This window comes from Pinus tabuliformis, chromosome J (assembly GCF_031772625.1).
Source record: "Pinus tabuliformis cultivar Carrire ecotype Pingquan chromosome J, CPIR1, whole genome shotgun sequence".
NCBI lineage: Eukaryota > Viridiplantae > Streptophyta > Pinopsida > Pinales > Pinaceae > Pinus > Pinus tabuliformis.
The window spans coordinates 1,330,366,383-1,330,438,471 of record NC_142295.1 but is presented as its reverse complement, the minus strand read 5'-3'; the positions used below and the strand labels follow the sequence as shown (position 1 = coordinate 1,330,438,471).

Sequence of the window (72,089 nt, the reverse complement as noted above, 5' to 3'; positions counted from 1 at the left end):
TCTCAATGGCAGAAATAGATCCATGTAGATATTGGATACAAGCATTATCCATGTAATAACTGAAACACATAAAATATGCAATTGCAGCACCAAGAAAAACGTAAACCATCCATCCATGCAGATACTCAATCTAAGCATTTTCCATGTAATGACTGAATGCTTCTCGAGATGTCCATGTAAGACCTATTATTATCTAACTGAATAGAAAACATATCCATGCAAATACTGCATGTAGATTCTCAAAAATAATTGCATTCCAACAAATGTTTCTCTGGATGTCAATGTAGCCCCTACCATTATTTAACTGCATTAAAAAAACAAGTAATAACTACAGCTCAACTGAATAAACTACTCATCTACCAAAATTCTCATGCCAAAATAATAAGAGGCACTACTGCTCAGAGCTTACAAATGCAAGTAATTAATGGGGAGATCCTTGCAGCTACTTCGCGGGTGACTTAGCTGATCCATTCGGAATTATTTCAACATGGTCGGCAATGGGATTGAGCTCATCCCAAGCTTCAATCCAAGTGACCATGGCATCTGCCAGCTTCTGGAATATGGATCTATTACTCCAAGTTTCTCCCTTACCTACTTTGACAGCTCAATGTAGCATTGTTGGAAAGAGGTACATTCCTCTGGAAGTGTGGCAGATTGGAAAAATGGAATAGTGTCCTCTTGCCAGAATATTCCCTTGTATTCTTTCTTCAAATTAACAAAAGGGTTACTGGCCTTGCTGTTCCAAATGTATGGCAGCCCTGTCTTCACACCCAATCCCAAGTGGTCGCAGATGACCTTGACACACCATCCTGCCCACATATCGTCATAGGGACCAATAGGCTAGCCATCACCCATCAAGCCAAAATACATGGCAGGGCCAATCAAGTCCCGATTGAAGGCCAAATTCATGCCACACATGGGGAAAAGCGTACCCTTTGGAATTGTCAAAACTGCATCAAAATATCTGGTGTTGCGTTCAGAAGGTTTGACAAGCTGTGTGGGGGCATCGTAATCAGGGATATTCATCTAGAGGCCATGAGAAACTGCAGTGGGTGTTCCATGGCGAAGGCTGAAGGGGTACCCATGTACAAAATCTGCACCCTGTCTGTATGGATCATACAATGTATTGAAAAAGAATGGAGTTGAAGGGGAAAGAAAATTCATAATGTGCTGCTGGAGAGCATTGATGTCATTGCCGGAGGGATCCTTGGCAACGGAGCAGTCATCGTCAATAGTAAAGATGTATTTCTTCATAGAGACCATGTAGCCGAAGCAACGACAGGCACTATCCTTGAAAGAGATGCAAGAGGCCTTGGGGCCGAGGATCCTCTCGATATCATTTCTGTTGTACAGTTTTTAATTGAAACCCTTAGGCACACTGATGGTCTTCGACAGATTGCCATCCTGCACAATGATGAGGTGATAGGGCTCAAAGAATGGCCTCCAAATCTCCAAGAAATCCAAATTCCAGATCGTGGGTATCACTATGTCCAGCTCCTCCTTCAGGATTGGGGTCGCAACACTCGAAGTCGAAACTGCCATTGTTACTGGATCAACTGACCTACGTGCCAAGAAACAAGAAATGAAAGAAAATGAAATACACACAACCCAATCTTCCACAACCATAAAGGACTTTTCCTCTCAATCTTGATTTGGTTTCTCTACCTAAGTGTATATATAGGTGTGGAAGAGCAGTCCCCAGCAAGGGATTCAAGAGATTTGTTATTCATGGATTCATGCTCTTGCCGAGACTCCGGAAGCCTGGGATAAATCACAATTAAAGTCTTCGGTTTTGATGGTAATTTTGCTTTTATAAAACTTGCTTTTAAAGTAAATTGTCCCGAATCTAGATCATCAATTTTATAAAAACTATAAAAGCAAAATATATTAAACGTAAAATAATCTAATTACCATATATTAAACACAAATCATCAAAATCTAATTACCCATGCTAACAGAACTCATTAAACATAAAATACTCTAATGACCCCATATTAAATGCAACCTACCAAACATAGAATGATCTAATTACACCCATGTCAAACACTTCTCAACTCATCAAACACAAAATGATATAATTACCACCGCATCAAACGCCTCTGCAAAAGGGCTCCACATAGTTGGTACTCCTCCTGGTTGGATTTTGCCAGCTCGGGCTCCACGTAGTTGGCACTCCTTGTTGTTGGATTTTTCCAGCTGGCTTCTTTAAAGGGAAGGTTTCCATAACCCACATTTCCTCCAACGGGTGCAAACATGCCATATCATGTGCGCATTAAGTCAATGGGGTCAATGGGTGTGAACGTGTCATATTTAAGGTTGATAATATTTCACAATTATTTATGTAATTTTTTTTTATTTTATATATAAGTACGTTAAGTTTAAGTTTAGGTATGGAAAAAGGTTTATTTATTAGTGGAGTGTTATGACTAGAATTGCTAATCTATTAATGGGATTTTATGAATAAAAATTAGATGGAAAAACGCTCTACCTACTGGTGGGATGCTATCACTATGTTTGCTAAACCATTAGTGGGATGCTATGAATAGGAATTAGATGGAAGAACGATCTACCTAACCATTAGTGGGATGCTATCACTATGATTGCTATTAGTGGGATACGTGGAATGTTATCACTATGATTGGTATCATCAGGTTTGTCGGATGCTATCATCCCTTGGCGTAGTTTAATTCCCCTAAAAGTGTTTCCCACCCTACCTTTCTCCATGAGGTTTGACCCTGACACTTGGTTGAGATGAAACCCCACTCAAACCAATTGCGCTACATTTTATAGGTCTTCCAGTTGAATTGTTACTTCCATATAATTTGATATTGCAAAACCTTCTTTATGTAGGTATAGTGGTAATATGGTTTTTTTTATTAAGGCTAACCATATGGAATTTGAACTGGCCACCTATAGCAAGGAGCGCCTTAATAGTACACTCATTCACCATCAATCCAATGCCCTATGGGCTAATAGTAATCAAGGTTGAACAAGCATTCAAATCAAAATATATTTTAATGGTAGATTACTCATAGCCAAAAGTTGCTTTAAGAGTAAGTCTAATTTAAAAATTTGTGTTTGATAAGTAAGTATTCATCTTTTCTATTTCTTTTCTAAGGGTTTTAATTTATTTTTAAAGGAACACCTAACATCTAATGAGTAATAGTAACTATTGTAACAAAGTTGGTCCAATGCAAGAGTAAGAACCTTATTGACTTCTTTAAAGTTGGTAAGGATTTGTGAGATTCTTTGCGAAAGTGAATCGGTAAATCATTGGAGTAATTTGAGTAAGGCCCAATATCAAATTTAGCAGTTGCCACTATAACACCAAGAGTATATCCAACAACCCGTAAGCCATATATCTAAGGAATTTATGACTTAGAAATATTTGAGACTCCACGAGGGAAGGAGAGTCCACTCCTTAAGCCTTATCACAATAGGTCAAAGATGTCCTCTTGCGAGATTTGAAACTTGGTGGAGGTGATAGCATCCCATTGTGCTTCTAGATTTTAACATACAAACTAAACATTGTTGAGGTAGATATCAATTTGGATCACTATACAAATGAGACAAGGTAATAATTTTGATAGCATGAGAACATATAACTATGTTGGGAAACTAAGTTAACGTTTGTTGAATTAAAGATTAATGCTCTTATGTTTGTCGATATGAGGGGATTTTAGATTTACAACTATTTTGGGAAGTCAAATCCAATATTTAAAGGCATTTGAAGCCTAATAGATGCTACTCATAGGAAAATTTTCGTTTTATTATATTTATCGAAGTATGTAATTGTAGAATAAATTTAGAGTGGTGGTGCTGTATGAATGAATCAGGTTGAGAATGGCGGCCATTACTTCATATGATTAAAACTTGGTTTTATTCCATATCTCTAATTCCTCTAAGCTTTAAAAGTAGGATACATTTGCAATATGTATGATACTTTTGGAAAGATCTTCTAGGGCTCTTTATCCTATCAAGAATAATTAACGCATATACGGATGCAATTTTATTTTCCTAATAAAATTACAAGATTTTCTTTCCTTGAAAAAAAAAATAAAAAAGGGTGACATTTGCAATGGTTGTTGGTGTGTCGGAAACTCTCATTTTGTAGGCCATTGTCTCCCTACTTAAAGTGGTATCACAGAAAACACAATTTTTCTTGTTGAAAACAAATTCAATGAGAATTCCAACAAAAAGTGAAGGCACTAGGGATAAGTGTTCCCTATCATGTAGATAGTGTTGTGAGAGCATTGTGAACTATTGAAGAGACATCTATCAAAGATATGAATAAGCACATTCGATAAAAGTGTCCCGCTGCTATGGAATGCAAATGCACTTGTTTAATTCAGCTTAAGTGCCTATGTTATGGAAACACGTTGTAACTTATACATCACAAAGATGAACCACATAGTGATAAACACTTTCAATAAAATCTAAGATGAATGCCTCTACTACAATGACAAAAAAATAGAAACTAAACTAGAGAAATTCAAAATATCACCTCTTAAATAATTGCATCTAAATTGGAACATTTTTTTTCCATTGAGGTATCCTTGGATTAGTGAAACGACACGTCTAGATTTGAGAAATCTAATATAAACATTGATCTACAACAAAAAATGATGTCTAGCCATATGATGTCTAGTATCAATGAAACAATTAAACAACCATTCATGTTGAGTACAAATGAATATTACAACATTAGAAAAGGAAATTACAAAGAATAACAATCAATAATAAAGAATTAATGATTAAAAAGAAAAACAATCCAAACATTTCATTTCACTTGTCCCTTACACCTAAAGAAATTTACCAAGGCTCATTTTATTTTTACAATAAGAAACTCCATAATTAACCTCTTAAAAGAAAGGAAACGTAGTCACACTTACTAGAAAATCCACATATAACCAAAATGACATCACAATGCATTCAACTTTACACTTACGCGTCACAACAATGAATATGCTTCCACTAAATTTGAGTATACTAGATCTCTTAAAAAATGAAAACGAACCACTTAATATAGTACTTATTGATGAATCATCATTGATAAGGTTTTAAATATTATATAACATGGACAAAAGGCTTAGATAAATTCTACACGCTTCAACAACACCTTTCAAAAATGTCAAAATCATATTTTGTGGTGGCTCTATCAAGCATAACCTATCTATGATTCTTGGATTTTGAAAAGCCATGTTTGTCCTATGAAATGATGTCCTATAGCTTTTGGAGAGATATCATAAAATGTTTCAAGCTCAAACAAGTCATGAGGTAAGAGAACAAAATCTTCATATCTAATTTTAATAGAATTAGGACATGTTCTCAAACACGAGATGATGTTAACTATATTCAAAGGATATTATCTCGAAACATTTGGTGAACAATTTGTTTACCCATCTATGTGGGTTCAAGTCTACGGAAGCATGTTATATCCAGACCATTAGTGATGTTTATGAAATAGTCTCGTTTGGTATAACACTAGCAACCATATTTTCAAAGATACCGAGTCTCCAGGAATTCTCATTAATGTTAAAAAAACATGATGTTAACTATTTTAATAAACACTACTACGAATGTTCAACAAATGATCCAATTTGTAGTTTTCTCATAGGAACAAACATCTTGAAGAATATAAAGATAAAATGTTGGAACTCGTCCAATCATAAGCATATACATTAAAATCATATGATAACAAAACATATTCCATGTAAAAAAATGCCTTTGAAAACAAGAAAGTGCATGTCTTCTACAATTGTCTTGAAATGATATATGTTTGTTGAGTTAATTGCAAGTAGCGATGTTATAATTATGGCTTAGTGAACGATGCAAAAGATATAATTTTTTCCATTATATAGAGCATTGATTTCATATTGTCTAATTGAATCCATAAACATAATAGTTGTCTTAGTTAAAAAACATGTAATGCAAATTTGTTCATGTCTGGCATGCCCCATCATTGGAATCTTATCATAAGAGTCTACAGACAAACAAAATAAAGAAATGAAATATCTTTTGTTCGAGAACAGTTCCTTGTCTAGTTGATGTGTGGTCAAACAATACATAAATCATGAGGAAGAATGATGGATGGCTTGGTATTTGAACCCACTAGAGTTAAACAATGCAGACATGTGCACACAACAACCATTGTATCCATAAGCAAAATACAAAGAGAAACTTGAAGAAAGTTGGTGTTGAAAATTAACAGCTTTAAAAATAAACATATTACCAACTTGAATACGACATGTAATCAATATCAAAATAGTATTTTCGCTAATATGCCTATTGAACGCAAAAATCTTGCACATGGACATTGAAGCTACTATTAAAGAGTATGGGCTCATGGACACTGGTGTATTGTGCTTCAAGAAACATTAACAAACTTAATTGCAACGAAGAGTATTTTTTGAAAATAACTATTGTTATTAGTCAAAATTTTTCTTTCATGGATTTGCCAAGAAAATAAATTGATAGGTAACATCAATTATCTATTGGATGATGTTTTTCATCTCAATAATGGTATTGAAAAAAATGTCAGGGTAATGAAAGAACTAAGGAAAGAAATTCAATGCAACACCAAACTCTCCAATCCATGATATCTTAGTTTTCGATAATAGCATAATGCAGTGTGTGAATTATACACTTTAATACCGATAACAACCTACACTCTTAGAGGTACCATGGTGCAACCTAATTTTGTGGATTTTGTGTACATGCGTGACCTAAGGATAACCTGTTTACTATTAGTTTCCATAGGATCAGATGTGTTCTCACCAAAAAATTTGGTGGAGAGGTTAGAATACACGAGATCTCCAAAACTAAGAAATTGTTTCTGGGATTTCCACTTCAATATGGCTTAATTAGATTATTAAACAATTTTTAAAAATTTCGTAAGTCTAAACTTAGGGAATATGGTTAATTAATCAGAATTAATTAAGTCGAGGTGTGAATCATCTATAAGTTCACATGGATAGATCTAGAAATGATCTAAGCCATCAATTAATATTTAATCTTGGTCATTCGTGTCCCAACATGAATACATAAGAAGGGATCTATGTGGTGATGGAGAGGGCATGAGAGTCACTTGGAGAATTTAATTTTCTAGAGTAGCAGCAGTTAGTTGCTGGAGAGTTCGAGCTTCAATGAGGCAACGAAGGTAGCGAAGGGCAGGGACAGTGATCTGGAGGACCTTTTCTAGATCTTAAAAGGTAGCGGCAAGAGGCCGAGTTATTCCCAGTGAGACAATGCAGAGGAATGCATAGTTTCTTCAGAGGAGAGGAGTGTCGGATAAATGATTTACTTAATAGAGATAGGCATCACCAATTCCTCAGAGGTGGTTTAGATGTTAGACGTCATAGGGTTTGTGCAGAGCAGCGTAGAGGCTAATGCACAAGGTCTAAGAGGACATGTTTATGAAGAGAAGTTGTGTCGGGATTACTTGTGGAGGAAGGATAATTCCCTCACATAATTTTTCCATATTTTTTTGTTTTTTGGATTACAACTTGAGCTTCCACAGTTTTTGCTCAAAATTTCACTACTGCGTTGATTTTCCCAAGTTGGGTTTTTCCGGGGACATTTGTCCAAAAAATAACGGTGTCCTTTTTATTGTGTGTATGTGCTAGTATTTTCTCAGTTTCCAACGCTATTATTTCCGCAATTTTATTTGTGAAGGTTGTAGTGTGATTTATTCAGTTTTTATTGTAGTAAATATATTTTTAAATTAATTAACAATTAGAAGAATAATTTCGAGTTGCTGCAATAGGATTTCAGTTTCAAAATTTTCACATGGTATCATGTTAGGTCCCTATAATACTAGTGATTCCCCCATTACTATTGTCATTGTAGCCCTTATTGTTATTGTTGTGCCCCTATTGTCCCCATATTGTTATTATTGTGCCCCACAGAAGCCCACTATTTCTATTGTTGTGCCCTTATATTATTATTGTTATGTCGGCTTTGATTATATTGTGACCCATTAGACCCCTATATGTAGAAAGGAGGTTTTTTAATTTGTATCTTGGAAGAATTATTCATTTTGTGTAATGTAAATGAGGTTTCCTCCCTCGAAGAGGCTGATTTTGAAGTCATTGATCAATCTTTTCTTCTATTTTGTGAGCTCGTTACATATTTGGTATCAGAGCTTTGGATTCTAGGGTTTCGCTGCTCCAAACAGGTCATCGTCACATTTTCGCTATAACTTTTTTTCTACGACGTTTCAGAAGCTGCAATTAAAACCCATTTGACCCTAAATCTCTATGAACCTCAGATACAAATTTCAAATCTTTTCTCGCTATATTTCCACAGAGAGGATCCAAGGAAGTTAGGGTTTTCACAGGCTCCCGAATTATATCTCAAACATGTTACGTGGGGAAAATCGTCATAACTTTGTCTCTGAGCATCTGATTGAAATTTCGTAAGCAAAAAAACACAAGACAAAAACAATTGAATAAAAGCGGAATAACTCACCTTAACTAAGCTTAATTGCAATCAAATTTTGTTAAGGTTGAGTTTTTACATTGTCGAAATCATGCTCAAAACTTTGTTAATGGTTTTATCTAGTGTTATGTCTTCAACTATGATGCAGGAAAGAAGAACTGTAAGGGCGCTTTATCTGAATGATCGATTGATGAATTTTTTGTTGAGGATTGTTTTGTATGAATCATCAAGCATTCACAAATAATATTTCTTTATCTTTATGAAATGTTATCATTCAAACATAAATTGAGGAAATTGTTTTTTTTACAAATCGGATTTATTATCACAATTGGGAAATTGGACTAACCATTTGAAACGAAGACACATCATGAAACTGTTAATTATGCAAATTTTTCGTATGTAGCTAGAGAATTTGATCACTTCTGTTTGAACACACTTACGTTTTCTTTCCATATTAGTGCCATGTTTGTTTTTAGGTTCTATGACAATCGAAGAATTGAAGGAGGCCAATTTGTGCACGATTGGTTTTCTAAGACAGTTTTCAAGAAACATGAACCAATTGAATCCATTTCTATCATCCTTAAATTCTATCATTTTTCCTCTCCAAACTCACAAGCTATTCAAGCACTTTCACTAAGCATCGTCATCGCCATTTTCCTTGTAAGTGTTGCATGTTTTCCACATACATTTTCCATAATTTCCATTCATTAACCCATTAATAGAGACATTCAACTCGCTTACATGCTGATTATTCCTGTTGCTTTCTGTTCACTTGTTTACCCTCTTGTCATTTTCCTTTTCGTTAAATAAATCTTGCTTGACGCAATTTTTCATCTACAGACCTTCCAAAATCATCATTTCATACTCATGTTAGATTATGGGGGATTCATAATGCCTCCCTTCTAACAAGGCTTGGCCTATTGACATCAACACATTATCTAGCTTCAGGGCTAGAGTCCTTATTAATACCTTGACGCTTGTATGAATCAATGACAAGTTCCCTCGCCAACAATCATGGGAATACATCAATGTCACTTGATCGGTGGATCTTGGAAGTGGCTCGACATCAGCTCATCTATTCGCACTTTGCAAGATTTACTTAGGTACCTTGGCACTCGTTGACATTAATGACGCGTTTTCCTCGCATTGGTTAACGAAATTCATTAATGGCAGATAATCCAATGACTTCTCTTCATGCTCGACAACAACACATTTATTTGCATGACTAGAATTGTACCGTCGGGTTTTGTAGCAGGTGAAGACTATATCATTTCAGCGTTTCGCAGTAGATACAACAAATTTAGCAGCAGAAATAAAGACTCCACTTTCACCACCTCATCCATCATTTATGCAACTAAGAAGCAGATGAAATTCTACATTCTATTCCATGATCCAGCAAAAGCTATAGCTTCTCTACATATGCACAATTTTTCCACTTGCTAGGTAAGTAAAGGTATGTTATTTTCTAGCTTTTAATCATAGAATTCCTTGAATACCAAAATTATAATTTTTGGAAAATAATTCACCATATTTTCTTTCTCATTTGAATAAAAAAACTGTAAATACCTTTGGTTGGGGGGGAGGGGAGGAGAAGGGACATCCATTTATTATCACATCCATATCACTTCGTTCCATTTCACTTCATTTCATCCTAACATACTTGTCCTAATCAATTATGATTGCATTATGGTTCAAAGTTTATGTGATTTGCAAATAAATGCCTAAATGATGAGCATATTGTATGGTTGATTTAAAGATGTATTTTTAAATATGTTCAGTGAATCTTGCTGTGCCAAAAGGAAACAAGGCATTGGTACACAAGAGCCAATACCAATTAAGATTTGGTTGTCACACAAGGACCAACCAAACATGTTGCAATTCAATGTATGATAAGGAATACTTTGCAAAAAGAAATGAAATTGTCAAATGCAAAGTTTAAGGACAATTGATAGAAGCCAAACTCATTCAAAAGTAAATCATGATTAAGAAATGCAGTAGATTGAATGAGGACATGCAATAACATCAGTTGGGGGTATGTAGAGTCTCCAAAATGACCTCAAAATATCATCCACTTTCACCTTTATTGCCACCATTTAACTCACATGTTGCAACTCCATAGCATATAACATTTCATTAGCCTCCATTTTCATGATTACATGGGGTTACCTTTGTGTTTTCCAAAAGCTAATGATTTCTAGTATTTTAAGTGAATTTATTGTTGAAACTTAGAAAAATGACATATACCTTCTAATAATTAAAAGTGGCTTGAGTTTCATGAGATGTGTAGGTCATTTGGAAGCTTCCAAGGTACCCTTATGTGGCCTCCAATGCTCAAATTCGAATTCCCTTCAAGATATGGAAGAAGATTTGCATAAAGGTCAAAGAGGCTATGTGTATCATCATTACCTATTTGAGTTGTAACTCTATATGGGCCTCATAATTACCTATTTGAGTTGTAACTCTATGAGATTTTATAGGGATCTGGGGAGAGAATAATGGACCTCCATTAATGAGGTAGCTTCTTATGTTTTTGTATAAAGTAGAGCCTCCTCCTTTCAGAGGCATGTGTAAAGTTGGAGATACTCGGGTGTTCAAGTTAATATTACTCATGTTTGAATGGAATTTAGATTTAGCACCATGAGCACGAGATATGTTCACCTCTTTCTGGTAATGCTTGCATTGGGAGCCTCTCAAATCGCCATCTCTCATGCTTTTGGATTGGCCACCTATAATGTGTGAGAATTATTGTTTTTCATAGATTAGGATTTATACTTTCATAGATTAAGATTTATTTCCTTCATATCTTTTCCTATGTGAGAGGTTAAGAGTGATTGTTTTTTATTTTCTTTCATATCTTTTCCTGTGTGAGAGGTTAAGAATGACTGTTTTTGCTTTCATTTCATCTCATGTGCTTTTGATTATTTATTTCATAGGACCCTGATATGATAATGCACACATGATCCCTTAGAGTAGATTTCATTTCATGTAATTTCAATTCCGGCAAGTGTGGTATATTAATATTTCCTTCCTGCAAGTGTGGTAGATTAAGATTTCAATTCCTATAAGTGTGATGGATTAAGATTTCAATTCCATGCGCTGTACTATAATTTCTTTTGAATTGATTTTTGAATTTGAATAGGTGAATTTGGTTTGTCTTTATTTGGTTTCGCAGTTATATTGATCTAAATTGAAAGTTAATTTCTAGCATATATAGTGCATGCACGCTTCAAAAGTTTTACGAAATTCCCGGGTTGACAATTAAATGATATGTAATTAATTTGCGTCAACACAACTACAAAGCTCTCCATGTTACAGGTGGTGGAGATAGGAATTATGAAGCTGAAAACATGAAAGACAAAGGACTTGGTTGAACTCCAAGCAGAGTATCTAAAATGGGGAATGAACATTCTTGCACCACACATCATGGAAATATTCAATAACATCATTCAACAAGGTCTCCCAAGGGACTGGACAACTAGACTAGAAATACCCCTTTTTAAAAGTGGAGGCATTAATAATCCTTCCAATTACAGAACCATTATGATCAATCCTTTGTTTGCAAATATTTTCGGTAACATGGTAGAAAATAGAATCCGTAACTGGGCAGAAGTAAAAGAAAAGAGGGCAAAAGAACAAGCAGGTTTTAGGCCGAAGCATTCTACAGTGTATCATGGTATCACATTGGGACACATTATTGAAAAGGTTTAGGGGGACAAAGAAGAAGTATTCTACTGCTTTGTGGACTTCAAAAAGGCAGTTGACACAGTCCCTAGAGATAAGTTGTGGTGTAGAATGGAAGAGCTTGAATTTCATTCGCATTATAGATATGTTGTCCATAGACTTTATGAAGAGGTGAAAGTCAAAATTAGAACCTCAATGGGTATTTCAGAAAGCTTTAGAAGTGACATTGGAGTCAAGCAAGGTAGCACTCTATCTCCTGCTCTTTTTGGTTTATATATTGATAAACTTGAAGAGTGGCTAAATCTGCAAGGTGGAGATGGTGTTCGGTTGGGGGTGTTTGTGATAAAACTTCTTTATATGCTGAAGATCTTGTTTTGATATCTAAATTGGGCCATGGATTGCAGATGCACTTATATGCTCTTGAGCATTTTTATAGAGGAGTGGGGATGTAAGTCAATATTAGCAAGACCAAAATAATGATTTTCTCTAACAAAAGGAAGCAAAGCCAGTGTACGTTCTTCTTTCAAGGCAAAATTCTCGAAGAAGAAAATGAGTACAAGTACCTCGGGATTGATTTCAAAAATAAAAAAATAATTGGGAGGACCGCAGGAAGAAGAGAATTTCAAGAGGGTGGAAAGCATTATATTCTCTTCAAAACAGTTAAAGTTATTTTTTGACTCCTAGTTTGTCCAGTGATGCTATATGGACGTGAATTTTAGGTTGGCAACACTCCCGTCTTAAAATGGAAATAAATTGAGAAAATCCAAAAACGCTCGATCATGAGCAAGTTAAAAATAAAAAGTTTGGTACCTTATGAGATAATGTTGACTGAAACAGGAGTAACTCCCATTGAAGCAATTGCTATGGTGCAACTCAAAATATATCTTAAAAGAATTGAGCAAATGGGAGTAGGTAGATGGCTTAATGTTATTTTCAATGAAGGCATGAGTGAAAGAAAGAAAACATGGATGAGACAAAACCACACATGGATGCAAAAATTGAATATCTACCTCAATGCATGTCACACAAATAGAAAGGAGCTAAATGATTTCGTTATAGACAAGTTTCGTAAACGGGTATGGGGAAAAGAGTTGGGTAGAAAGAAGAAGTACTACATTAAGGAATTCAACCCTATGTGTAATCTCCAACAAAAGGAGTACATTAGAGATAGCATTCCGTGGAGGGAAAAGGTTATTATTTCTCAATTAATAGCCAACTCACATAAAATTCGGTGTGAAATAGGATGGTGGAAAAGACCTAAAGAAGCTTGGGAAGAACAGGTGTGAACATTTTTCACATCTGGGGTAGTGGAAGTGGAAAAGCATTTCACTTTGGAATTTGATGCATTCAAAGACATCAAAGAAATTTATGGGAATACGTTAGCATCAGTTTCTTGGCATTGTCCTTTCAGCAAGGGGATTATTGGAAGGTTGGGCCAACTCATCATTAGTTTGAATAAGAAAATGATTGAATTGAAAAAAGTGAAGAATTGGGAACTAATGGTCCCACCGACTACTTTTAGTCTCATGGATGTTAAAATATCATTTCATTTCATTTCATATACTGCCAACCCATTAATGTATCAATGTCACAGTATATATTGGTAGTTGAGGCCTTGGATCCAAGCTCACGAGGAAGGATATCAGAAGTTGAGCAGTATGTTGAAGTGACAACCTTCCTCTACATAAGGTTGCTCATGGCTGCACGTGACATAAATGTGTAGAGTATGCCAAATGGACACACACGTCCCAAAGAGTATTGTATGAGAGAGAAAAATTTAGTGATGTGATAGAAGTAGAAAAATTGGAGAGTAAATAGTTTGGGAAAAGCTAGAGTCTTACATCTTCTCTTTTCACAAGTTTCCTAGGGAGTGCAAAGATCCATTCCTCAACATTTTTTCATTTTTCGTAGGTTGGGAGTGGGACATGGTGGCGGATATCATGGGAAGGACTGTTTTGGATAGGCTACAAGGTAGAGCACTTGTGACCAAAGGGAAAAATGGGATAGTCATTGTCGTACACGTACATGATGTCGTTATGGAAATCAACAGAAGGAGAACAGAGGGGGTGAAATTCAACTTCACTATAACAAGGGAATTTCTGTACTTTTTGGGAAATGAGGATGAAAAGCTATCAAATGTATGATCTTGATCCATTTATGTTTTATACCATGTCTATGTTATAACTAACCATGATTTAATCGAAGGGAGGGAATTTGTTTTCGCTAACCAGAAATAATGGTATCATGTGTATCAACCGTGCTTTGTGCACTTAAAGTAATGATTCATTAAAAAAATAAGTTACTAGATTATATTTCACTGACCATTCTTGCATTTGGAAACTTAAAACCAAACTCAGTAGAGGAACATTTAAAAGCTTTTTTTTTCTTAAAGGACGCAGTTCTAATTCTACATCAACCTTTCACAGATGAAATGACTGAGATATTTAATTTATAAACCTACCAAGGATTTGAATCAAATCAATAAGGAAAATATACTTCAAATATTTAGTCTGTGTTTCTTCATTGTGCTTTTCTTATTTATTTTCCAAATAGAGCATTAATGATTTGAATATGATTTTCACATATCATTTGATTAATTTGCAAATGCCTTCAAACCTTAGGTACATGGAGATAATGGAAAATTATCAAGTAGCTAATGGGCTGTTAATTTGTAGATATAATAATTATCAAGCATTAATGAGATGATCAAAACCTAACTTATTTAGAATGACCAAAGACACAATACCTTTAAACATAATCCAATGCATCCTTGATCTCCTCTTTGAAATGGCGATCGATCCCTAGCCTCTCAACAATATCAAAAACTCACAAGCGTTCAAGTAGATCAAGCGAATATTGAAAAGGCAGTGCAATAACAAATTCTCGATTTAACAGTTTTTACAAATTATATATATAGAAAAGGGTCTTCCTGAAATAATATTTTCATCTTGATTCCGTGGTTTTTGAATTTATTCAAGATGAAATTCAAGAATTCCAAACATTTTTTGTTCCTTGTACGCATGAAAACAACTGCAATAGATGTCAGCGAGCTGAGCAATGATCCATCCTTGGATTGAAGTTTGATTATTTTCTCCCAATCTATTGATTCTTGCAGGCCTCCCAAAGAATACAGTAATGTTGCTAAAAAGGGCATAGGGAAGATTAGTAGGAAGCTTGGTCCAAAGTATTATACAAAACCTACAAATTACCAATAGGGGATGATGCAAAAATTGTAGGTTAACATGGACATCTCCTTATTGTTCCTACCAAAACTTCTTGTTAGAGTTCAAAAATAATATGAAAATTTGCATCTTGACATGCATGAAACACCACAACATGTTGCAACAGTTTCTTATAAACGAACTCAATCTCAGCTGATAGGGCATGTCTCTTCCCATGCTCCTGGTTTGCTCGAAACTTCTCATTGATGAGATATTTAGTCTCAACTCCTTACAATTGTAGCCTCTAGACTAGAATTATGTTCCAAGGTCTCAACTATCATGAGATATCCTGTAATGGCCATCCCATTTAATCTACTCATCAAATAAAATAAAAGAACATGCTCACCTTGATAACTTACTTGTGCATCAATGTCCATATCAAATAATGGTGTCACTATTGAAGCATTATCTGCTGCGTGCAAAAACTTTGCGATTTCAAATGGATTAGGTTGTCTAAATTGGATTTTTTGTATAGACTTTGGAACTTTTCATGCCACCCCTGAAAAATTTCAAAGTGAAATCCTTTTGTAGGCTTTTTCATGAGTGCCTATATTACGTTTTTCTTGCCTATCCATTGATTTTCCTATCTATTTCTATTCCATGATGATAGGAACACAACACATGAATTTTCATTCAGAGGGATATCAAGTTGTTTCTAGACTATGTTGATCTTCTAATATTTCTTGGTTTTGTATATCTCAAACCTTTCCCTCTTTTCTTAGTAGTGAAGTCCCAAATCTCTGTTTCCTTTCCTCAACTCAGGTTGTAATATTTCTTTGGTTAAAACGATCTCTTATACAAGCATCTAAACCAGAACTATACATTAATTTACTTTCAATTCTTTTTATTCTTCAGCTTCTGTTAAATAGCTTCCAATAACTTTATTGCTTCCAAATTCCTTATTCACTTTAAGCTTGTCTTCAGATAATAACATAGGTGCACTACATGTAACATCCATCTCAACTAAATTCTTTTCATTTCTATTCTCATAGTTTTCTTGCATTATGATTTCCTTTCAATTACCAATTAAAGAGACTTGCATCAGTGATGCTAGCCGTACTTTGTTTAACAAACTCAAGATTAGAAAACTACCCAAAAAACTCACCATCATCAAGTCTATTCATGTTAATAAAATCCTCCTAACTCTATTCATATTTCAATATTAAAAAAGACAAATCATGTAAGATATACTAGTAATTAGCATCATTATATTAATTAAAAATATAATCAAATAACTAAATATTTCGTAATCACTAAAATAAGAATTAAATATTGAAATAAAAAAAATATGAAATAACTATTTGAAATTTGAATAATGAATGAAAATATATGTAATAATATTTTTTTAGATAAAATGTTTATTAATAAATAATTAAGGTTTAGTGGTTAATTCAATTTTTCATATTGATAATTCAAATTCAAAATTACATGAATATGAATATTAAATAATATTTTTTAATATATATTTTGTATATTTTAATGTAATATGTATATTATGATTTTCTTCTAGTATTTATATTAAAAAAACCAAAATTACAATATAGCAAATTGAATTTTATTATTTTATTACTTTTAACTTTATAAGGATACTTCAAGATCTCCCAACTTTATATTATTCTTAACTGATATATAAATGTTTACCTATCAATCCTTTACTTATTATAAATTGGATATATTAACATAAATTTAACTTATTAAATAAGCATGTAAAAATGTGTACAAACCTTTTTATATTACACCTATATTGGCTGTTATATTATTCTTAACCCATATGTAAATGTTTATCAACCAATCCTTTACTTACTATAAATTAAACATATTTTTACATTACACCTAGAAGACACCCTTATAACACCTAATTTAAGGTTCTGAAACATTAACTAAATAAATCATATGATAAATGAAATTACCAAATAATTAAAAAAAGAATGTATGGTTTGCACATTCTTTGAATTTATTACCATTAAAATTGATTATCATTGGGAGTGTGTATTATTTAAATGAATACCCTACTTACTCAGTTTTAACTCTAAAATAAAATCTTCCTGAGTGCAATGTATTATGTCCTAATTGATTATCATTAGGAACGTGTATTATTTAAATGAATACCTTACTCATTTATTCTAATTTAAAAATAAAATCTTCCTCGTTATATTTGGAAATATTCCTTGTTATATTTGGAAATTGTTGTGTGCATTGTATTATTATTATATTTAATTTTTATTTTTATTAGTGATATGATAAATTTGTGAGGTAACGATTTTGATTTTTAAACTAAAACATATAAATTCCTCATATAAAATGCAAACAAAAATCCCATATTATATATATATATATATATATATATATATATATATATATATATATATATATATATATATATATATATAATCTATAGTGACAGTTCAATTGATGATTAATATGTGTACAGAAAAATGCAAAGTTCAAAAGCCCTTGTTATGACCAAGCTTAAGAAAACAGTGACAGACTGGAAATCATCAAAAAATGTACTAGTTATAACTACACGCTGGGGAGTTCTTCGGAAATAACAAAAGAAATTATATATACTTTTTAAATACAATAAGAATTACTCCCAATTTCTTTATCATTGTGTGTTTAATAAAATCTTTTTGTGGACTCCTAGTTTGTCCAGTGATGCTATATGGATGTGAATTTTAGGTTGGCAACACTCCCGTCTTAAAATGGAAACAAATTGAGAAAATAAAAAAACGCTCGATCATGAGCAAGTTAAAAATAAAAAGTTTGGTACCTTATGAGATAATGTTGACTGAAACAGGAGTAACTCCCATTGAAGCAATTGCTATGGTGCAACTCAAAATATATCTTAAAAGAATTGAGCAAATGGGAGTAGGTAGATGGCTTAATGTTATTTTCAATGAAGGCATGAGTGAAAGAAAGAAAACATGGATGAGACAAAACCACACATGGATGCAAAAATTGAATATATACCTCAATGTCTGTCCCACAAATAGAAAGGAGCTAAATGATTTCGTTATAGACAAGTTTCGTAAACGGGTATGGGGAAAAGAGTTGGGTAGAAAGAAGAAGTACTACATTAAGGAATTCAACCCTATGTGTAATCTCCAACAGAAGGAGTACATTAGAGATAGCATTCCGTGGAGGGAAAAGGTTATTATTTCTCAATTAATAGCCAACTCACATAAAACTCGGTGTGAAATAAGATGGTGGAAAATACCTAAAGAAGCTTGGGAAGAACAGGTGTGAACATTTTTCACGTCTGGGGTAGTGGAAGTGGAAAAGCATCACTTTGGAATTTGATGCATTCAAATACATCAAAGAAAGTTATGGGAATAGGTTAGCATCAGTTTCTTGGCATTGTCCTTTCAGCAAGGGGATTATTGGCAGGTTGGGCCAACTCATCATTAGTTTGAATAAGAAAATGATTGAATTGAAAAAAGTGAATAATTGGGAACTAATGGTCCCACCGACCGACTATTTTTAGTCTCATGGATGTTAAAATATCATTTCATTTCATTTCATATACTGCCAACCCATTAATGTATCAATGTCACAGTATATATTGGTAGTTGAGGCCTTGGATCCAAGCTCACGAGGAAGGATATCAGAAGTTGAGTAGTATGTTGAAGTGACAACCTTCCTCTACATAAGGTTGCTCATGGCTGCACACGACATAAATGTGTAGAGTATGCCGAATGGACACACATGTCCCAAAGAGTATTGTATGAGAGAGAAAAATTTAGTGATGTGATAGAAATAGACAAATTGGAGAGTAAATAGTTTGGGAAAAGCTAGAGTCTTACATCTTCTCTTTTCACAAGTTTCCTAGGGAGTGCAAAGATCCATTCCTCAACATTTTTTCATTTTTCGTAGGTTGGGAGCGGGACATGGTAGCGGATATCATGGGAAGGACTGTTTTGTATAGGCTACAAGGTAGAGCACTTGTGACCAAAGGGAAAAATGGGATAGTCATTTTCGTACACATACATGATGTCGTTGTGGAAATCAATAGAAGGAGAACAGAGGGGGTGAAATTCAACTTCACTATAATAAGGGAATTTCTGTACTTTTTGGGAAATGAGGATGAAAAGCTATCAAAGGTATGATCTTGATCCATTTATGTCTTATACCATGTCTATGTTATAACTAACCATGATGTACTCGAAGGGAGGGAATTTGTTTTCGCTAACGAGAAATAATGGTATCATGTGTATCAACCGTGCTTTGTGCACTTAAAGTAATGATTCATTGAAAAAATAAGTTACTAGATTATATTTCACTGACCATTCTTGCATTTGGAAACTTAAAACCAAACTCAGTAGAGGAACATTTAAAAGCTTTTTTTTTCTTAAATGACGCAGTTCTAATTCTACATCAACCTTTCACAGATGAAATGACTGAGATATTTAATTTATAAACCTACCAAGGATTTAAATCAAATCAATAAGGAAAATATACTTCAAATATTTAGTCCGTGTTTCTTCATTGTGCTTTTCTTATTTATTTTCAAAATAGAGCATTAATGATTTGAATATGATTTTCACATATCATTTGATTAATTTGCAAATGCCTTCAAACCTTAGGTACATGGAGATAATGGAAAATTATCAAGCAGCTAATGGGTTGTTAATTTGTAGATATAATAATTATCAAGCATTAATGAGATGATCAAAACCTAACTTATTTAGAATGACCAAAGACACAATACCTTTAAACATAATCCAATGCATCCTTGATCTCCTCTTTGAAATGGCGATCGATCCCTAGCCTCTCAACTATATCAAAAACTCACAAGCGTTCAAGTAGATCAAGCGAATATTGAAAAGGCAGTGCAATAACAAATTATCCATTTAATAGTTTTTACAAATTATATATATAGAAAAGGGCCTTCCTCAAATAATATTTTCATCTTGATTCCATGGTTTTTGAATTTATTCAAGATAAAATTCAAGAATTCCAAACATTTTTTGTTCCTTGTATGCATGAAAACAACTGCAATAGATGTCGGCGAGCTGAGCAATGATCCATCCTTGGATTGAAGTTTGATTATTTTCTCCCAATCTATTGATTCTTGCAGGCCTCCCAAAGAATATAGTAATGTTGCTCAAAAAGGCATAGGGAAGATTAGTAGGAAGCTTGGTCCAAAGTATTATACAAAACCTACAAATTACCAATAGGGGATGATGCAAAAATTGTAGGTTAGCATGGACATCTCCTTATTGTTCCTACCAAAACTTCTTGTTAGAGTTCAAAAATAATATGAAAATTTGCATCTTGACATGCATGAAACACCACAACATGTTGCAACAGTTTCTTATAAACGAACTCAATCTCAGCTGATAGGGCATGTCTCTTCCCATGCTCCTATTTTGCTCGAAACTTCTCATTGATGAGATATTTAGTCTCAACTCCTTACAATTGTAGCCTCTAGACTAGAATTATGTTCCAAGGTCTCAACTATCATGGGATATCCTGTAATGGCCATCCCATTTAATCTACTCATCAAATAAAATAAAAGAACATGCTCACCTTGATAACTTACTTGTGCATCAATGTCCATATCAAATAATGGTGTCACTATTGAAGCATCATTTGATGCATGCGAAAACTTTGCGATTTCAAATGGATTAGGTTGTCTAAATTGGATTTTTTGTATAGACTTTGGAACTTTTCATGCCACCCCTAAAAAATTTCAAAGTAAAATCCTTTTGTAGGCTTTTTCATGAGTGCCTATATTACGTTTTTCTTGCCTATCCATTGATTTTCCTATCTATTTCTATTCCATGATGATAGGAACACAACACATGAATTTTCATTCAGAGGGATATCAAGTTGTTTCTAGACTATGTTGATCTTCTAATATTTCTTGGTTTTGTATATCTCAAACCTTTCCCTCTTTTCTTAGTAGTGAAGTCCCAAATCTCTGTTTCCTTTCCTCAACACAGGTTGTAATATTTCTTTGGTTAAAACGATCTCTTATACAAGCATCTAAACCAGAACTATACATTAATTTACTTTCAATTCTTTTGATTCTTCAGCTTCTGTTAAATAGCTTCCAATAACTTTCTTGCTTCCAAATTCCTTATTCACTTTAAGCTTGTCTTCAGATGATAACATAGGTGCACTACATGTAACATCCATCTCAACTAAATTCCTTTCATTACTATTCTCATAGTTTTCTTGCATTATGATTTCCTTTCAATTACTAATTAAAGAGACTTGCATCAGTGATGCTAGCTGTACTTTGTTCAACAAACTCAAGTTTAGACAACTACCCAAAAACTCACCATCATTAAGTCTATTCATGTTAATAAAATCCCCCTAACTCTATTCATATTTCAATATTAAAAAGACAAATCATGTAAGATATACTAGTAATTAATAATATAATCAAATAACTAAATATTTCGTAATCACAAAAATAAAAATTAAATATTGAAATAAAAAAATATGAAATAACTATTTGAAATTTGAATAATGAATAAAAATATATGTAATAATATTTTTTTAGATAAAATGTTTATTAATAAATAATTAAGATTTAGTGGTTAATTCAATTTTTCATATTGATAATTCAAATTCAAAATTACATGAATATGAATCTTAAATAATATTTTTTAATATATATTTTGTATATTTTAATGTAATATGTATATTATGATTTTCTTCTAGTATTTATATTAAAAAACCAAAATTACAAGATAGCAAATTGAATTTTATTATTTTTATTACTTTTAACTTTATAAGGATACTTCAAGATCTCCCAACTTTATATTATTCTTAACAGATATATAAATGTTTACCTATCAATCCTTTACTTATTATAAATTGGATATATTAACATAAATTTAACTTATTAAATAAGCATGTAAAAATGTGTACAAACTTTTTTACATTACACCTATATTGGCTGTTATATTATTCTTAACCCATATGTAAATGTTTATCAACCAATCCTTTACTTACTATAAATTAAACATATTTTTACATTACACCTAGAAGACACCCTTATAACACTTAATTAAGGTTCCGAAACATTAACTAAATAAATCATATGATAAATAAAATTACCAAATAATTAAGAAAAAAATGTATGGTGTTGTAGCTCTGTTATGAAAATATAGCTCCGAGACCAATTGTTGTAGCTTGTAGATCTAACCCAGAATATTATAGATCTGATATAAGAATACAAGAATATTTCTCTTCTCTCTCCATGTGGAGTCTCTAGCCTCTATATAGGCCTCATACATACAATACCATGCATCATTACCATGGTTCCCTAATACCATCAACTAATACCATGGGCCCATTACATTATTATTAACTACTTGTGGTCCCTTACATGACATGGGTTAACCACCTTATTTATTACTATGGCCCATCCCATTATTACATTATTACCTTGGGTACCTCCCTTGGTACCCCATATTATCCCCCCTAGGTATATAACATATGGATTGCACATTCTTTGAATTTATTACCATTAAAATTGATTATCATTGGGAGTGTGTATTATTTAAATGAATACCCTACTTACTCAGTTTTAACTCTAAAATAAAATCTTCCTGGGTGCACTGTATTATGTCCTAATTGATTATCATTAGGAACGTGTATTATTTAAATGAATACCTTACTCATTTATTCTAATTTAAAAATAAAATCTTCCTGGTTATATTTGGAAATATTCCTTGTTATATTTGGAAATTGTTGTGTGCATTGTATTATTATTATATTTAATTTTTATTTTTATTAGTGATATGATAAATTTGTGAGGTAATGATTTTGATTTTTAAACTAAAACATATAAATTCCTCATATAAAATGCAAACAAAAATCCCATATTATATATATATAATATGTGGTGACAGTTCAATTGATGATTAATATGTGAACAGAAAAATGCAAAGTTCAAAAGCCCTTGTTATGACCAAGCTTAAGAAAACAGTGACAGAGTGGAAATCATCAAAAATGTACCAGTTATGACTACACGCTGGGGAGTTCTTCGGAAATAACAAAAGAAATTATATATATTTCTAAATACAATAAGAATTACTCCCAATTTTTTTTATCTTTTTGTGTTTAATAAAATCTAAAATTAAACTCCAAAATAATGATATGCCATTAATCACAATTAAAAAAAACAAAAAAAATTATCTTTTCATGTGAACAAAAAAAAATTGAACTTTTTCATCTAATACAAAACCACCAACAACAACCAGGGTGAGACTACTACAAATCAATTTTACAAAACATAAACTATGTAAATCATAAATATGCGGATAACATATTGAGAGAAGGCTATGTCATGAGAGTCTTTAGAGAAAAAAACGTTGTCATGAAAGGTAGGGTATATTACCCTACTAAAACACCACGATTTTACCACGACAGATAGAATAGTCACGACATACATGTTTACTTCCAGGACATTCCATTTTCATTTTGCGTTAAACATTCAAAATTTTCCAACTAACACAGCGGTCTGCAATTTATTACACTCACACAAAAAACCTAATCTCAATAGCGGAAGTAGATCCATGCAGATACTCGATACATGGCATTGCATTGTCAGTGTCATTGATACTCGATCCATTTTCATTTTGTGTTGAACATTTAATTATGTTTTTCAATAAACACGGCGGTCGGGAATTACAGTCCCAGAAAAACTTAAATCTCAATGGCAGAAATAGATCCATGCAGATACTGGATACAAGCATTATCCATGTAATAACTGAAACAAATAAAATATGCAATTGCAGCACCAAGAAAAACGTAAACCATCCATCCTTGCAGATACTCAATCCAAGCATTATCCATGTAATGACTGAATGCTTCTCGAGATGTCCATGTAAGACCTATTATTATCTAACCGAATAGAAAACATATCCATGCAAATACTGCATGCAGATTCTCAGAAATAATTGCATCCCAACAAATGTTTCTCTGGATGTCAATGTAGCCCCTACCATTATCTAACTGCATTAAAAAAAACAAGTAATAACTACAGCTCAACTGAATAAACTATTCATCTACCAAAATTCTCATGCCAAAATAATAAGAGGCACTACCGCTCAGAGCTTACAAATGCAAGTAATTAATGTGGGAGATCCTTGCAGCTACTTCGCGGGTGACTTAGCTGATCCATTCGGAATTACTTCAGCATGGTCGGCAGTGGGATTGAGCTCATCCCAAGCTTCAATCCAAGTGACCATGGCATCTGCCAGCTTCTGGAAATACGGATCTATTACTCCAAGTTTCTCCCTTACCTGCTTTGACAGCTCAATGTAGCATTGCTGGACAGAGGTACATTCCTTTGGAAGTGTGGCAGATTGGAAAAATGGAATAATGTCCTCTTGCCAGAATATTCCCTTGTATTCTTTCTTCAAATTAACAAAAGGGTTACTGGCCTTGCTGTGCCAAATGTATGGCAGCCCTGTCTTCACACCCAATCCCAAGTGGTCGCAGATGACCTTGACACACCATCCTGCCCACATATCGTCATAACGACCAATAGGCTGGCCATCACCCATCAACCCAAAATACATGGCAGGGCCAATCAAGTCCCGATTGAAGGCCAAATTCATGCCACACATGGGGAAAAGCGTACCCTTTGGAATTGTCAAAACTGCATCAACATATCTGGTGTTGCGTTCGGAAGGTTTGACAAGCTGTGTGGGGGCATCGTAATCAGGGATATTCATCCAGAGGCCATGAGAAACTGCAGTGGGTGTTCCATGGCGAAGGCTGAAGGGGTACCCTCGTACAAAATCTGCACCCTGTCTGTATGGATCATACAGTGTATTGAAAAAGAATGGAGTTGAAGGAGAAAGCAAATTCATAATGTGCTGCTGGAGAGCATTGATGTCATTGCCGGAGGGATCCTTGGCAACGAAGCAGTCATCGTCAGTAGTAAAGATGTATTTCTTCTTAGAGACCATGTAGCCGAAGCAACGGCAGGCACTGTCCTTGAAAGAGATGCAGGCGGCCTTGGGGCCCAGGATCCTCTCGATATCATTTCTGTTGTACAGTTCGTAATCGAAACCCTTAGGCACACTGATGGTCTTCGACGGATCGCCATCCTGCACAATGATGAGGGGGTAGGGCTCAAAGAATGATCTCCACATCTCCAAGAAATCCAAGTTCCGGATCGTGGGTATCACTATGTCAAGCTCCTCCTTCAGAATTGGGGTCGCAGCACTCGAAGTCGAAACTGCCATTGTTACTGGATCAACTGACCTACGTGCCAAGAAACCAGAAATGAAAGAAAATGAAATACACACAACCCAATCTTCCACAACCCCAAAGGACTTTTCCTCTCAATCTTGATTTGGTTTCTCTCCGTAAGTGTATATATAGGTGTGGAAGAGCATTCCCCGGCAAGGGGTTCAAGAGATTTGTTATCTGGGGATTCACGCTCTTGCCCAGACTCCGGAAGCCTGGGATAAATCACAATTAAAGTCTCCGGTTTTGACGGTAATTTTGCTTTTATAAAACTTGCTTTTAAAGTAAATTGTCCCGACTCCAGATCATCAATTTTATAAAAACTATAAAAGCAAAATATATTAAACGTAAAATAATCTAATTACCCTATATTAAACACAAATCATCAAAATCTAATTACCCAAATATATTAAATATAAAATAATCTAATTACCCTATATTAAACACAAATAGTTAAAGTCTAATTACTAAAAGCAAAATATATTAAACTTAAAATAATCTAATTACCCTCTATTAAACACAAATAATCAAAATCTAATTACCTAAATATATTAAATATAAAATAATCTAATTACCCTATATTAAACACAAATCATTAAAATCTAATTACCTAACTATATGAAACATAAAATAATCTAATTACCCTATATTAAACACAAATCATCAAAACCTAATTACCCATGCTAACCAAACTCATTAAACATAAAATACTCTAATGACCCCATATTAAATGCAATCTACCAAACATAGAATGATCTAATTACCCCCATGTCAAACACTTCTCAACTCATCAAACACAAAATGATATAATTACCACCTCAAACGCCTCTCCAAAAGGGCTCCACGTAGTTGGCACTCCTTGTTGTTGGATTTTGCTAGCTGGCTTCTTTAAAGGGAAGGTTGCCATGACCCACATTTCCTCCATCGGGTGCGAACATGCCATATCATGTGCGCATTAAGTCAATGGGGTCAATGGGTGTGAACGTGCCATATTTAAGGTGGACAATATTTCACAATTATTTATGTAATATTATTATTTTTATCTATTTTTTTTTTTAATTAAGTATTTTAAGTTTAGGTATAGAAAAAGGTTTATTTATTAGTGGAGTGTTATCACTAGCATTGCTAATCTATTAATGGGATTTTATGAATAAAAATGAGATGGAAAAATGATATACCCACTAGTGGGATGCTATCACTATGTTTGCTAACCCATTAGTGGGATGCTATGAATAGGAATTAGATGGAAGAACGATCTACCTACCCATTAGTGGGACGCTATCACTATGGTTGCTATTAGTGGGATACGTGGAATGTTATCACTATGATTGCTATCATCAGGTTTGTGGGATGCTATCATCCCTTGGCATAGTTTAATTCCCCTAAAAGTGTTTCCCACCCTACCTTTCTCCATGAGGTTTGACCCTGACACTTGGTGGAGATTAAACCCCACTCAAACCAACTGCGCTACATTTTATAGGTCTTCCGCTTGAATTGTTACTTCCATATAATTTGATATTGCAAAGCCTTCTTTATGTAGGTATAGTGGTAATATGGTTTTTTTATTAAGGCTAACCATATGGAATTTGAACTGGCCACCTATAGCAAGGAGCGCCTTAATAGTACACTCATTCACCATCAATCCAATGCCCTATGGGCTAATAGTAATCAAGGTTGAACAAGCATTCAAATCAAAATATATTTTAATGGTAGATTACTCATAGCCAAAATTTGTGTTTGATAAGTAAGTATTCATCTTCTCTAATTTTTTTTCTAAGGGTTTTAATTTATTTTTAAAGGAACACCTAACATCTAATGAGTAATATTAATTATTGTAACAAAGTTGGTCCAATGCAAGAGTAAGAACCTTATTGACTTCTTTAAAGTTGGTAAGGATTTGTGAGATTTTTTGCTAAAGTGAATCGGTAAATCATTGGAGTAATTTGAGTAAGGCCCAATATCAAATTTAGCAGTTGCCACTATAACACCAAGAGTATATCCATCAACCCGTATGCCATATATCTAAGGAGTTTATGACTTAGCAAGATTCGAGACTCCACGAGGGAAGGAGATTCCACTCCTTAAGCCTTATCACAATAGGCCAAAGATGTCCTCTTGCGAGATTTGAAACTTGGTGGAGGTGATAGCGTCCCATTGTGCTTCTAGATTTTAACATACAAACTAAACATTGTTGAGGTAGATATCAATTTGGATCAATGTACCAATGAGACAAGGTAATAATTTTGACAGCATGAGAACATATAACTATGTTGGGAAACTAAGTTAAGGTTTGTTGAATTAAAGAATAATGTTCTTATGTTTGTCGATATGAGGGGATTTTAGATTTACAACCATTTTGGGAAGTCAACTCCAATATTTAAAGCCATTTGAAGCCTAATAGATGTTACTCATAGGAAAATTTTCGTTTTATTATATTTATCGAAGTATGTAATTGTAGAATAAATTTAGAGTGGTGGTGCTGTATGAATGAATCAGGTTGAGAATGGTGGCCATTACTTCATACGATTAAAACTTGATTTTATTCAATATCTCTAATTCCTCTAAGCTTTAAAAGTAGGATACATTTGCAGTATGTATGATACTTTTGGAAAGATCTTCTAGGGCTCTTTTTCCTACCAAGAATAATCAACGCATATACAGATGCAATTTTACTTTCCTAATAAAATTACAAGATTTTATTTCCTTGAAAAACAACACAAAAAGGTGACATTTGCAATGGTTGTTGGTGTGCCGGTAACTCTCACTTTGTAGGCCATTGTCTCCCTACTTAAAGTGGTATCACAGAAAACACAATTTTTCTTGTTGAAAACAAATTCAATGAGAATTCCAACAAAAAGTGAAGGCACTAGGGATAAGTGTTCCCTATCATGTAGATAGTGTTGTGAGAGCATTGTGAACTATTGAAGGGACGTCTATCAAAGATATGGATAAGCACATTCGATAAAAGTGTCCCGCTACTATGGAATGCAAATGCACTTGTGTAATTCAGCTTAGGTGCCTATGTTATGGAAACACGTTGTAACTTATACATCACAAAGATGAACCACATAGTGATAAACACTTTCAATAAAATCTAAGATGAATGCCTCTACTACAATGACAAAAAAATAGAAACTAAACTAGAGAAATTCAAAATATCACCTCTTAAATAATTGCATCTAAATTGGAACATTTTTTTTCCATTGAGGTATCCTTGGATTGGTGAAACGACATGTCTAGATTTGAGAAATCTAATATAAACATTGATCTACAACAAAAAATGATGTCTAGTATCAATGAAACAATTAAACAACCATTCATGTTGAGTACAAATGAATATTACAACATTAGAAAAAGAAGTTACAAAGAATAACAATCAATAATAAAGAATTAATGATTAAAAAGAAAAACAATCCAAACATTTCATTTTGCTTATCCCTTACAACTAAAGCAATTTACCAAGGTTCATTTTATTTTTACAATAAGAAACTCCATAATTAACCTCTTAAAAGAAAGGAAACGTAGTCACACTTACTAGAAAATCCACATATAACCAAAATGACATCACAATGCATTCAAATTTACACTTACACATCACAACAATGAATATGCTTCCACTAAATTTGAGTATACTAGATCTCTTAACAAATGAAAACGAACCACTGAATATAGTACTTATTGATGAATCATCATTGATAAGGTTTTCAATATTATATAACATGGAGAAAAGGCTTAGATAAATTCTACACGCTTCAACAACACCTTTCAAAAATGTCAAAATCATATTTTGTGGTGGCTCTATCAAGCATAACATATCTATGATTCTTGGAGTTTTGAAAAGCCATGTTTGTCCTATGAAATGATGTCCTATAGCTTTTGGAGAGATATCATAAAATGTTTCAAGCTCAAACAAGTCATGAGGTAAGAGAACAAAATCTTCATATCTACTTTTAACAGAATTAGGACATGTTCTTAAACACGAGATGATGTTAACTATATTCAAAGGATATTATCTCGAAACATTTGGTGAACAATTTGTTTACCCATCTATGTGGGTTCAAGTCTATGGAAGCATGTTATATCCAGACCATTAGTGATGTTTATAAAATAGTCGCGTTTGGTATAACAGTAGCAGCCATATTTTCAAAGATACCGATTCTCCAGGAATTCTCATTAGTGTTAAAAAAACATGATGTTAACTATTTTAATAAACACTACTACAAATGTTCAACAAATGATCCAATTTGTAGTTTTCCCATAGGAGCAAACATCTTGAAGAATATAAAGATAAAATGTTGGCACTCGTCCAATCATAAGCATATACATTAAAATCATATGATAACAAAACACATTCCATGTAAAAAAATGCCTTTGAAAACAAGAAAATGCATGTCTTCTACAATTGTCTTGAAATGATATATGTTTGTTGAGTTAATTGCAAGTAGCGATGTCATCAATATGGCTTAGTGAACGATGCAAAAGATATAATTTTTTCCATTATATAGAGCATTGATTTCATATTGTCTAATTGAATCCATAGACATAATAGTTGTCTTAGTTCAAAAACATGTAATGCAAATTTGTTCATGTCTGGCATGCCCCATCATTGGAATCTTATCATAAGAGTCTACAGACAAACAAAATAAAGAAATGAAATATCGTTTGTCCGAGAACAATTCCTTGTCTAGTTGATGTGTGGTCAAACAATACATAAATCATGAGGAAGAATGATGGATGGCTTGGTATTTGAACCCACTAGAGTTAAACAACGCGGACATGTGCACACAACAACCATTGTATCCATAAGCAAAATACAAAGAGAAACTTGAAGAAAGTTGGTGTTGAAAATTAACAGCTTTAAAAATAAACATATTACCAACTTGAATACGGCATGTAATCAATATCAAAATAATATTTTCGCTAATATGCCTATTGAACGCACAAATCGTGCACATGGACGTTGAAGCTACTATTAAAGAGTATGAGCTCATGGACACTGGTGTATTGTGCTTCAAGAAACATTAAAAAACTTAATTGCAACGAAGAGTATGTTTGCAAATAACTATTGTTATTAGTCAAAATTTTTCTTTCATGGATTTCCCAAGAAAATAAGTTGATAGGTAACGTCAATTATCAATTGGATGATGTTTTTCATCTCAATAATGGTATTGAAAAAAATGTCAGGGTAATGAAAGAACTAAGGAAAGAAATTCAATGCAACACCAAACTCTCCAATCCATGATATCTTAGTTTTCGATAATAGCATAATGCAGTGTGTGAATTATACACTTTAATACCGATAACAACCTACACTCTTAGAGGTACCATGGTGCAATCTACTTTTGTGGATTTTGTGTACATACGTGACCTAAGGATAACCTGTTTACTGTTAGTTTCTATAGCATCGGATGTGTTCTCACCAAAGAATTTGGTGGAGAGGTTAGAATGCATGAGATCTCCAAAACTAAGAAATTGTTTCTGGGAATTCCACTTCAATATGGCTTAATTGGATTATTAAACAATTTTTAAAAATTTCGTGAGTCTAAACTTAGGGAATATGGTTAATTAATTAGAATTAATTAAGTCGAGGTGTGAATCATCTATAATTTCACATGGATAGATCCAGAAATGATCTCAGCCATCAATTAAGATTTAATCTTGGTCATTCGTGTCCCAACAGGAATACATAAGAAGGGATCTATGTGGTGATGGAGAGGGCATGAGAGTCACTTGGAGAATTCAATTTTCTAGAGTAGCAGCAGTTAGTTGCTGGAGAGTTCGAGCTTCAATGAGGAAACGAAGGTAGCGAGGGGCAGGGACGGTGGTCCTGATGACCTTTTCTGGATCTGAAAGGGTAGCAGCAAGGGGCCGAGTTATTCCCAGTGAGACAATGCAGAGGAATGCACAGTTTCTCAGAGGAGAGGAGTGTCGGAAGTTAGGGTTTTCGCAGGCTCCCGAATTATATCTCAAACATGTTACGTGGGGAAAATCGTCATAACTTTGTCTCTGAGCATCTGATTTAAATTTTGTAAGAAAAAAAACACGAGACAAAAACAATTGAATAAAAGCGCAATAACTCACCTTAACTAAGCTTAATTGCAATCAAATTTTGTTAAGGTTGAGTTTTTACGTTATCGAAATCATGCTCAAAAATTTGTTATTGGTTTTATCTAGTGTTATCTCTTCAACTATGATGCAGGAAAGGAGAACTGTAAGGGCGCTTTATCTGCATGATCAATTGATGAATTTTTGATTGAGGATTGTTTTGTATGAATCATCAAGCATTCACAAATAATATTTCTTTATCTTTATGAAATGTTATGATTCAAACATAAATTGAGGAAATTGTTTTTTTTACAAATCGGATTTATTATCGCAATTGTGAAATTGGACTAACCATTTGAAACGAAGACACATCATGAAACTGTTAATTATGCAATTTTTTCGTTTGTAGCTAGAGAATTTGATCACTTCTGTTTGAACACAATTATATTTTCTTTCCATATTAGTGCCATGTTTGTTTTTAGGTTCTATGACAATCGAAGAATTGAAGGAGGCCAATTTGTGGACGATTAGTTTTCTAAGACCAATTTCAAGAAACATGAACCAATTGAATCCATTTCTATCATCCATAAATTCCATCATTTTTCGTCTCCAAACTCACAAGCTATTCAATCACTTTCACTAAGCATCGTCATCGCCATTTTCCTTGTAAGTGTTGCATGTTTTCCAAAACACTTTCCATAATTTCCATTCATTAACCCATTAATAGAGACATTCAACTCGCTTACATGTTGATTTTTCCTGTTGCTTTCTGTTCACTTGTTTACCCTCTTGTCATTTTCCTTTTCGTTAAATAAGTCTTGCTTGACGCAAATTTTCATCTATAGACCTTCCAAAATCATCATTTCATACTCATTAGATGATGGGGGATTCATAATGCCTCCCTTCTAACAAGGCTTGGCCTATTGACATCAACACATTATCTAGCTTCAGGGCTAGTGTCCTTATTAATACCTTGACGCTTGTATGAATCAATGACAAGTTCTCTCGCCAACAATCATGGGAATACATCAATGTCCCTTGATCGTTGGATCTTGGAAGTGGCTCGACATCAGCTCATCTATTCGCACTTTGCAAGATTTACTTAGGTACCTTGGCACTCGTTGACATTAATGACACGTTTACCTCGCATTGGTTAACGAAATTCATTAATGGCGGATAATCCAATGACGTCTCTTCATGCTCGACAACAACACATTTATTTGCATGACAAGAATTGTACCATCGGGTTTTGTAGCAGGTGAAGACTATATCATTTCAGCGTTTTGCAGTAGATACAACAGATTTAGGAGGAGAAATGAAGAATCCACTTTCACCACCTCATCCATCATTTATGCAACTAAGAAGCAGATGAAATTCTACATTCTATTCCATGATCCAGCAAAAGCTATAGCTTCTCTACATATGCACAGTTTTTCCACTTGCTAGGTAAGTAAAGGTATGTTATTTTCTAGCTTTTAATCATAGAATTCCTTGAATACTAAAATTATATTTTTTGGAAAATACTTCACCATATTTCCTTTCTCATTTGAAAAAAAAAACTGTAAATACCTTTGGTTGGGGGGTGGGGGGTGAGGAGAAGGGACATCCATTTATTATCACATCCATATCACTTCATTCCATCTCACTTCATTTCATCCTAACATACTTGTCCTAATCAATTATGATTGCATTATGGTTCAAAGTTTATGTGATTTTCAAATAAATGCCTTAATGATGAGCATATTGTATGGTTGATTTAAAGATGTATTTTTAAATATGTTCAGTGAATCTTGCTGCGCCAAAAGGAAACAAGGCATTGGTACACAAGAGCCAATACCAATTAAGATTTGGTTGTCACACAAGGACCAATCAAACATGTTGCAATTCAATGTATGATAAGGAATACTTTGCAAAAAGAAATGAAATTGTCAAATGCAAAGTTTAAGGACAATTAATACAAGCCAAACTCATTCAAAAGTAAATCATGATTAAGAAATGCAGTAGATTGAATGAGGACATGCAATAACGTCAGTTGGGGGTATGTAGAGTCTCCAAAATGTCCTCAAAATATCATCCACTTTCACCTTTATTGCCACCATTTAACTCACATGTCGCAACTCCATAGCATATAACATTTCATTAGCCTCCATTTTCATGATTACATGGGGTTAACTTTGTGTTTTCCAAAAGCTAATGATTTCTAGTATTTTAAGTGAATTTATTGTTGAAACTTAGAAAATTGACATATACCTTCTAATAATTAAAAGTGGCTTGAGTTTCATGAGATGTGTAGGTCATTTGGAAGCTTCCAAGGTACCCTTATGTGGCCTCCAATGATCAAATTCGAATTCCCTTCAAGATATGGAAGAAGATTTGCATAAAGGTCAAAGAGGATATGTGTATCATCATTACCTATTTGAGTTGTAACTCTATATGGGCCTCATAACTACCTATTTGAGTTGTAACTCTATGAGATTTTATAGGGATCTGGGGAAAGAATAATGGACCTCCATTAATGAGGTAGCTTCTTATGTTTTTGTATAAATAGGAGAGCCTCCTCCTTTCAGAGGCATGTGTAAAGTTGGAGATACTCGGGTGTTCAAGTTAATATTACTCATGTTTGAATGGAATTTAGATTTAGCACCATGAGCACGAGTGATGTTCACCTCTTTCTAGTAATGCTTGCATTGGGAGCCTCTCAAATCGCCATCTCTCATGCTTTTGGATTGGCCACCTATAATGTGTGAGAATTATTGTTTTTCATAGATTAAGATTTATACTTTCATAGATTAAGATTTATTTCCTTCATATCTTTTCCTATGTGAGAGGTTAAGAGTGATTGTTTTTTATTTTCTTTCATATCTCTTCCTGTGTGAGAGGTTAAGAATGACTGTTTTTGCTTTCATTTCATCTCATGTGATTTTGATTATTTATTTCATAGGAGCTTGATATGATAATGCACACATGATCCCTTAGAGTAGATTTCATTTCATGCAATTTCAATTCCGGCAAGTGTGGTATATTAATATTTGCTTCCTGCAAGTGTGGTAGATTAAGATTTCAATTCCTACAAGTGTGATGGATTAAGATTTCAATTCCATGTACTGTACTATAATTTCTTTTGAATTGATTTTGGAATTTGAATAGGTGAATTTGGTTTGTCGTTATTTGGTTTGGTAGTTATATTGATCTAAATTGAAAGTTAATTTCTAGCATATATAGTGCATGCACGCTTCAAAAGTTTTACGAAATTCCGGGTTGACAATTAAATGATATGTAATTAATTTGCGTCAACACAACTACAAGGCTCTCCATGTTACAGGCGGTGGAGATTGGAATTAAGAAGCTGAAAACATGAAAGACAAAGGACTTGGTTGAACTCCAAGCAGAGTCTCTAAAATGGGGAATGAACACTCTTGCACCACACATCATAGAAATATTGAATAACATCATTCAAAAAGGTCTCCCAAGGGACTGGACAACTAGGCTAGAAATACCCCTTTTTAAAAGTGGAGGCATTAATAATCCTTCCAATTATAGAACCATTATGATCAATCCTTTGTTTGCAAATATTTTGGGTAACATGGTAGAAAATAGAATCTGTAACTGGGCAGAAGTAAAAGAAAAGAGGGCAAAAGAACAAGCAGGTTTTAGGCCGAAGCATTCTACAGTGTATCGTGGTATCACATTGGGACACATTATTGAAAAGGTTTAGGGGGACAAAGAAGAAGTATTCTACTGCTTTGTGGACTTCAAAAAGGTAGTTGACACAGTCCCTAGAGATAAGTTGTGGTGTAGAATGGAAGAGCTTGAATTTCATTCGCATTATAGATATGTTGTCCATAGAATTTATGAAGAGGTGAAAGTCAAAATTAGAACCTCAATGAGTATTTCAGAAAGCTTTAGAAGTGACATTGGAGTCAAGCAAGGTAGCACTCTATCTCCTGCTCTTTTTGGTTTATATATTGATAAACTTGAAGAGTGGCTAAATCTGCAAGGTGGAGATGGTGTTCGGTTGGGGAAGTTTGTGATAAAACTTCTTTTATATGCTGAAGATCTTGTTTTGATATCTAAATTGGGCCATGGATTGCAGATGCACTTATATGCTCTTGAGCATTTTTATAGAGGAGTGGGGATGTAAGTCAATATTAGCAAGACCAAAATAATGATTTTCTCTAACAAAAGGAAGCAGAGCCAGTGTACGTTCTTCTTTCAAGGCAACATTCTCGAAGAAGAAAATGAGTACAAGTACCTCGGGATTGATTTCAAAAATAAAAACATTATTGGGAGGACCGCAGGAAGAAGAGAATTTCAAGAGGGTGGAAAGCATTATATTCTCTTCAAAACAGTTAAAGTGATTTTTTGACTCCTAGTTTGTCCAGTGATGCTATATGGATGTGAATTTTAGGTTGGCAACACTCCCGTCTTAAAATGGAAACAAATTGATAAAATCCAAAAACGCTCGATCATGAGCAAGTTAAAAATAGAAAGTTTGGTACCTTATGAGATAATGTTGACTGAAACAGGAGTAACTCCCATTGAAGCAATTGCTATGGTGCAACTAAAAATATATCTTAAAAGAATTGAGCAAATGGGAGTAGGTAGATGGCTTAATGTTATTTTCAATGAAGGCATGAGTGAAAGAAAGAAAACATGGATGAGACAAAACCACACATGGATGCAAAAATTGAATATCTACCTCAATGTCTGTCCCACAAATAGAAAGGAGCTAAATGATTTCGTTATAGACAAGTTTCGTAAACGGGTATGGGGAAAAGAGTTGGGTAGAAAGAAGAAGTACTACATTAAGGAATTCAACCCTATGTGTAATCTCCAACAAAAGGAGTACATTAGAGATAGCATTCCGTGGAGGGAAAAGGTTATTATTTCTCAATTAATAGCCAACTCACATAAAACTCGGTGTGAAATAGGATGGTGGAAAAGACCTAAAGAAGCTTGGGAAGAACAGGTGTGAACATTTTTCACGTCTGGGGTAGTGGAAGTGGAAAAGCATTTCACTTTGGTATTTGATGCATTCAAAGACATCAAAGAAAGTTATGGGAATAGGTTAGCATCAGTTTGTTGGCATTGTCCTTTCAGCAAGGGGATTATTGGCAGGTTGGGCCAACTCATCAGTAGTTTGAATAAGAAAATGATTGAATTGAAAAAAGTGAAGAATTGGGAACTGATGGTCCCACCGACTATTTTTAGTCTTATGGATGTTAAAATATCATTTCATTTCATTTCATATACTGCCAACCCATTAACGTATCAATGTCACAGTATATATTGGTAGTTGAGGCCTTGGATCCAAGCTCACGAGGAAGGATATCAGAAGTTGAGCAGTATGTTGAAGTGACAACCTTCCTCTACATAAGGTTGCTCATGGCTGCACGTGACATAAATGTGTAGAGTATGCCGAATGGAAACACACGTACCAAAGAGTATTGTATGAGAGAGAAAAATTTAGTGATGTGATAGAAATAGACAAATTGGAGAGTAAATAGTTTGGGAAAAGCTAGAGTCTTACATCTTCTCTTTTCACAAGTTTCCTAGGGAGTGCAAAGATCCATTCCTCAACATTTTTTCATTTTTCGTAGGTTGGGAGTGGGACATGGTAGCAGATATCATGGGAAGGACTGTTTTGGATAGGCTACAAGGTAGAGCACTTGTGACCAAAGGGAAAAATGGGATAGTCATTTTCGTACACATACATGATGTCGTTATGGAAATCAACAGAAGGAGAACAGAGGGGGTGAAATTCAACTTCACTATAATAAGGGAATTTCTGTACTTTTTGGGAAATGAGGATGAAAAGCTATCAAATGTATGATCTTGATCCATTTATGTTTTATACCATGTCTATGTTATAACTAACCATGATGTAATCGAAGGGAGGGGATTTATATTAAAAAAACCAAAATTACAATATAGCAAATTGAATTTTATTATTTTTATTACTTTTAACTTTATAAGGATACTTCAAGATCTCCCAACTTTATATTATTCTTAACCGATATATAAATGTTTACCTATGAATCATTTACTTATTATAAATTGGATATATTAACATAAATTTAACTTATTAAATAAGCATGTAAAAATGTGTACAAACTTTTTTACATTACACCTATATTGGCTGTTATATTATTCTTAACCCATATGTAAATGTTTATCAACCAGTCCTTTACTTACTATAAATTAAACATATTTTTACATTACACCTAGAAGACACCCTTATAACACCTAATTTAAGGTTCCGAAACATTAAATAAATAAATCATATGATAAATAAAATTACCAAATAATTAAGAAAAAAAATGTATGGATTGCACATTCTTTGAATTTATTACCATTAAAATTGATTATCATTGGGAGTGTGTATTATTTAAATGAATACCCTACTTACTCAGTTTTAACTCTAAAATAAAATCTTCCTGGGTGCATTGTATTATGTCCTAATTGATTATCATTAGGAACATGTATTATTTAAATGAATACCTTATTCATTTATTCTAATTTAAAAATAAAATCTTCCTGGTTATATTTGGAAATATTCCTTGTTATATTTGGAAATTGTTGTGTGCATTGTGTTATTATTATATTTAATTTTTATTTTATTAGTGATATGATAAATTTGTGAGGTAATGATTTTGATTTTTAAACTAAAACATATAAATTCTTCATATAAAATGCAAACAAAAATCCCATATTATATATATATATATATATATAAAATCTGTGGTGACAGTTTAATTGATGATTAATATGTGAACAGAAAATTGCAAAGTTCAAAAGCCCTTGTTATGACCAAGCTTAAGAAAACAGTGACAGACTGGAAATCATCAAAAATGTACTAGTTATAACTACACACTGGGGAGTTCTTCGGAAATAACAAAAGAAATTATATATAATTTTAAATACAATAAGAATTACTTCCAATTTCTTTTATCTTTTTGTGTTTAATAAAATCTAAAATTAAACTCCAAAATAATGATATGCCATTAATCACAATGAAAAAAAAGAAAAAAAAATTAACTTTTCATCTGAACAAAAAAAAATCAACTTTTTCATCTAATACAAAACCACCAACAACAACCAGGGTGAGACTACTACAAATCAATTTTACAAAACATAAACTATGTAAATCATAAATATGCGCATAACATATTAAGAGAAGGCTATGTCATGAGAGTCTTTAGAGAAAAAAACGTTGTCATGAAAGGTAGGGTATGTTGTTGGGTATTTTTAATGGGGAAAATACCAAAAACCAAATATTCAAACACACAGAGGCAATGCTCTGTTTCTTTTGCTCCAGGATCTTTTGTGCACACAGAAGACTTAAAAAAAATTCACTGGGGAACAGAGGATTTCACCATAAAATATTTCTATTCATTAAAACAAAAAAAAACATTCACTGTGTCACTGTGTCTCCATATGAGAATTTACACTGCTGGAAAAATTCCCATTAACATTTACTGCTGTAAAACCTCCATTCACATTTACTGGTGTAAAACAATTTTACATACTGCTGTAAAAGCAAAACTTACACAGGCTTACAAAATTCGCTCCACCATTTTCTTTATGCATTTGCAAAACCACACATGGTTTTTCTTACACCTCTGTTTTACTATGCCTCACAAAAACATTACAAAAGACATTTGTGCACTGCTGTGCATACAGCCTCTGGTTCTTCTTTTCGCTGCTGCGAACACATTCCATTTACCTCCCGTGTGCCATACATAAAAAAAGTCAACACACTCAACAAAACAAATATATGACCTCCCTCTTTTAAATATTACATTACATAAAAACGACCATACCTCTCTTTAAATGTGCCATTCCTTTTTTACATACAAAACTTACGTGCCCATAACATTATTAAAAGCATCTACCTAAAAACTACGAACAGCACATAAATTCATTAAATTCTTTCATTCGGCGGTCAAACCATAAGTCTTTTACTCCACGCAAAACATTGAATTGATGTGGGTCCGTATGCAGCTCCAGGTGATCAACGGCGGAGGAAAGTGAAGCAGATCCGACGGTGGATAACCATATCGGAAGACCAACAAGTGCTGAACGTTAACCTCCGAGAAAATGACGTTGCGTTACGTCAGGGCTGAACCACGTGTCAGCTCCACATTTTCTCGGGCCCTTGTGTACGAAAACCATTCTCTGCAGGTAGGCGGTCCGAGAAATCTTTAAACCGGTTTGTGGTTTTTACTGGCGGTTTTGGGGAGCGTACGGCTGCGTTGAAATTAGATTTCAACACTCCCCTTTAATTTCAACAGCTGGGCATTCGGTCATACCGAGACACTTTCTCAAAAATTCAAAGCTTTTCTGATCCAATGGCTTTGTCAAGATGTCTGCTACCTGTTCCTGAGTCCTGCAATGTTCTAGGACAATTTCTCCATTGTTCACCAATTCTCTGATGTAGTGAAACCTGGTATCAATGTGTTTCGTTCTCTTATGAAACACTGAATTCTTTGACAATGCAATAGCTGAGCTATTGTCACAAAAAATCACTGTTGCTTTTGCCTGCTCTTGGCCTAAGCTTCTCAACATTCTTCTCATCCACACTGCTTGACATGCTGCTGCTGTAGCTGCCACATATTCAGCCTCTGCTGTAGACAATGCTACAATGGACTGCTTCTTAGAAGCCCATGAAATGGCTCCTGAACCCATATTAAAAACATAACCGGAAGTGCTCTTCCGATCATCTACACTTCCAGCCCAATCACTGTCAGTGTATCCAATCAAATCTGAATGTTCTGAGGCATGATATAAAATTCCAAACATTTTGGTGCCTTTGACATACCTCAAAATTCTCTTTGCTGCCTGCCAATGTGCCTCCTTTGGCCTCTCCATGAACCTGGAAATTAAACTAACAGCATACATTAAATCAGGCCTAGTAGCTGTTAAATACATAAGGCTGCCCACAATGCTTTTATACAAACTAGGATCAAAATCCTTGCTGCTGTCCTCTCTGCTGAGCTTTAATCCCATCACTGTGGGAGTGATTGCTGCCTTGCATTCTTCCATCTTAAATCTGCCCAAAACTTGATTTACATATCTTGCTTGAGATATAAAAATTCCTTTTTCATTTTGATCTACTTCTATGCCTAAGAAGTATCTTAACAAACCCATGTCAGTCATTTCAAATTCATCCTTCATGACTGATTTAAAATTTTTAATGAGCTGATCATCATTACCTGTGAAAATCACATCATCAACATACAAAACAACAATTAAAATTTTACCATCTTTTTCCTTGATGTAGACTGTGGGTTCTCCTTCACATTTGTCAAATTCATTATCCAATAGATATGAATCTATCCTGCTGTACCATGCTCTTGGCGCTTGCTTCAGCCCATAAAGAGCTTTCTTCAATTTGCACACTTTGTGCTCTTCACCTTTCTTCTCATATCCGAGAGGCTGTTCCACATAGACCTCTTCCATTAACACTCCATTTAGGAATGCTGATTTCACATCCATTTGGTAGACTTTCCATTTGTTTTGAGCTGCTATGGACAGCACTGCTCTCACGGTTTCCATTCTTGCAACCGGGGCGAAAGTCTCCTCATAATCTCTCCCATACTGCTGCTTGTAGCCTTTGACAACCAGCCTTGCTTTATGCCTTTCAATCTTGCCTTCAGCATTGCTCTTGGTCTTGTAGACCCATTTCACACCAATGACTTCTTTGCCTTTTGGTAACTCAACCAAATCCCATGTTTTGTTTCTCTCTATGGCATTCATCTCCTCATCCATAGCTTCTATCCATTTCCTATCTTTAATTACATCTTCGAAATGAATAGGATCATCAACATGACAAAACAAGGCAAATAAGGAATTCATTCCTTCTTCATAAATTTCACTTAGATTTCTAAACTTCTTACCTCTTTCACTTGGTGTGCAAGTGCTTGAAGATGCACTTGAATTTCCTCCTTGTGGTGTGCTTGGAGAAGCACTCTCATTGATCCTCAATGGTGTTCCTTGCTGTCCTTGTGTTGGCGCTGCTGTTTGGGGATGCATTTCAGCCACCTCCTCTTCATCTTCATCATGAGACAAACAGTTCTTGACATTCACTGTTTTCTCTATGCTTCCATCCCAAGCTTCCTCTTCAATGAATTGAACATCCCTGCTGACAAAGAACTTCTTGGTAGATGGAATGTACAGCCTGTAGGCTTTGGATTCATCACTGTATCCAATGAAGATGCATTTCTCCCCTTTGCTGTCCAACTTCCTCCTTAGCTGATCCGGAATGTGTGCATAGGCCACACACCCAAAAACTCTCATGTGGGTGACTACTTGCTTTCTCCCACTCCATGCCTCTTCTGGCACTTTGTTCATGACTGCTTTTGTAGGACACCTGTTCAAAATATAAACTGCACAATGTACAGCTTCAGCCCAATACTCATTTGCCAAATGCTTTGCCTTCAACATGCTCCTCGCCATATCCATGATGGTCCTGTTCTTCCTTTCAGCAACTCCATTTTGCTGTGGGGTGTACCTTGCTGTAAACTGTTTGTGAATTCCATTTTCTCTACAAAATCTTAGGAATTCCTTGGAGATATACTCACCTCTTCTATCAGTTCTCAAAACTTTTATATGCAGCCCGCTTTGGTTTTCAACAAATGCCTTGAAATTTTGGAATTTCTCAAACACTTCACTTTTGTTTTTAAGGAAATATATCCAAGTCTTTCTTGTACAGTCATCAATGAATGTTAAGAAATATAGGCTGCCAGCTAATGATGGAGCTTGCATTGGTCCACATAAATCTGAGTGGATGATCTCTAAGGGTGTCTTTGCCCTTATGCTCTTCCCTGATGGAAAACTTTCTCTGTGTTGTTTTCCCAAAATGCAGCCTTCACATAGGCTGTCCGGTTTCTCTATCAATGGTAATCCCTTTACCATTCCTTTTCTGCTCAATAAGTTTAGACCTCCAAAATTTAGATGCCCGAATCTCAAGTGCCATAACCAGTTCTTATCCTTTGGCACGCTTTGGAAAGCCTCTTGGGTGACTGCTGCAATTTCACCTTTGTTTTTCAAATCTGCCCTGATCCTGAGAGGGAACATCCTGTTCCTTGTCATCTTCACTTCAGCAATGCATCTTTTGCTGGGTGGTATATCCATGATGGTGCACACATCATTTACAAAGTAAACATTGTAACCCTTTTGGATAAGCTGTCCAACACTCAATAGGTTACATCTCATTCCGGGGACATAGTAGACATCTACTATGGTTTTCCTTTCTCCTTGTTTTGTAAATATTTTTACCTCCCCTTTTCCCATAACAGACACTTTACTATCAGTTCCTAGTGTGACCTCTGATTTCAAATTCTGATTTAAGGCTGAGAAGAGGGCAATGTTTCCTGTCATATGGTTGCTGCAACCTGAGTCTAAAAACCATATGTCTTCACTATGTGTTTCAGCCATGTTACAAGCTAACAGGACATTATTTTGACTGCTGTTTTCTCTTGTAACATTTGCATTTTGTCTACTGTTCATATCATGTTGTTTCTTTCTACAATCACTTGCATAATGTCCATACTTTTTGCAATAATAGCATTGAACATTAGATTTATCATACCTTTGTCCTTGAGCATGATGTTGTCCTCCTTGTTGGCTGCTGCCTTGGCCTTGGTTCTGATTTGGATTGTTGCCTCTTCCTTGTGCATTTGATGAGTTGTTCCTTCCACCTCTATTCTGGCTTCTGCCTCTTCCTCTTTTGTTTCCTCTGCCTTGACCTCTGCCTCTTCCAAAGGACATCTGGGTCTTGAAGGCTTGCTCAAGAGATGAGTTTTCATTCCTACTCAACCTCTGCTCATGTGTTATCAGTGATGCATGTAGCTCATCAACTGAATAACTTGAGAGATCCTTCGTCTCTTCAATGGTGGTGACTATGGCATCAAACCTTGAGGGTAAGACCCTCAATATTTTCTCCACAATTCTTCTGTCTTCAATGGTTTCTCCATGAGTTCTCATTTGTGTGATTACACCAATCACATGAGTGAAGAATGAGTCAATGTTATCTGACTCCTTCATGTTCAAGTTCTCAAAATCCTTTCTCAGCAATTGTAGCTTTGCTGTCTTCACTCTCTCCATGTCTTGATAGGCTGTCTTGAGGGTTTGCCATGCTTCATTTGCTGTCTTAGCTGCTGCTAACCTTGGAAACACACTCTGGTCTACTGCTAGATACAACAACATATGGGCTTTCGAATCCTTCTTCCTATTGCTCTTCAGCTGATCTCTCTCTCCCTGAGTTAGTGCATTGAACTCAGTTTCATCTGCTGGTTCTTGAAAGCCTTCCTCAACTATTTCCCATAAGTCTTGAGAGGCAAACAGGGCTGTCATGGTTATTGCCCAGTAGTCATAGTTTTTCCCATTAAACTGTGGGAGCTGGGTGTTAAACAAACCCATACCAGTGCTTGTGCTGGCCATTCCTTGTATTCTGATCTATGCCTCTAAATCCTTGACTGTGTGTTTAAAACAAATCACTGCTTCTTCAGCAACACAAAAAAAACTTTTTGGAATACCTGAATCTTTTGTTGACTGTCTTCTGTCTGCCTGAGAAGTTTTGCTGCAGCAACAACCTTCTCCCTTCAGCTTCTTTAACTTCTTTAAAGAGCCTAAGCCTGCTCTGATACCACTGTTGGGAATTTTTAATGGGGAAAATACCAAAAACCAAATATTCAAACACACAGAGGCAATGCTCTGTTTCTTTTGCTCCAGGATCTTTTGTGCACACAGAAGACTTAAAAAAAATTCACTGAGGAACAGAGGATTTCACCATAAAATATTTCTATTCATTAAAACAAAAAAAAACATTCACTGTGTCTCCATATGAGAATTTACACTGCTGGAAAAATTCCCATTAACATTTACTGCTGTAAAACCTCCATTCACATTTACTGGTGTAAAACAATTTTACATACTGCTGTAAAAGCAAAACTTACACAGGCTTACAAAATTCGCTCCACCATTTTCTTTATGCATTTGCAAAACCACACATGGTTTTTCTTACACCTGTGTTTTACTATGCCTCACAAAAACATTACAAAAGACATTTGTGCACTGCTGTGCATACAACCTCTGGTTCTTCTTTTCGCTGCTGCGAACACATTCCATTTACCTCCCGTGTGCCATACATAAAAAAAGTCAACACACTCAACAAAACAAATATATGACCTCCCTCTTTTAAATATTACATTACATAAAAAGGACCATACCTCTCTTTAAATGTGCCATTCCTTTTTTACATACAAAACTTACGTGCCCATAACATTATTAAAAACATCTACCTAAAAACTACCAACAGCACATAAATTCATTAAATTCTTTCATTCGGCGGTCAAACCATAAGTCTTTTACTCCACGCAAAACATTGAATTGATGTGGGTCCGTATGCATCTCCAGGTGATCAACGGCGGAGGAAAGTGAAGCAGATCCGACGGTGGATAACCATATCGGAAGACCAACAAGTGCTGAACGTTAACCTCCGAGAAAATGACGTTGCGTTACGTCAGGGCTGAACCACGTGTCAGCTCCACATTTTCTCGGGCCCTTGTGTACGAAAACCATTCTCTGCAGGTAGGCGGTCCGAGAAATCTTTAAACCGGTTTGTGGTTTTTGCTGGCGGTTTTGGGGAGCGTACGGCTGCGTTGAAATTAGATTTCAACATATGTTACCCTACTAAAACACCACGATTTTACCAAGATTGATAGAATAGTCACGACATACATGTTTACGAAAATTGAATTTCATCAATCTCGATCCAATAACATACATGTCATTGCATTTTCCAGGACATTCCATTTTCATTTTGCGTTAAACATTCAAAATGTTCCAACTAACACAGCGGTCTGCAATTTATTACACTCACACAAAAAACCTAATCTCAATAGCGGAAGTAGATCCATGCAGATACTCGATACATGGCATTGCATTGTCAGTGTCATTGATACTCGATCCATTTTCATTTTGTGTTGAACATTTAATTATGTTTTTCAATAAACACGGCGGTCGGGAATTACAGTCCCAGAAAAACATAAATCTCAATGGCAGAAATAGATCCATGCAGATACTGGATACAAGCATTATCCATGTAATAACTGAAACAAATAAAATATGCAATTGCAGCACCAAGAAAAACGTAAACCATCCATCCATGCAGATACTCAATCCAAGCATTATCCATGTAATGACTGAATGCTTCTCGAGATGTCCATGTAAGACCTATTATTATCTAACCGAATAGAAAACATATCCATGCAAATACTGCATGCAGATTCTCAGAAATAATTGCATCCCAACAAATGTTTCTCTGGATGTCAATGTAGCCCCTACCATTATCTAACTGCATTAAAAAAAACAAGTAATAACTACAGCTCAACTGAATAAACTATTCATCTACCAAAATTCTCATGCCAAAATAATAAGAGGCACTACCGCTCAGAGCTTACAAATGCAAGTAATTAATGTGGGAGATCCTTGCAGCTACTTCGCGGGTGACTTAGCTGATCCATTCGGAATTACTTCAGCATGGTCGGCAGTGGGATTGAGCTCATCCCAAGCTTCAATCCAAGTGACCATGGCATCTGCCAGCTTCTGGAAATACGGATCTATTACTCCAAGTTTCTCCCTTACCTGCTTTGACAGCTCAATGTAGCATTGCTGGACAGAGGTACATTCCTTTGGAAGTGTGGCAGATTGGAAAAATGGAATAATGTCCTCTTGCCAGAATATTCCCTTGTATTCTTTCTTCAAATTAACAAAAGGGTTACTGGCCTTGCTGTGCCAAATGTATGGCAGCCCTGTCTTCACACCCAATCCCAAGTGGTCGCAGATGACCTTGACACACCATCCTGCCCACATATCGTCATAGCGACCAATAGGCTGGCCATCACCCATCAAGCCAAAATACATGGCAGGGCCAATCAAGTCCCGATTGAAGGCCAAATTCATGCCACACATGGGGAAAAGCGTACCCTTTGGAATTGTCAAAACTGCATCAACATATCTGGTGTTGCGTTCGGAAGGTTTGACAAGCTGTGTGGGGGCATCGTAATCAGGGATATTAATCCAGAGGCCATGAGAAACTGCAGTGGGTGTTCCATGGCGAAGGCTGAAAGGGTACCCACGTACAAAATCTGCACCCTGTCTGTATGGATCATACAGTGTATTGAAAAATAATGGAGTTGAAGGAGAAAGCAAATTCATAATGTGCTGCTGGAGAGCATTGATGTCATTGCCGGAGGGATCTTTGGCAACGAAGCAGTCATCGTCAATAGTAAAGATGTATTTCTTCTTAGAGACCATGTAGCCGAAGCAACGGCAGGCACTGTCCTTGAAAGAGATGCAGGAGGCCTTGGGGCCCAGGATCCTCTCGATATCATTTCTGTTGTACAGTTCGTAATCGAAACCCTTAGGCACACTGATGGTCTTCGACGGATCGCCATCCTGCACAATGATGAGGTGGTAGGGCTCAAAGAATGGCCTCCACATCTCCAAGAAATCCAAGTTCCGGATCGTGGGTATCACTATGTCCAGCTCCTCCTTCAGGATTGGGGTCGCAGCACTCGAAGTCGAAACTGCCATTGTTACTGGATCAACTGACCTACGTGCCAAGAAACCAGAAATGAAAGAAAATGAAATACACACAACGCAATCTTCCACAACCCCAAAGGACTTTTCCTCTCAATCTTGATTTGGTTTCTCTCCGTAAGTGTATATATAGGTGTGGAAGAGCATTCCCCGGCAAGGGGTTCAATAGATTTGTTATCTGGGGATTCACGCTCTTGCCCAGACTCCGGAAGCCTGGGATAAATCACAATTAAAGTCTCCGGTTTTGACGGTAATTTTGCTTTTATAAAACTTGCTTTTAAAGTAAATTGTCCCGACTCCAGATCATCAATTTTATAAAAACTATAAAAGCAAAATATATTAAACGTAAAATAATCTAATTACCCTATATTAAACACAAATCATCAAAATCTAATTACCCAAATATATTAAATATAAAATAATCTAATAACTCTATATTAAACACAAATAGTTAAAGTCTAATTACTAAAAGCAAAATATATTAAACGTAAAATAATCTAATTACCTTCCATTAAACACAAATAATCAAAATCTAATTACCCAAATATATTAAATATAAAATAATCTAATTACCCTATATTAAACACAAATCATTAAAGTCTAATTACCTAACTATACGAAACATAAAATAATCTAATTACCCTATATTAAACACAAATTATCAAAACCTAATTACCCACGCTAACCAAACTCATTAAACATAAAATACTCTAATGACCCCATATTAAATGCAATCTACCAAACATGGAATGATCTAATTACCCCCATGTCAAACACTTCTCAACTCATCAAACACAAAATGATATAATTACCACCGCATCAAACGCCTCTCCAAAAGCGCTCCACGTAGTTGGCACTCCTTTTTGTTGGATTTTGCTAGCTGGCTTCTTTAAAGGGAAGGTTGCCATGACCCACATTTCCTCCAACGGGTGCGAACATGCCATATCATGTGCGCATTAAGTCAATGGGGTCAATGGGTGTGAACGTGCCATATTTAAGGTTGACAATATTTCACAATTATTTATGTAATATTATTATTTTTATCTATTTTTTTTTTTTTTTAATTAAGTACGTTATGTTTAAGTTTAGGTATAGAAAAAGGTTTATTTATTAGTGGAGTGTTATCACTGGCATTGCTAATCTATTAATGGGATTTTATGAATAAAAATGAGATGGAAAAATGATATACCCACTAGTGGGATGCTATCACTATGTTTACTAACCCATTAGTGGGATGCTATGAATAGGAATTAGATGGAAGAACGATCTATCTACCCATTAGTGGGACGCTATCACTATGATTGCTATTAGTGGGATACGTGGAATGTTATCACTATGATTGCTATCATCAGGTTTGTGGGATGCTATCATCCCTTGGCATAGTTTAATTCCCCTAAAAGTGTTTCCCACCCTACCTTTCTCCATGAGGTTTGACCCTGACACTTGGTGGAGATTAAACCCCACTCAAACCAACTGCGCTACATTTTATAGGTCTTCCACTTGAATTGTTACTTCCATATAATTTGATATTGCAAAGCCTTCTTTATGTAGGTATAGTGGTAATATGGTTTTTTTATTAAGGCTAACCATATGGAATTTGAACTGGAGACCTATAGCAAGGAGCGCCTTAATAGTACACTCATTCACCATCAATCCAATGCCCTATGGGCTAATAGTAATCAAGGTTGAACAATCATTCAAATCAAAATATATTTTAATGGTAGATTACTCATAGCCAAAAGTTGCTTTAAGAGTAAGTCTAATTAAAAATTTGTGTTTGATAAGTAAGTATTCATCTTTTCTAATTTTTTTTCTAAGGGTTTTAATTTATTTTTAAAGGAACACCTAACATCTAATGAGTAATATTAATTATTGTAACAAAGTTGGTCCAATGCAAGAGTAAGAACCTTATTGACTTCTTTAAAGTTGGTAAGGATTTGTGAGATTTTTTGCTAAAGTGAATCGGTAAATCATTGGAGTAATTTGAGTAAGGCCCAATATCAAATTTAGCAGTTGCCACTATAACACCAAGAGTATATCCATCAACCCTTATGCCATATATCTAAGGAATTTATGACTTAGCAAGATTCGAGACTCCACGAGGGAAGGAGAGTCCACTCCTTAAGCCTTATCACAACAGGCCAAAGATGTCCTCTTGCGAGATTTGAAACTTGGTGGAGGTGATAGCGTCCCATTGTGCTTCTAGATTTTAACATACAAACTAAACATTGTTGAGGTAGATATCAATTTGGATCACTGTACCAATGAGACAAGGTAATAATTTTGACAGCATGAGAACATATAACTATGTTGGGAAACTAAGTTAAGGTTTGTTGAATTAAAGATTAATGCTCTTATGTTTGTCGATATGAGGGGATTTTAGATTTACAACCATTTTGGGAAGTCAACTCCAATATTTAAAGCCATTTGAAGCCTAATAGATGTTACTCATAGGAAAATTTTCATTTTATTATATTTATCGAAGTATGTAATTGTAGAATAAATTTAGAGTGGTGGTGCTGTATGAATGAATCAGATTGAGAATGGTGGCCATTACTTCATATGATTAAAACTTGGTTTTATTTCATATCTCTAATTCCTCTAAGCTTTAAAAGTAGGATACATTTGCAGTATGTATGATACTTTTGGAAAGATCTTCTAGGGCTCTTTATCCTACCACGAATAATCAACGCATATACAGATGCAATTTTACTTTCCTAATAAAATTACAAGATTTTATTTCCTTGAAAAAAAACACAAAAAAAGGTGACATTTGCAATGGTTGTTGGTGTGCTGGCAACTCTCACTTTGTAGGCCATTGTCTCCCTACTTAAAGTGGTATCACAGAAAACACAATTTTTCTTGTTGAAAACAAATTCAATGAGAATTCCAACAAAAAGTGAAGGCACTAGGGATAAGTGTTCCCTATCATGTAGATAGTGTTGTGAGAGCATTGTGAACTATTGAAGGGACGTCTGTCAAAGATATGGATAAGCACATTCGATAAAAGTGTCCCGCTACTATGGAATGAAAATGCACTTGTGTAATTCAGCTTAGGTGCCTATGTTATGGAAACACGTTGTAACTTATACATCACAAAGATGAACCACATAGTGATAAACACTTTCAATAAAATCTAAGATGAATGCCTCTACTACAATGACAAAAAAAATAGAAACTAAACTAGAGAAATTCAAAATATCACCTCTTAAATAATTGCATCTAAATTGGAACATTTTTTTTCCATTGAGGTATCCTTGGATTGGTGAAACGACATGTCTAGATTTGAGAAATCTAATATAAACATTGATCTACAACAAAAAATGATGTCTAGCCATATGATGTCTAGTATCAATGAAACAATTAAACAACCATTCATGTTGAGTACAAATGAATATTACAACATTAGAAAAAGAAGTTACAAAGAATAACAATCAATAATAAAGAATTAATGATTAAAAAGAAAAACAATCCAAACATTTCATTTTGCTTGTCCCTTACAACTAAAGCAATTTACCAAGGCTCATTTTATTTTTACAATAAGAAACTCCATAATTAACCTCTTAAAAGAAAGGAAACGTAGTCACACTTACTAGAAAATCCACATATAACCAAAATGACATCACAATGCATTCAACTTTACACTTACACGTCACAACAATGAATATGCTTCCACTAAATTTGAGTATACTAGATCTCTTAACAAATGAAAACGAACCACTTAATATAGTACTTATTAATGAATCATCATTGATAAGGTTTTCAATATTATATAACATGGAGAAAAGGCTTAGATAAATTCTACACGCTTCAACAACACCTTTCAAAAATGTCAAAATCATATTTTGTGGTGGCTCTATCAAGCATAACTTATCTATGATTCTTGGAGTTTTGAAAAGCCATGTTTTTCTATGAAATGATGTCCTATAGCTTTTGGAGAGATATCATAAAATGTTTCAAGCTCAAACAAGTCATGAGGTAAGAGAACAAAATCTTCATATCTAGTTTTAACAGAATTAGGACATGTTCTCAAACACGAGATGATGTTAACTATATTCAAAGGATATTATCTCGAAACATTTGGTGAACAATTTGTTTACCCATCTATGTGGGTTCAAGTTTATGGAAGCATGTTATATCCAGACCATTAGTGATGTTTATGAAATCGTCGCGTTTGGTATAACAGTAGCAGCCATATTTTCAAAGATACCGATTCTCCAGGAATTCTCATTAATGTTAAAAAAACATGATGTTAACTATTTTAATAAACACTACTACAAATGTTCAACAAATGATCCAATTTTTAGTTTTCCCATAGGAACAAACATCTTGAAGAATATAAAGATAAAATGTTGGCACTCGTCCAATCATAAGCATATACATTAAAATCATATGATAACAAAACACATTCCATGTAAAAAAATGCCTTTGAAAACAAGAAAATGCATGTCTTCTACAATTGTCTTGAAATGATATATGTTTGTTGAGTTAATTGCAAGTAGCGATGTCATCAATATGGCTTAGTGAACGATGCAAAAGATATAATTTTTTCCATTATATAGAGCATTGATTTCATATTGTCTAATTGAATCCATAGACATAATAGTTGTCTTAGATCAAAAACATGTAATGCAAATTTGTTCATGTCTGGCATGCCCCATCATTGGAATCTTATCATAAGAGTCTACAGACAAACAAAATAAAGAAATGAAATATCGTTTGTCCGAGAACAATTCCTTGTCTAGTTGATGTGTGGTCAAACAATACATAAATCATGAGGAAGAATGATGGATGGCTTGGTATTTGAACCCACTAGAGTTAAACAACGCGGACATGTGCACACAACAACCATTGTATCCATAAGAAAAATACAAAGAGAAACTTGAAGAAGGTTGGTGTTGAAAATTAACAGCTTTAAAAATAAACATATTACCAACTTGAATACGGCATGTAATCAATATCAAAATAGTATTTTCGCTAATATGCCTATTGAACACACAAATCTTGCACATGGACGTTGAAGCTACTATTAAAGAGTATGAGCTCATGGACACTGGTGTATTGTGCTTCAAGAAACATTAACAAACTTAATTGCAACGAAGAGTATGTTTGCAAATAACTATTGTTATTAGTCAAAATTTTTCTTTCATGGATTTCCCAAGAAAATAAGTTGATAGGTAACGTCAATTATCAATTGGCTGATGTTTTTCATCTCAATAATGGTATTGAGAAAAATGTCAGGGTAATGAAAGAACTAAGGAAAGAAATTCAATGCAACACCAAACTCTCCAATCCATGATATCTTAGTTTTCGATAATAGCATAATGCAGTGTGTGAATTATACACTTTAATACCGATAACAACCTACACTCTTAGAGGTACCATGGTGCAATCTACTTTTGTGGATTTTGTGTACATGCGTGACCTAAGGATAACCTGTTTACTGTTAGTTTCTATAGCATCGGATGTGTTCTCACCAAAAAATTTGGTGGAGAGGTTAGAATGCATGAGATCTCCAAAACTGAGAAATTGTTTCTGGGAATTCAACTTCAATATGGCTTAATTAGATTATTAAACAATTTTTAAAAATTTCGTGAGTCTAAACTTAGGGAATATGGTTAATTAATTAGAATTAATTAAGTCGAGGTGTGAATTATCTATAATTTCACATGGATAGATCCAGAAATGATCTCAGCCATCAATTAAGATTTAATCTTGGTCATTCGTGTCCCAAAAGGAATACATAAGAAGGGATCTATGTGGTGATGGAGAGGGCATGAGAGTCACTTGGAGAATTCAATTTTCTAGAGTAGCAGCAGTTAGTTGCTGGAGAGTTCGAGCTTCAATGAGGCAACGAAGGTAGCGAGGGGCAGGGACAGTGGTCCGAATGACCTTTTCTGGAATTGAAAAGGTAGCGGCAAGGGGCCGAGTTATTCCCAGTGAGACAATGCAGAGGAATGCACAGTTTCTCAGAGGAGAGGAGTGTCGGATAAACGATTTAATTAATAGAGATAGGCATAACCAATTCCTCATAGGTGGTTCAGATGTTAGACGTCATAGGGTTTGTGCAGAGCAGCGTAGAGGCTAATGCACAAGGTCTGAGAGGACAGGTTTATGAAGAGAAGTTGTGTCGGGATTACTTGTGGAGGAAGGGTAATTCCCTCACATAATTTTTCCATATTTTTTTGTTTTTTGGATTACAACTTGGGCTTCCACAGTTTGTGCTCAAAATTTCCTTACTGCATTGATTTTCCCAAGTTGGGTTCTTCCGGGGACATTTGTTCAAAAATAACGGTTTCCTTTTTATTGTGTGTATGTGCTAGTATTTTCTCAGTTTCCAACACTATTATTTCCACAATTTTATTTGTGAAGGTTGCAGTGTGATTTATTCAGTTTTTATTGTAGTAAATATATTTTTAAATTATTTAACAATTAGAAGAATAATTTCGAGTTGCTGCAATAGGATTTCAGTTTCAAAATTTTCACATGGTATCATGTTAGGTCCCTATAATACTAGTGATTCCCCCATTACTATTGTCATTGTAGCCCTTATTGTTATTGTTGTGCCCCTGTTGTCCCCGTATTGTTATTATTGTGCCCCATAGAAGCCCACTATTTCTATTGTTGTGCCCTTATATTATTATTGTTATGTTGGCTTTGATAATATTGTGACCCATTAGACTCCTATATGTAGAAAGGAGGTTTTTTCATTTGTATCATGTAAGAATGATTCATTTTGTGTAATGTAAATGAGGTTTCCTCCCTCGAAGAGGCTGATTTTGAAGTCATTGATCTATCTCTTCTTCTATTTTGTGAGCTCGTTACATAACATTTGGTATCAGAGCTTTGGATTCTAGGGTTTCGCTTCTCCATACAGGTCATCATTGCATTTTCGCTATAACTTTTTTTTCTATGACGTTTCAGAAGCTGCAATTAAAACCCATTTGACCCTAAATCTCTATGAACCTCAGATATGAATTTCAGATCTTTTCTCGCTATATTTCCAGAGATAGGATCCAAGGAAGTTAGGGTTTTCGCAGGCTCCCGAATTATATCTCAAACATGTTACGTGGGGAAAATCGTCATAACTTTGTCTCTGAGCATCTGATTGAAATTTTGTAAGAAAAAAAACACGAGACAAAAACAATTGAATAAAAGCGCAATAACTCACCTTAACTAAGCTTAATTGCAATCAAATTTTGTTACGGTTGAGTTTTTACGTTATCGAAATCATGCTCAAAAATTTGTTATTGGTTTTATCTAGTGTTATCTCTTCAACTATGATGCAGGAAAGGAGAACTGTAAGGGCGCTTTATCTGCATGATCAATTGATGAATTTTTTATTGAGGATTGTTTTGTATGAATCATCAAGCATTCACAAATAATATTTCTTTATCTTTATGAAATGTTATGATTCAAACATAAATTGAGGAAATTGTTTTTTTTACAAATCGGATTTATTATCGCAATTGTGAAATTGGACTAACCATTTGAAACGAAGACACATCATGAAACTGTTAATTATGCAAATTTTTCGTTTGTAGCTAGAGAATTTGATCACTTCTGTTTGAACACAATTATGTTTTCTTTCCATATTAGTGCCATGTTTGTTTTCAGGTTCTATGACAATCGAAGAATTGAAGGAGGCCAATTTGTGCACGATTAGTTTTCTAAGACCAATTTCAAGAAACATGAACCAATTGAATGCATTTCTATCATCCATAAATTCCATCATTTTTCGTCTCCAAACTCACAAGCTATTCAGTCACTTTCACTAAGCATCGTCATCGCCATTTTCCTTGTAAGTGTTGCATGTTTTCCACAACATTTTCCATAATTTCCATTCATTAACCCATTAATAGAGACATTCAACTCGCTTACATGTTGATTTTTCCTGTTGCTTTCTGTTCACTTGTTTACCCTCTTGTTATTTTCCTTTTCGTTAAATAAATCTTGCTTGACGCAAATTTTCATCTATAGACCTTCCAAAATCATCATTTCATACTCATTAGATGATGGGGAATTCATAATGCCTCCCTTCTAACAAGGCTTGCCCTATTGACATCAACACATTATCTAGCTTCAGGGCTAGAGTCCTTATTAATACCTTGACGCTTGTATGAATCAATGACAAGTTCTCTCGCCAACAATCATGGGAATACATCAATGTCCCTTGATCGTTGGATCTTGGAAGTGGCTCGACATCAGCTCATCTATTCGCACTTTGTAAGATTTACTTAGGTACCTTGGCACTCGTTGACATTAATGACACGTTTTCCTCGCATTGGTTAACGAAATTCATTAATGGCGGATAATCCAATGACTTCTCTTCATGCTCGACAACAACACATTTATTTGCATGACTAGAATTGTACCATCAGGTTTTGTAGCAGGTGAAGACTATATCATTTCAGCGTTTTGCAGTAGATACAACAGATTTAGGAGGAGAAATGAAGAATCCACTTTCACCACCTCATCCATCATTTATGCAACTAAGAAGCAGATGAAATTCTACATTCTATTCCATGATCCAGCAAAAGCCTCACTACATATGCACAGTTTTCCAACTTGCTAGGTAAGTAAAGGTATGTTTTTTTCTAGCTTTTAATCATAGAATTCCTTGAATACTGAAATTATAATTTTTGGAAAATACTTCACCATATTTCCTTTCTCATTTGAAAAAAAAAAACTGTAAATACCTTTGGTTGGGGGGTGGGGGGGTGAGGAGAAGGGACATCCATTTATTATCACATCCATATCACTTCATTCCATTTCACTTCATTTCATCCTAACATACTTGTCCTAATCAATTATGATTGCATTATGGTTCAAAGTTTATGTGATTTGTAAATAAATGCCTAAATGGTGAGCATATTGTATGGTTGATTTAAAGATGTATTTTTAAATATGTTCAGTGAATCTTGCTGCGCCAAAAGGAAACAAGGCATTGGTACACAAGAGCCAATACCAATTAAGATTTGGTTGTCACACAAGGACCAACCAAACATGTTGCAATTCAATGTATGATAAGGAATACTTTGCAAAAAGAAATGAAATTGTCAAATGCAAAGTTTAAGGACAATTAATAGAAGCCAAACTCATTCAAAAGTAAATCATGATTAAGAAATGCAGTAGATTGAATGAGGACATGCAATAACGTCAGTTGGGGGTATGTAGAGTCTCCAAAGTTTCCTCAAAATATCATCCACTTTCACCTTTATTGCCACCATTTAACTCACATGTCGCAACTCCATAGCATATAACATTTCATTAGCCTCCATTTTCATGATTACATGGGGTTACCTTTGTGTTTTCCAAAAGCTAATGATTTCTAGTATTTTAAGTGAATTTATTGTTGAAACTTAGAAAATTGACATATACCTTCTAATAATTAAAAGTGGCTTGAGTTTCATGAGATGTGTAGGTCATTTGGAAGCTTCCAAGGTACCCTTATGTGGCCTCCAATGCTCAAATTCGAATTCCCTTCAAGATATGGAAGAAGATTTGCATAAAGGTAAAAGAGGATATGTGTATCATCATTACCTATTTGAGTTGTAACTCTATATGGGCCTCATAACTACCTATTTGAGTTGTAACTCTATATGGGCCTCATAACTACCTATTTGAGTTGTAACTCTATGAGATTTTATAGGGATCTGGGGAAAGAATAATGGACCTCCATTAATGAGGTAGCTTCTTATGTTTTTGTATAAATAGGAGAGCCTCCTCCTTTCAGAGGCATGTGTAAAGTTGGAGATACTCGAGTGTTCAAGTTAATATTACTCATTATTGAGTGGAATTTAGATTTAGCACCATGAGCACGAGTGATGTTCACCTCTTTCTGGTAATGCTTGCATTGGGAGCCTCTCATATCGCCATCTCTCATGCTTTTGGATTGGCCACCTATAATGTGTGAGAATTATTGTTTTTCATAGATTAAGATTTATACTTTCATAGATTAAGATTTATTTCCTTCATATCTTTTCCTATGTGAGAGGTTAAGAGTGATTGTTTTTTATTTTCTTTCATATCTCTTCCTGTGTGAGAGGTTAAGAATGATTGTTTTTGCTTTCATTTCATCTTATGTGCTTTTGATTATTTATTTCATAGGACCCTGATATGATAATGTACACATGATCCCTTAGAGTAGATTTCATTTCATGCAATTTCAATTCCGGCAAGTGTGGTATATTAATATTTGCTTCCTGCAAGTGTGTTAGATTAAGATTTCAATTCCTACAAGTGTGATGGATTAAGATTTCAATTCCATGCACTGTACTATAATTTCTTTTGAATTGATTTTGGAATTTGAATAGGTGAATTTGGTTTGTCGTTATTTGGTTTCGTAGTTATATTGATCTAAATTGAAAGTTAATTTCTAGCATATATAGTGCATGCACGCTTCAAAAGTTTTACGAAATTCCCGGGTTGACAATTAAATGATATGTAATTAATTTGCGTCAACACAACTACAAGGCTCTCCATGTTACAGGCGGTGGAGATTGGAATTAAGAAGTTGAAAACATGAAAGACAAAGGACTTGGTTGAACTCCAAGCAGAGTATCTAAAATGGGGAATGAACACTCTTGCACCACACATCATGGAAATATTCAATAACATCATTCAGCAAGGTCTCCCAAGGGACTGGACAACTAGACTAGAAATACCCCTTTTTAAAAGTGGAGGCATTAATAATCCTTCCAATTATAGAACCATTATGATCAATCCTTTGTTTGCAAATATTTTGGGTAACATGGTAGAAAATAGAATCCGTAACTGGGCAGAAGTAAAAGAAAAGAGGGCAAAAGAACAAGCAGGTTTTAGGCCGAAGCATTCTACAGTGTATCATGGTATCACATTGGGACACATTATTGAAAAGGTTTAGGGGGACAAAGAAGAAGTATTCTACTGCTTTGTGGACTTCAAAAAGGCAGTTGACACAGTCCCTAGAGATAAGTTGTGGTGTAGAATGGAAGAGCTTGAATTTCATTCGCATTATAGATATGTTGTCCATAGAATTTATGAAGAGGTGAAAGTCAAAATTAGAACCTCAATGAGTATTTCAGAAAGCTTTAGAAGTGACATTGGAGTCAAGCAAGGTAGCACTCTATCTCCTGCTCTTTTTGGTTTATATATTGATAAACTTGAAGAGTGGCTAAATCTGCAAGCTGGAGATGGTGTTCGGTTGGGGTAGTTTGTGATAAAACTTCTTTTATATGCTGAAGATCTTGTTTTGATATCTAAATTGGGCCATGGATTGCAGATGCACTTATATGCTCTTGAGCATTTTTATAGAGGAGTGGGGATGTAAGTCAATATTAGCAAGACCAAAATAATGATTTTCTCTAACAAAAGGAAGCAGAGCCAGTGTATGTTCTTCTTTCAAGGCAACATTCTCGAAGAAGAAAATGAGTACAAGTACCTCGGGATTGATTTCAAAAATAAAAAAAATTATTGGGAGGACCGCAGGAAGAAGAGAATTTCAAGAGGGTGGAAAGCATTATATTCTCTTCAAAACAGTTAAAGTGATTTTTTGACTCCTAGTTTGTCCAGTGATGCTATATGGATGTGAATTTTAGGTTGGCAACACTCCCGTCTTAAAATGGAAACAAATTGAGAAAATCCAAAAACGCTCGATCATGAGCAAGTTAAAAATAAAAAGTTTGGTACCTTATGAGATAATGTTGACTGAAACAGGAGTAACTCCCATTATAGCAATTGCTATGGTGCAACTCAAAATATATCTTAAAAGAATTGAGAAAATGGGAGTAGGTATATGGCTTAATGTTATTTTCAATGAAGGCATGAGTGAAAGAAAGAAAACATGGATGAGACAAAACCACACATGGATGAAAAAATTGAATATCTACCTCAATGTCTGTCCCACAAATAGAAAGGAGCTAAATGATTTCGTTATAGACAAGTTTTGTAAACGGGTATGGGGAAAAGAGTTGGGTAGAAAGAAGAAGTACTACATTAAGGAATTCAACCCTATGTGTAATCTCCAACAAAAGGAGTACATTAGAGATAGCATTCTGTGGAGGGAAAAGGTTATTATTTCTCAAGTAATAGCCAACTCACATAAAACTCGGTGTGAAATAGGTTGGTGGAAAAGACCTAAAGAAGCTTGGGAAGAACAGGTGTGAACATTTTTCACGTCTCGGGTAGTGGAAGTGGAAAAGCATTTCACTTTGGAATTTGATGCATTCAAAGACATCAAAGAAAGTTATGGGAATAGGTTAGCATCAGTTTGTTGGCATTGTCCTTTCAGCAAGGGGATTATTGGCAGGTTGGGCCAACTCATCAGTAGTTTGAATAAGAAAATGATTGAATTGAAAAAAGTGAAGAATTGGGAACTAATGGTCCCACCGACTATTTTTAGTCTCATGGATGTTAAAATATCATTTCATTTCATTTCATATACTGCCAACCCATTAATCTATCAATGTCACAGTATATATTGGTAGTTGAGGCCTTGGATCCAAGCTCACGAGGAATGATATCAGAAGTTGAGCAGTATGTTGAAGTGACAACCTTCCTCTACATAAGGTTGCTCATGGCTGCACGTGACATAAATGTGTAGAGTATGCCGAATGGACACACACGTCCCAAAGAGTATTGTATGAGAGAGAAAAATTTAGTGATGTGATAGAAATAGACAAATTGGAGAGTAAATAGTTTGGGAAAAGCTAGAGTCTTACATCTTCTCTTTTCACAAGTTTCCTAGGGAGTGCAAAGATCCATTCCTCAACATTTTTTCATTTTTCGTAGGTTGGGAGTGGGACATGGTAGCGGATATCATGGGAAGGACTGTTTTGGATAGGCTACAAGGTAGAGCACTTGTGACCAAAGGGAAAAATGGGATATTCATTGTCGTACACATACATGATATCGTTATGGAAATCAACAGACGGAGAACAGAGGGGGTGAAATTCAACTTCACTATAATAAGGTAATTTCTGTACTTTTTGGGAAATGAGGATGAAAAGCTATCAAATGTATGATCTTGATCCATTTATGTTTTATACCATGTCTATTTTATAACTAACCATGATGTAATCGAAGGGTGGGGATTTGTTTTCGCTAACCAGAAATAATGGTATCATGTGTATCAACAGTGCTTTGTGCACTTAAAGTAATGTTTCACTGAAAAAATAAGTTACTAGATTATATTTCACTGACCATTCTTGCATTTGGAAACTTAAAACCAAACTCAGTACAGGAACATTTAAAAGCTTTTTTTTTCTTAAAGGACGCAATTCTAATTCTACATCAACCTTTCATAGATGAAATGACTGAGATATTTAATTTATAAACCTACCAAGGATTTAAATCAAATCAATAAGGAAAATATACTTCAAATATTTAGTCCGTGTTTCTTCATTGTTCTTTTCTTATTTATTTTCAAAATAGAGCATTAATGATTTGAATATGATTTTCACATATCATTTGATTAATTTGCAAATGCCTTCAAACCTTAGGTACATGGAGATAATGGAAAATTATCAAGCAGCTAATGGGTTGTTAATTTGTAGATATAATAATTATCAAGCATTAATGAGATGATCAAAACCTAACTTATTTAGAATGACCAAAGACACAATACCTTTAAACATATTCCAATGCATCCTTGATCTCCTCTTTGAAATGGCGATCAATCCCTAGCCTCTCAACAATATCAAAAACTCACAAGCGTTCAAGTAGATCAAGCGAATATTGAAAAGGCAGTGCAATAACAAATTCTCCATTTAACAGTTTTTACAAATTATATATATAGAAAAGGGCCTTCCTGAAATAATATTTTCATCTTGATTCCATGGTTTTTGAATTTATTCAAGACGAAATTCAAGAATTCCAAACATTTTTTGTTCCTTGTACGCATGAAAACAACTGCAATAGATGTCGGCGAGCTGAGCAATGATCCATCCTTGGATTGAAGTTTGATTATTTTCTCCCAATCTATTGATTCTTGCAGGCCTCCCAAAGAATACAGTAATGTTGCTCAAAAAGGCATAGGGAAGATTAGTAGGAAGCTTGGTCCAAAGTATTATACAAAACCTACAAATTACCAATAGCGGATGATGCAAAAATTGTAGGTTAGCATGGACATCTCCTTATTGTTCCTACCAAAACTTCTTGTTAGAGTTCAAAAATAATATGAAAATTTGCATCTTGACATGCATGAAACACCACAACATGTTGCAACAGTTTCTTATAAACAAACTCAATCTCAACTGATAGGGCATGTCTCTTCCCATGCTCCTGTTTTGCTCGAAACTTCTCATTGATGAGATATTTAGTCTTAACTCCTTACAATTGTAGCCTCTAGACTAGAATTATGTTCCAAGGTCTCAACTATCATGGGATATCCTGTAATGGCCATCCCATTTAATCTACTCATCAAATAAAATAAAAGAACATGCTCACCTTGATAACTTACTTGTGCATCAATGTCCATATCAAATAATGGTGTCACTATTGAAGCATCATCTGATGCGTGCGAAAACTTTGCGATTTCAAATGGATTAGGTTGTCTAAATTGGATTTTTTGTATAGACTTTGGAACTTTTCATGCCACCCCTAAAAAATTTCAAAGTGAAACCCTTTTGTAGGCTTTTTCATGAGTGCCTATATTACGTTTTTCTTGCCTATCCATTGATTTTCCTATCTATTTCTATTCCATGATGATAGGAACACAACACATGAATTTTCATTCAGAGGGATATCAAGTTGTTTCTGTTAGGATATTCCGACACATAGGAAATAGTTAAGTACAACTTGGTCTAGTGTAGAGTTAGGTATAGAGTTAGGTAAAGTGTGTTTCTTTACCGTTGTACATTTTGTAACTTACAATCGGACGGTCACGTTATGTAGTGATCCGACGGTTCATTCTCTCCTCGGTATTACCGACACTTGATCCGTGGCTTGACACCCGATTGGTCCATGAATTCTATTTAAAGCGCATGGAGGGTCATTTGTAGGGTAATCCGTGCATGAGATAAACATATGTAAATTTTCATTCTTTTATTAATAAATTGCCTGAAGTGGCCGCGTTGGCTCAGGCCGTGGACTGTTTCCCTCTTTGAGGATTTTAACCACGTCAAAATACTGGTGTATTGATCTGAGATCTGGTTGTGAGCGGTGTACTTTTGGTGTTCTGTCTGAGGAACTTACCCTGTAAATTCCTACATGGTATCAGAGCTATTTGAGGGCCGTGTTCGTTGGTGATCCAAATCTGAAGCTGATAGAACTGCATCCGACTGCCGTTTCCTAGATCTGCTGTTTCTGACTGCTTTCGGGCCAAGAAGGCTGCTCTGTTGTGTTGGGAGCATCTGTTCCAGTGAGGAACCCCTTTCGTTTCACGCGAAAAGGTTTCCAGTAGCCCTAGCTGCGTCATTTTTAAGATCGGGAGGCATACAATGTTTATTTGCAGTTTACTGTTATTTTCTCTCTGTTTATTTCGGTTTTGGTTTATTTAGCCTTTTTATTACCGGATCTATACCTTTCATTTCTGCGTATGCTCTTTGCCCTGCGACTTTGTGCGATCTGGGCAAATCAGAAACAGAAAGGAAGGATTTTTCTCATGCGTATGCTCTTTTCCCTGTGCCTTAGGGTGATCTCGGAAAATCAAAAACATTGAGGAAAATATTTAGTTTCCGGCCAAAGCTAACTTTGAGCCGCAAGGTTCACTTTTGAAAATATTTAGTTTTTCGGCTAAAGCTAACTTCGAGCCATAAGGTTCGTTTTCTTTGCATGTCCGTGTTGGGTTTTGTGTTTTTTGTTTTGTAGGGAAAAAGAGCTTTCTCAAAGCAAGCACGCAACCCAAAGCACCCCCCCCCCCCCTTCTCTCTCTCTCTCTCAATTTTTTGTATAGATCAATTGGTTCAAAGCTATTTTAAGAGAGTAGAGGTCTTGGGTTCAAGTCTCCATTTTGTGGGGGCGGACTTTTTCATTTCCGCACATTCCCGCACTTCGTCGGCAACTTCAACAACTTTTTTTCAAAAAGCCATAACTTCTTCATCCGGAAGCTGTTTTCAGAGCCGTTTTTTTTAAACCAGCCTAATTTTTCGAGATCTATCCATTGGAACACTTATTTTCAGCATCTTTAGCTTCAGTTTCCATTGAAATGGAAAGTCAATACCAAGTTACCCTTGACAGCACCAACTACTTCCAATGGTTGGCTTACATTGAGGATTTACTTAGAAGTAAAGGTCTCTACAGAATAGCCTCAGGCCAAGAAAAGAAACCGAAGGATGAAGATAAGGCTGCTAAATGGGAAAATAGGCAAGATCAAGCACGTGGATTGATAGGGATGTCTATTTCTCCAGATCTTAGATTCCATATTGCAGAAATTGATACTCCTGATGAAGCAATGAAACAAATCAATAAAGTTTTTGGGATTAAAAATGAAATTAGAGCCCATCAACTTGAAAATGAGTTGCTTACATTGGACCCTAATAATTTTTCTTGCATTGAAGATTTCTTGTCCAAGTTCAAGACCCTTAGATATCTTTTGGAAGGTGTTAAAGTTAAGAAAGAAGATAGTAACCTTATCTATTCCATTCTTACTAAGTTGGGACCAGCCTACTCTGTGTTTGTTTCCACCTTCCATTCTACAAGAGAAGCCTTCATTTCTCAAGGAACAGACTACAAGCCCCCTTCCTTTGACTCTTTTTGTGATTCTTTAATAAGAGAACAAGAAAAACTCTTACACCTTGGTCTTCTTAATCTTGGAAACTCTTCCAAGAAAGCGTTAGCCGCCCAGCAGCAACCAAATTCAAAGAATCCTAAGAAGTCATATCCTAAAAAGAATGGTCCTAAACCAAACAAGGGTCCTAAGCAATTTCAGCCTAAAATGAAAAATCATTTCAACAAAATGATAAGACAAATAAAAACAAAAGGAAGAAGACTGATAGACATTGCAATTTTTGTAATCGAGATGGCCACTTAGAATCAAAATGCTTTAAGAAGATGGAAGCCTTGGAAGCAGCAATGAAGAAGCATAACATCCATTTGGGAAATCTTCAACTTCAACTTCATCTTCAGGAATGGCACTTTCTGCATGTGGTTGTCAAGCATCTCGGTCTGGCTATGCATTAAATGTATCTTCTTCTTCTCATTCTCATGAGTGGCTCATTGATTCTGGAGCTTCTTATCACATGGCCAAAAACAAAGCCATGTTTTCTTCTTTAAATGATTGTAACACCAAAAATATATATGTTGGTGATGATAGATCTCTTAATGTTGTAGGGACTGGAACTGTTCATCTAGACAATGGTCAGTTTAATGATGTATTATGTGTTCCAACCTTATCCTGCAACCTTCTATCTGTATATCAGATAACTCATTCAGGTGAAGGTAAAATCGTTGAATTTTCACCTCATGATGTTGTAATCAAGGACTTAAGAGATCCTAAACAGATTTTGGCTACTGGCATTGCTGATGATTCTACAAGGTTGTATAAGTTTCACAACTTTGGGTCATCAAATCTTCCCTCAGTATTTGTTGCTCATAACGATGAAGTGAGCAAACTTTGGCATGAGCGATTTGGTCACTTAAACTATCGCTCCCTTCAGCATCTATGTAAAGAAAATATGGTGACAGGTCTTCCTATGGTATCTTGCAGAGATGGTGTTTGTTCCGGATGTGTACTCGGAAAACATCATCGGGACAGTTTTGAAAAACGTGCCTCTTGGCACGCCTCAGCCCCTTTACAGCTTGTGCATAGTGATTTATGTGGTCCACTTCCTGTTGTTTCATTCTCTGGCTGCAAGTATTTCTTAACTTTCATTGATGATTTCTCCAGACGCACTTGGGTATACTTCTTAAAACTCAAGAGTGAAGTATTTAACACATTTTTGGCCTTCAAAGCCTTTGTTGAAAAACAATCTGGACATCAAATTCTTAAGCTAAGATCTGATAATGGCGGAGAATATGTTAAAAACACATTCATCAACTTTTGCACCGAGAATGGAATTCAAATGCAACATACTGTTCCATATACTCCACAACAAAATGGTGTAGCTGAAAGGAAGAATCGCACCTTAAAGGAAATGGCTAATTGTATGCTACAATCTAAAGGACTTGGTCTTAGTTTTTGGGCAGAAGCAATTAACTGTGCAAATTACATAATAAATCGCACTCCTACTAAGGCTTTAAAGAATATCACTCCAGAAGAAGCATGGAGCTCAATCAAACCAGATGTAAGTCACTTTCGTGTTTTTGGAAGTGAAGCGTGGGCCCATATTCCAGATGAAAAGCATAAAGCTTTAGAACCTAAGAGTGAAAAATGTACTTTTGTTGGATATTCTGAAGATGTCAAAGGCTATAGACTTATTCCATTTAAGTCCAAAAATGTTATCATTAGAAGAGATGTAAAATTTGATGAAAATATATCGGCCTGCGAGCCTAGTCCGGCGGATGTGCCACCTCTCCCTATCTCTTCTACTTTTGAAAACATTTCTTCTTCAGATGATGAAAGTGAGGATGACAATCCTCCCCCACCATCTCAGGATCCTCCTTCAGCTCCTGAGCTTCCAAAATGGGTTCGTGCTACTCGATATGCAGCAGGTGATCTTGCCGGTGATCCTACAGATCAGCGACGTACACGTTCTCAGTTCGAGAGAGCCTCTTCTTTACTGGCTCAAGCTCCAGTAAATTATGATCCTGACACCTTTGCAGAAGCTTCAGGCCATCCAGATTGGGAAGCAGCTATGAATGAAGAATATCATTCATTATTGGCAAATGATACATGGGATCTTGTTCCTCTACCAAAGGGACGAAAACTTGTTAGATGCAAATGGGTTTACAGAACCAAGTATGGACCAGATGGGAAAGTTGATAAACATAAAGCTCGTCTTGTTGCTAAAGGTTTTTCACAGGTTGAAGGCATTGACTACACTGAAACCTTCTCCCCTGTTGCCAAAATGAACTCTATCCGCCTTGTTCTTTCCCTTGCTGCCTCTTTCAAATGGGAAGTCCATCAGATGGATGTTAAATCTGCCTTCTTGCATGGGGACTTGCATGAAGAAATCTATATGGAACAACCCATTGGCTTCATACAAACAGACTCCAGCCTTGTATGTCGACTTAAGAAATCCCTTTATGGTCTCAAGCAAGCTCCTCGGGCTTGGTATGCCAAAATGGATAGCTTTCTTTTAGAATCTGGCTTTTCTAGGTGTCATTCTGACAATACTGTCTACACCAAGAAAGTGGGCAACTCTCTTATCATCCTTGTTCTTTATGTTGATGATCTTATCCTTACTGGTAGTGATCCCAACCTTATAAACCATGTGAAGTCTAGCCTTAAAAGGAAATTTGAAATGACAGACTTAGGACACTTACACTATTTTCTCGGTCTTCAAGTCTTGCAATCCAAGGAGGGTATTTCCCTTTCCCAGTCCAAGTATGCTTGTGATATTTTACGTCATTTTCACATGGAAGACTGTAAGCCAGCCCCTTCTCCCTTTCAGTCTGGAGTCAAACTTTCAGTCACTTGTACTTCTCCTGAAGTTGATGCTACCTTATACCGTCAACTTGTAGGAAAACTTTTGTATCTAACCCATACTCGTCCTGACCTTTCCTTTGCTGTTGGCCTTGTTGCTCGGTTCATGCAAAACCCCCGTGAAAGTCATTGGAAAGCAGCTAAAAGAATACTTCGTTATGTTCGAGGTACAGTTCAGTTTGGGATTCATTACAGTGCCGAAGCAGCTCCTCTATTGGTTGGTTTCACTGATTCTGATTGGGCTGGTGACCCTGATGATCGGAAGTCTACTGCCGGTTATGTGTTCACTCTTGGTTCAGGACCTATTACATGGGCTTGTAAGAAACAAGGTGCCATTTCTCTTTCATCAGCAGAAGCAGAGTATCGTGGTGCCGTAGAAGCTAGTAAGGAAGCCTTGTGGCTTCGTCAGATCCTGTCAGAGTTTGGCTTTGAGCAGCAGCATCCGACTACACTTTGGTGTGATAATCAAAGTGCCATTCAGCTATGCAAAGATCCAGTCCAACATCAGCGCAGCAAACACATTGAACTGCACATGCACTTCATCAGAAAGCTCATTCATGACCATGTTCTTGAAGTGCAATATTGTTCAACAGATGATCAAGTTGCAGACATCTTCACAAAGGCTCTCACAGAGGCGAAGTTCACTAAACTTCGATTTATGGTTGGAGTTCAGGAAGTTGTCACTAAGGGGGGATAGGCTCTAGTGCCTCCTTCCTTCTCCTATTGTGTCATATTTGTAAATCCTTCAATCCTATCCCAAGTTGTTCTTAAGGGGGGATGTTAGGATATTCCGACACATAGGAAATAGTTAAGTACAACTTGGTCTAGTGTAGAGTTAGGTATAGAGTTAGGTAAAGTGTGTTTCTTTACCGTTGTACATTTTGTAACTTACAATCCGACGGTCACGATATGTAGTGATCCGACGGTTCATTCTCTCCTCGGTATTACCGACACTTGATCCGTGGCTTGACACCCGATTGGTCCATGAATTCTATTTAAAGCGCATGGAGGGTCATGTGTAGGGTAATCCGTGCATGAGAGAAACATATGTAAATTTTCATTCTTTTATTAATAAATTGCCTGAAGTGGCCGCGTTGGCTCAGGCCGTGGACTGTTTCCCTCTTTGAGGGTTTTAACCACGTCAAAATACTGGTGTATTGATCTGAGATCTGGTTGTGAGCGGTGTCCTTTTGGTGTTCTGTCTGAGGAACTTACCCTGTAAATTCCTACAGTTTCTAGACTATGTTGATCTTCTAATATTTCTTGGTTTTGTATATCTCAAACCTTTCCCTCTTTTCTTAGTAGTGAAGTCCCAAATCTCTGTTTCCTTTCCTCAACACAGGTTGTAATATTTCTTTGGTTAAAACGATCTCTTATACAAGCATCTAAACCATAACTATACATTAATTTACTTTCAATTCTTTTGATTCTTCAGCTTCTGTTAAATAGCTTCCAATAACTTTCTTGCTTCCAAATTCCTTATTCACTTTAAGCTTGTCTTCAGATGATAACATAGGTGCACTACATGTAACATCCATCTCAACTAAATTCTTTTCATTTCTATTCTCATAGTTTTCTTGCATTATGATTTCCTTTCAATTACCAATTAAAGAGAGTTGCATCAGTGATGCTAGCTGTACTTTGTTCAACAAACTCAAGTTTAGAAAACTACCCAAAAAACTCACCATCATCAAGTCTATTCATGTTAATAAAGTCCCCCTAACTCTATTCATATTTCAATATTAAAAAAGACAAATCATGTAAGATATACTAGTAATTAGCATCATTATATTAATTAAAAATATAATCAAATAACTAAATATTTCGTAATCACTAAAATAAGAATTAAATATTGAAATAAAAAAAATATGAAATAACTATTTGAAATTTGAATAATGAATAAAAATATATGTAATAATATTTTTTTAGATAAAATGTTTATTAATAAATAATTAAGGTTTAGTGGTTAATTCAATTTTTCATATTGATAATTCAAATTCAAAATTACATGAATATGAATATTAAATAATATTTTTTAATATATATTTTGTATATTTTAATGTAATATGTATATTATGATTTTCTTCTAGTATTTATATTAAAAAAACCAAAATTACAATGTAGCAAATTGAATTTTATTATTTTTATTACTTTTAACTACAAGATCTCCCAACTTTATATTATTCTTAACCGATATATAAATGTTTACCTATCAATCCTTTACTTATTATAAATTGGATATTAACATAAATTTAACTTATTAAATAAGCATGTAAAATGTGTACAAACTTTTTTACATTACACCTATATTGGCTGTTATATTATTCTTAACCCATATGTAAATGTTTATCAACCAATCCTTTACTTACTATAAATTAAACATATTTTTACATTACACCTAGAAGACACCCTTATAACACCTAATTTAACTAAATAAATCATATGATAAATGAAATTACCAAATAATTAAGAAAAAAATGTATGGATTGCACATTCTTTGAATTTATTACCATTAAAATTGATTATCATTGGGAGTGTGTATTATTTAAATGAATACCCTACTTACTCAGTTTTAACTCTAAAATAAAATCTTCCTAGGTGCACTGTATTATGTCCTAATTGATTATCATTAGGAGCGTGTATTATTTAAATGAATACCTTACTCATTTATTCTAATTTAAAAATAAAATCTTCCTCGTTATATTTGGAAATATTCCTTGTTATATTTGGAAATTGTTGTGTGCATTGTATTATTATTATATTTAATTTTTATTTTTATTAGTGATATGATAAATTTGTGAGGTAATGATTTTGATTTTTAAACTAAAACATATAAATTCCTCATATAAAATGCAAACAAAAATCCCATATTATATATATATATATATATATATAATCTGTGGTGACAGTTCAATTGATGATTAATATGTGAACAGAAAAATGCAAAGTTCAAAAGCCCTTGTTATGACCAAGCTTAAGAAAACAGTGACAGACTGGAAATCATCAAAAATGTACTAGTTATAGCGTACTATACGCTGGGGAGTTCTTCGGAAATAACAAAAGAAATTATATATACTTTTTTAAATACAATAAGAATTACTCCCAATTTCTTTTATCTTTTTGTGTTTAATAAGGCTATATCATGAGAGTCTTTAGAGAAAAAAAACGTTGTCATGAAAGGTAGGGTATATTACCCTACTAAAACACCACGATTTTACCACGACTGATAGAATAGTCACGACATACATGTTTACGAAAATTGAATTTCATCAATCTCGATCCAATAACATACATGTCATTGCATTTTCCAGGACATTCCATTTTCATTTTGCGTTAAACATTCAAAATTTTCCAACTAAAACAGCGGTCTGCAATTTATTACACTCACACAAAAAACCTAATCTCAATAGCGGAAGTAGATCCATGCAGATACTCGATACATGACATTGCATTGTCAGTGTCATTGATACTCGATCCATTTTCATTTTGTGTTGAACATTTAATTATGTTTTTCAATAAACACGGCGGTCGGGAATTACAGTCCCAGAAAAACTTAAATCTCAATGGCAGACATAGATCCATGCAGATACTGGATACAAGCATTATCCATGTAATAACTGAAACAAATAAAATATGCAATTGCAGCACCAAGAAAAACGTAAACCATCCATCCATGCAGATACTCAATCCAAGCATTATCCATGTAATGACTGAATGCTTCTCGACATGTCCATGTAAGACCTATTATTATCTAACCGAATAGAAAACATATCCATGCAAATACTGCATGCAGATTCTCAGAAATAATTGCATCCCAACAAATGTTTCTCTGGATGTCAATGTAGCCCCTACCATTATTTAACTGCATTAAAAAAAACAAGTAATAACTACAGCTCAACTGAATAAACTATTCATCTACCAAAATTCTCATGCCAAAATAATAAGAGGCACTACCGCTCAGAGCTTACAAATGCAAGTAATTAATGTGGGAGATCCTTGCAGCTACTTCGCGGGTGACTTAGCTGATCCATTCGGAATTACTTCAGCATGGTCGGCAGTGGGATTGAGCTCATCCCAAGCTTCAATCCAAGTGACCATGGCATCTGCCAGCTTCTGGAAATACGGATCTATTACTCCAAGTTTCTCCCTTACCTGCTTTGACAGCTCAATGTAGCATTGCTGGACAGAGGTACATTCCTTTGGAAGTGTGGCAGATTGGAAAAATGGAATAATGTCCTCTTGCCAGAATATTCCCTTGTATTCTTTCTTCAAATTAACAAAAGGGTTACTGGCCTTGCTGTGCCAAATGTATGGCAGCCCTGTCTTCACACCCAATCCCAAGTGGTCGCAGATGACCTTGACACACCATCCTGCCCACATATCGTCATAGCGACCAATAGGCTGGCCATCACCCATCAAGCCAAAATACATGGCAGGGCCAATCAAGTCCCGATTGAAGGCCAAATTCATGCCACACATGGGGAAAAGCGTACCCTTTGGAATTGTCAAAACTGCATCAACATATCTGGTGTTGCGTTCGGAAGGTTTGACAAGCTGTGTGGGGGCATCGTAATCAGGGATATTCATCCAGAGGCCATGAGAAACTGCAGTGGGTGTTCCATGGCGAAGGCTGAAGGGGTACCCACGTACAAAATCTGCACCCTGTCTGTATGGATCATACAGTGTATTGAAAAAGAATGGAGTTGAAGGAGAAAGCAAATTCATAATGTGCTGCTGGAGAGCATTGATGTCATTGCCGGAGGGATCCTTGGCAACGAAGCAGTCATCGTCAATAGTAAAGATGTATTTCTTCTTAGAGACCATGTAGCCGAAGCAACGGCAGGCACTGTCCTTGAAAGAGATGCAGGAGGCCTTGGGGCCCAGGATCCTCTCGATATCATTTCTGTTGTACAGTTCGTAATCGAAACCCTTAGGCACACTGATGGTCTTCGACGGATCGCCATCCTGCACAATGATGAGGTGGTAGGGCTCAAAGAATGGCCTCCACATCTCCAAGAAATCCAAGTTCCGGATCGTGGGTATCACTATGTCCAGCTCCTCCTTCAGGATTGGGGTCGCAGCACTCGAAGTCGAAACTGCCATTGTTACTGGATCAACTGACCTACGTGCCAAGAAACCAGAAATGAAAGAAAATGAAATACACACAACCCAATCTTCCACAACCCCAAAGGACTTTTCCTCTCAATCTTGATTTGGTTTCTCTCCGTAAGTGTATATATAGGTGTGGAAGAGCATTCCCCGGCAAGGGGTTCAAGAGATTTGTTATCTGGGGATTCACGCTCTTGCCCAGACTCCGGAAGCCTGGGATAAATCACAATTAAAGTCTCCGGTTTTGACGGTAATTTTGCTTTTAT

The 72,089-nt window shown here is 35.1% G+C and overlaps 4 pseudogenes; all 4 read right to left on the bottom strand.

Annotated features, from left to right (window-relative positions):
* Positions 1–442: 442 nt before the first annotated feature.
* Positions 443–1,542, bottom strand: LOC149232246 (UDP-arabinopyranose mutase 1 pseudogene; annotated as a pseudogene).
* A 22,912-nt stretch (positions 1,543–24,454) lies between these two features.
* Positions 24,455–25,555, bottom strand: LOC149232245 (UDP-arabinopyranose mutase 1 pseudogene; annotated as a pseudogene).
* Positions 25,556–46,103: 20,548 nt separating this feature from the next.
* Positions 46,104–47,204, bottom strand: LOC149232244 (UDP-arabinopyranose mutase 1 pseudogene; annotated as a pseudogene).
* A 23,512-nt stretch (positions 47,205–70,716) lies between these two features.
* On the bottom strand, positions 70,717–71,817 carry LOC149232243 (UDP-arabinopyranose mutase 1 pseudogene; annotated as a pseudogene).
* Positions 71,818–72,089: the final 272 nt, after the last annotated feature.